Here is a 70,822-nt window from a genome sequence, read left to right as displayed (position 1 = left end):
CCAAAGGAAGAGAAATAATGTTGGCCATTTGTATGAGCCTGACCATTCTGTCACTGCAGACAAAAGAACATTATACAGAACACAATAGCCTCCCCGTCTGAATCCCAGCACAAGCATTGTTGCTATGCTTTGATGTAGGAATTTGCTGTTTTCTGCCATTTTAACTCAGTTTGCTCAGTCCTAGAGATCCACTGTATTGTGCATATTGCTAAAAAAAATTTCCAAGAACTGATTGTAAATATTGTTCGCTTTGATTGGCTTACTGTTAGCAGGCATTGTTATAATGGGCTTTTTGTGCCATTTTTGATTACAAACATTAAGATACGAAAAGCCTTTTATCAAGCATTTTGTGAACTATTCATTTATTTTAAGAGGCTGGTCACAGTTTCCTACCAGGCCAACAGATACCATGGGATGATACATGAAAATGCACATCACTGAAGCAACAAGAATGACAATAGCATAAGTATGATTATACTATAATGATACAGCTATGATTTTAGCAGGTATCAATACAAACAACAGTGGATAACACTATAAGGATAACATGCCAATGATCTTTACTAGCATTTATATAATACGAAACCAAACATAGATTCAACTATTATCTATTAGCAATCACACAAAATGCCATGTTACCACATTCATTAACCAAGTGCTCCTAAACAGCTAAACTCAAAATTCACTTAATAACAGGGACTTTGAGCATTAGTTGTTGTAGTATCAATTGTAGTATTAATAAAAATAATACGCAGATGAATAGCAAGTAATTAAAAAAATAGATTGAGCTCATTTTTTCATCCACATTTTTCATCCTGATAACTCAAATCTATGAGGACCATGAGCTCTGTTCGGCTCCACACAGTTGTGGGAAGAGCGCTGTCATGTGGATATTCTGTGCTTCTACTGGGGAGTAATGTGAATATAGGCACCCTTACACCCTAGTGGGAGGTGTCTTCCTGGCTGTATTTCCCTCAAAAAGGAATATATGCTCAGGATAATCATGCATTTCTATAAAGAACAGAAATAATGCAAAAGCACCTCAAGCTATTAAACCAAGGCTGGGTCCTACCCTGTGTTTTCATGTTCCGGTGTGTCTTCATTAGTTCATGCTATTTCATTCTTGTTTTGCCCAATTAGGAATAAACCCTTGTGTATTTCTGGGAAATATAATTTTGGTCTATGCCCCAGCAAAGCCATTTCATTTTCATTTGTCTCTTCGTACTTATATATGTTATGATTGTGTTTATATTAGGGTGGATTTATGCAACTTTAGAAAGCTGGTTTTCAGTTTTGTGTGACTTGCCTAATGGAAACAAGCACTTTGTACATTCAAAACAAAAGTATTTAGAAAGTATCATTTTCGCTAAGTGTACGGGGAAAATAATGTGTAACAGGTCTAAATGTGCATTAAGGCAAATATAGCTGCAACTCTTAAACTACCCTGAATTTAAAGAAGTGGTGATACCACTTTTTTGTGGCCAAGAAATTTGGAAATCGCTGTCTTGTAGGTGATCTGTGCACAAAAATGGATTGTTTTTACATGTTGATGTATATTTTTATTATTCAATAATTACATTTCAGTCTGTACTTTGGCTTTGGGATTCACAGACCTAAACATAATTATATACAAATATTCAACATGTTAAATCATCATAAAATGCTATGCGGACAATCAGGATGTTTTCAGAAATCCCACGATGTATAGAGGACGACATCAAACAGGCAAACCCCTTCTGGTGCTACCCAGCTTTTCACCCATGATACTCATTGTTAAAAGTTTCATACATTTATTTTTTTATCCATACATTTTCTTACAGTATCCAGATTATATGTTTGCTTGTGCCTGCAGAGACATACATGCATTGCATAGGTATTACATAAGAATGACAAGTCTATAAGTCTAACTCAATGTCCCACCTAACAATAAAAGGTCCAGGGTATGTTTACATTGTCCTGGAAAACACTATTACATTTATGACTAGCGTAAATCACAATTAATCCACACGCTCAACCTTTTCTTATTAGTGAAGTCCTTTATCCTCACATGCAACTGCATTGGTTGGGCAATATTGCTACCAAGTGGTGACTCCGTGTAATAGCTTATGACATATAATAAAGTACCTTACAATGGTGCACAGTAATTCACCTTCAATTGCTCAGGGCAAACTCACTGCAGATACATTCCCTTTATTAGTGTGTCACATTCAATTTTTGTGCTAAGGATAGCATTTATTGCATTTTGGGGCAGGGCTGTGTTCAGCATATTGACATATCCATATTAAAGTTAGATTTATATATAAAGAGACATGGATTGAAAGTATGTCACTCAGCAATTCTTAGCAAGAGATTTCTGATTTAATAATTTAATCGATCAAAAAGTAATTATAGCAGAAAACATAAAATATCAAAGCAATGATGTCATCTAAAAATATTATGTTTGCTTACATTATAAAAAGCTGCAATAAAAATTAATAACACCAAATATGAAACAGTATATAACCCAGAATTTTTTAAAAATAAAAAAAAAACACTTGAAAATACAAAAATATTATTTACAGAGACTGTTCACAAGTCCGATAAAAACAATAGCTGATTCACAAATAATTCAAATAATTTCAATACTTCTACACTACAGGGAATACCTTGTCACTTAATCACTGATTCTGCCATAACATTACATTGTGTGATCTACAGATGCACGCATATTAGTAGCAAATATGGGAAAATAAAGCAAAGTGCTATTTGCTCGTTTTACCCTGGAGAGACATTTTACAACTGCAATTACTTTACAGCTATCATTAAACTTACTTAAATATAAATGCATAAATGTACTGGGGTTGTTGGGTGGCTCATCCTGTTAAGGTACTGTTCTAATTTGGGGATGGGACCTGCAGCCCTGCAAAGTGACACATGATTTGCTGCAGGGTGACCTAAGGAGGGAGAGATTCACTTGGGCCATGTCTTATCGCTCACCAGGCTTCAACCCAAAGTTTGCTCGCTTAGGTTGCACATGTCTTCCTCCAACTCATGTCTTTGCATGCTAAACTCGCAGACTGTGGTGTGTAAAGAAGCAGCAGCTTAACATCATGTATTTCAAAGAAGAGCATGTGCTTGTCTGCACTCTGTCGATTTGATAGCAAAGGTTACTAAAGCTGGTGAATGTGATTAGGCATTTAAAATTCAGGGAAAGGGGAAATGTAGGGTAAATGCACTGAGAACTTTATAACAAGTTTCATATTGACATACATATTATTTCAACTTTTAATAGACTTTGTTTAGGCATTACTAATTAGGACCTGGGTTGATATCACTGCAGTCAAACAGTGTTCATTTGAAACAATGTGAGTTACAATCCATTGTAAATATGTATCAAACACATAATTAAGTTAGCATGCAACCTGGTATGGAGAGTACACTTGCCTTTAATAAAAAATAAAAAGGACATTCCAAGAGAGTGCTAGCAACTAGCAAGTAATTTCTGAATGCCTGAATCATGTCATTTTAAATAGAAATGTAACTGTTTGTAAGTACTTGTATTGAGATGAAAATACACAAATCTACCCAGTGACATTATAACATGTTTGTGTTATGACATGGAAACGGAGGGCCCCACTCTTACCTTGCCTCATAATCAGAAATACCACAACGCAGAAGCGTCATGGCACTGGTCACAGGTTGTAAGCCATCTTACAAACCACCACACATAGTGGCCATGAACGATGGCCCTACAGCTTCACTTTAATTTTTTTACAATGATAATATAAATTTGATACATTTTTAAAATAACGTATAACTAAACAAATCTTTATACCATTTCGTAGTCTACATGATATGCATTAGTTTAACTGCTCTAATTTCCCCCGCAAGAGTCATTTGCGAAATTCACAATGCAACATAGCCACATATAAAATATAATGTGCACAATATTATGGAATGGATTTTTGAGCGACATTACCGATTCTCACAATTTGGAATCACTGTGGGGGCATTTCATATTAACGTTATAATACCAGGCAGCGTTTCGAGGAAAGGGGAGGGGAAAATAAATCTCCGACATCATATTTGTCCAAGCGAGGCTTCCGTTTCTCTCCGACATATTGTCTGCGGACAGCAAATTCTGGAAGGCTGAGAGCGCCCAAGGATTACGATTTATTTATCGTAAGAAACGGAGCTATCGGACACATCTGATAAAATGGGTGAGTTGCAAATGTTTGTCTTCAAGGCAGGGTTAGAAATAGCGTACATTTTAAAATACTGGGTGAAAGAATACCTATGTCGTGATTGTCTGGCTGGTTTTCGGTTTTACGCTTGCTAATTTAGCTACTGTTGGGTAACTAGTCTAAGCTCTTGGTTGAGCAGCGGACTAGCTAGCACATTGTTAGCTAATGTTGAATGACGGGGACACGACATGCTTCCTTTAATCTTGTTAGACTGACTAACTAGCTAATTCTATTCAGACCAGTGATTTTGGCATTAGTTAGCTAGCCAACCTAATCGTCTAAGGCTTGACCAAGCCTACCCAAACACTGATTTTGTGGTAGTTTGCTAACAGTTAGCTTTTGGGTAACGTGGTTGGTCAACGTTGGCTAACGTTAGCTAGCTGTAATGGAGACGGATGGTTCGTAACTGAACCGCCAGTCGGCCTTCAGATTGTAGCCGGCTAGCGCTTTAACGTAGCTAAACGGCTTACTAAAGGGGCAGATCTTTATAAGAATCTAACGTCATGTCATTTTCAAATAAAAATATTGCTGGTAACTAGCTCGCTACGTAACGTTCCGTACAGTTAGTAATGGCTAACGTTTGTTTGTCAACTATTTAACTTCTAGATATTGTAATATTGATATAACAGAACATTAACCTTAAATTTTCAAAGGTACTGCGACTTGATGTAAACTCAGAGAACGTACAGCGTAGCGCAAGGCTAGACAACTGGCGGCCCCAGGTTCAAGTGCGGCCCACCGTTAGCCGTAGTTTACTCTCGGCCCTGTCAACACCGAGGGAAATAAGCAGGTTGGCTAACGTAACATATGCGTTGTCAGCCTCCTTAGAAGCGATACCCATGGGTATGTTTTTTTTAAAAAAATGTCTACTATGTTTACATAAACTTGCATTTCATTTGCACATTGTTTTGTAAGTACGTCAATGTGTGGGAAGTGTTTAACGGACTATTAAGGAAAAAAGGAATCTAGACTCTAGCCCCCCAGAAAGAAGCAAACTGAAGAATGGTGGTGTAAGGGCTCCACAGATGATGGCTGTTTTGGATTATGGTGTAGGCCTATCTGAGAAGACTTGCTGGGTGGGGTAACGTTATTGGAGTGTACTTTGTCTTATTGGTGTTTTTGCCATTGTCGTTATATGAACATGTACAGTAGGAATGCATTGTATCTGGGTATGTCATTGTTTGCAAAGCAGCACATTCAAAATATGGTTTTTCTACATTTGATTTTTTCTATGTTTGCCTCACTTTTTCTGTGCACTTTATAATACTTTGCTGTTAAGTGTTGTCAACAACTTGAGTTTTTCCTTTAATGGGAGGTCAACGGGTTGATCTGATGTTATTCAGCCATTCTGGTCCCTACCAATGAGTACTGAAAAAGTGCAGTGATGGGAGGCCTGTAGATTTACTATAATAATTATGTCAGCATCATTTCAGCCCTGCTCTCGTGCTGATGCCCTTCTCTTTGGATGGTGTAGAAAGACGTGTCTCAGCATTGCTGGATTGGTACAGGGCTCACCTTTTGTCTTTTTTTCCCAAAAAACAAGGTCCTGAACTTTATCTTTGAATGGGTGACTAGTCAGATACTACACATGTGTTAGGCCTGTATGTTACTTGCATCTTTTGGCCCATGGATACCTCTCTTGTGTTGTTTGGGGGAAAGGATATCTTGGAAATGTTTAAACAGGCTTAAGCCTGATTTATCTTTTGTCGTGCAACCCTTTTGACAAGTGTTTTGTGTTTATGCTTCGGCAAAGGGCTGTGGAGAGGGTTCTGTTGCCTATGGTAACGAGACGCGAAACTGCTGATGTTTACATCCGTGAAAGCATTGCACCACCCCGTGAAATTACTGAGAAATAGGGGAGGAATAAATGTAATATCTGCTTTTGTTTTTTTTTTTTTTTAATGATGCAAACAGCAGGAAGAAGGCGGTCTGTCACTCAGATAAACCAAAAATAATGATATAGTCAAGACAGTGAATTTTGGTGTTCCATTTGGCTGTCCAGTCAACACTGCGACAAAGTATGATGTTTTAGTTTTACAGGCATTTAGCAGACACTCTTATCCAGAGCGACTTACGTTGTATCCTCTCATCTGAAATAGCTCTCGTGTGACGGTCTGTGGGCGCCCTTCTATTTGTGAGAGCCATGTGATAGTGCACTATAACAGGAAAGACTGACTGATCAGAGTCGGTGCTTAACTAACATCGGTTGCGCTTAACTAAAAAAGTTCTGCTGCAATGGCTGTTTCCCCCCTCCTCTGCGTAATACCAACACACTTTTAAACCGGCTGTGCTGGATGTGTATTGAGGCCATGCAATCAGTGGATTTGGTTCCTTGTTAATTATCAGTAAAATTCTTAGACAAAAGAGTCAGGTTTTGAGAGGGGGTGGGGCTGCTGGCTTACTTCCTCAAGTAAGGAGCCCCCACCCTGTGATGTCATTTGCTCCCTGAATGACTCAGGATGTGCCATGCCAGTGGAGTGACTACATATGCTGAGGGTGGACAGTTTGGGCATTTGTATAAAATCTGTGATTAGCTGCTCAATGAAAGTGCTTGTTTAGGACTGCTGGGGGTTTACGTGCAGGTGATAAATGAATGGCCATTTATTAGGGCTGGACGATATACCGCAGCGATAATTATCAAAATGCTTTTGGAAAGAAAACGTAACCACTGTTATCAGTTGGGTGTTGATAAGACAGCCAATCAGCACTGAGGTCGTACAGCTTCCATGTGATCATGTGATGTGTTTTTGTCAACCACATGGAAGCTGCAAGGGCCAATCAATAACTGTGGTTAAGTTTTTTCCGGAAGCATTTCACACGGCCTCTGATGCGTGGTTGTATACTACCGCTTCAGGTGTAATTAAAGAGAAAAGATGAAAAGAAAGGCAATACACCACATGGTGGCGATGACTGTTACTGCTTTTGATAATTGTTGTCATGGTATATCCCCCACCCCTGCCATTTATTTGTCCTTGTGTTTTTCCCTGAATTCTTGACATCAGGGATGTGCTGGAAAACGTCCTGCATGTTTCACCATTTGGCTTTTGCTTGGAGGCTTTTGACATGCATTGGTTTTCCCTCAGAATACAGATACTGAAGCTAACGTAAGTCTGAGTGAATCAAAGGCATTTGGATTTGAGTCCTCTCGGATAGGTGGATTTGCAAACCAGCTTTGTTAAGACATTTTTGGCAGGAATTGCTTCTGTCTGCGCTCTCAGAAGTACGGATTGAGGACAAACAACGGTTTGTCCTCAATCCGTGCTTCTGAGATTCAACAATAGTTATAATAAAACACCGCAGCCGCACACAGTCCTGTGGTAGCACTTTGTCCAATACCGATGTGGTGCTGTTAAAGTATAAAGCTTTGTAGGAATTAACATTTAGTGTTGTTTCGAATTGTAACGTAACCTATCACAATTACTGAATCTTAAACAGTTGAATGCAGAAAGCATGACTTGGCAGTGAGGCTGATTGTCTCTCTGAGCTGACCACTTGCATGAATTTTGCAGTTTTGAGTAGTTTCATGTGTATGTTAGGAACTTAACGCATAATGAGGAACTTGTATAACCACTGTTGAAAATTGATGCATATTGGCCTATGTGAAACCAATTTTTCATGCATTTTTTCAGCCATAAGTGACAGGCCTACATGAGAAGGCAGTGAATGTGAATGTTGTATGTGAACAGGCTGACTACAGTGAAGTGAAATGAATGACGCTGTCAGTAGCGTTTCCTCCCCCTGCCTTGTGTTTCTGTCATTCTCAGGCCATTCAGACGTGTGCCCCTTTTGCAGTAATGAACCGAGTAATGCCTGCCTCCTGCGGGTGGAGTCAGGCACAGTGCAGAGGTCCACTTCTTTCACTGGTGAAGCCAGCAGTTGGTTGCTCGCTGGTTTTGGAACCATGCACAATGTTAGAGGCTTGTGTGGGTGCTCAGCTCTGATGCAGTAGCCTGCGATCTCTGATGTCAAGCTGCTGTTGATATTGTCTTGAAGTTGGAGTGGACAGGGATAGCACTGCTGTCTTCTGATTCCTCATTTAAGTGTCTTTCCAGGTTACTGCATTTTATTCATGCGCCATTGTCTTTAATAGTGAGGGCCTGGAAAGCGATGGTAAGCCCTTGTGCTGAGGGTACAGAGCAGGACACTAGCGGCCTGTCAGCTGGGCCGATGTACATTCCTCTCATCGTCTGTAGTCAGAACGAAAGCGGAAGCCAGCGTGAGATCAGCACTGACCTCGACGTGTGAAAGTCAGAACGAGATCGCTGCCAGACCTTCAGTCGGCCCCGCGTTTGTCGCAGTCGCGTTTCACGGCTGGAGGAACCGAGACGCTGACAGAGGGCTGTTTGTGTCTCGCGAGCAGAAACCACAGCGAGTCCCGCGAAGGATAACTACAGAATGAACCGCTACAAGAACAAGGCCCTGAACCTGGAGGAGATGCGCCGCAGGCGAGAGGAGGAGGGCATCCAGCTCCGGAAGCAGAAACGAGAAGAGCAGGTACCCCCACGCACCCCTCCCACCTCTCAGCCCTTTCTCTCGCTCTTACCCTCTCTCTTTCTGCTTCCTAGTCCCTGCACATCTGCATCTTTTTGTGGGCTGCACTGCTGTAGACTGAGAGAATCAGTTTAGTACAGCATCCTTTTCAAAATTAAGAATATAAACTGCAGACGTGTGCCATTTCTATCCCTGTCATGTGTTTACTGCAGTTGAAGTCATGTAGCTTGCTCAAGGACATGACAGCAGTTCAGCTCGGAGTCAAATCCGCTTAATCGGTGTGCTACATGGCTGTCACTCTGAACAATTCGGTTAGGACGAATAATTGGGTTCGGTGTGTGCATTGAACCCCCCCCCGCCCCTTTGTGATTGACAGCTGTTCAAGAGGAGAAATGTGGAGATGCTGAATGAGGAGGTGGGAGTCTTTGACAGCCCCCTCATGGATGCCTTCATCAGCTCCACTACAGCTGGGGTGAGTTTCTGCCCCACTACCATCAGGCCCGTCCTGAGCAGGGTGCCACTGTTTCGGCTTGATGCCGTGGCCAGTGCGTCCAGTCTGGACTGTTGAGCTGTGCCATGCTGAGTAAAGCACTGGTGATTGTGTTCCAGGAGGGCGTCATCACCAGAGACATGGTGGAAATGCTCTTCTCTGAAGATCCTGAACTCCAGCTTGCCACCACACAGAAATTCAGAAAGCTTCTGTCAAAAGGTACTCACCTCACCTCTCTCTCTCTCTGTCTCTCTCTGTGAGTGTGTGTGTGAGAGAGGGGCTGTTCTAGGTGGGAGCAACAGTATGTTCCGTTTATATCTGTATCCTAATGTCTCTGTCTCCATTGTGTCTTCTCTAGAGCCGAATCCTCCCATCGATGAGGTTATCCACACCCCTGGTGTTGTGGAGAGGTTTGTGGAGTTCCTGAAGAAAAGTATCAACTGCACACTGCAGGTGGGTGTGGTTGTGACTGGCCAGTTGTGACCGGAGCGAGAGAAGCATTAGCTCTGACTCCATCTCTTTCTCCTCCCCAGTTTGAGGCTGCCTGGGCACTCACCAACATCGCCTCCGGGACGTCCCAGCAAACCAAGATTGTGATCGAAGCTGGGGCGGTGCCCATCTTCATCGAGCTCCTTAACTCTGATTTTGAGGATGTGCAAGAACAGGTAACCCTGGACTGTTATGACCAGATCCTTTCTTTCTTCAGTTCTATCAGATGTTCTTGCTTCTTTGCTCTTTTGAGTCCATGGTTTAAATGAGGCAGAAGTGGTAATACAGAATAAGTTGTCATAGCTCTTCATTAGTTCACACAATGAACAATGGGTTAATATTACTTGCATTCATCAAACAAAGGCAGTCAAGGGTGAGTTTACTTGCCTTTATTTCAGAACACCAAACACAGTTCTTCTCGAAGGTATCTTCTGTGTTTCCCATCTCTTTAGGCCGTGTGGGCTCTAGGGAACATCGCAGGTGACAGTGCTCTGTGCAGAGACTATGTACTAAACTGTAACATCTTGCCACCTCTTCTAATGTAAGTACTGACCTCCAGCAAAACTGCCACAATCAGCGTTTCTTCAGTGGTCTCAAGTCTATTCAAGGGTCTTGTCTACCTTGGCGGAAATCGTTTTCATTACATTTTTCCCATTGACTATATGTACCTTGTCTTCTGTTAATGTTATATTTGTGAAATTCCAAGTAATAGCAGTGTTATTGAGTTTGTTGAACATGTCTTGGATAAGTTTGGTGTTGTGTATAAGTGCTCAAAAATTATAAGCATACTATAGTTAAAACATTTAAACCTGTGTGCATGCACATACGCTAGTCATTCTAAATGTAGGTGGAAGCAAGTCTTCTGTTTTTAAATATTATTCCATTCCTAGGTTGCTGACCAAGTCCACCAGACTGACAATGACCAGGAATGCAGTGTGGGCGCTATCAAACCTGTGCCGAGGAAAAAGTCCAGCGCCTGAGTTTGAGAAGGTGTCCTATGATCACACCTTAGAAATTTAAATGCCGTTAAATCTAATTGCTGTGGGTCTTTTTCAGTAATGGATGTAAACTTAAAAAAAAAAAAGATTCACAAACTGCCAAACTCATGAGGATCTGACGTTAGACAAAAATGCATAACACTCTAGTTGGTACTCAAAGGTAGACTAAGCGAAGGATTGAACAACCTCCTCCCACTGTGAATTATACACAGAGAGGCAGGAGTGTGGGATACAGTAGACACAAGTGCCTTAGCATAACCTCTCTGTTGTGCCCTTTAGCGTAATTCAGTTTCTTCTTGCTCCACTCCACATTTGAAGTGACTAAATTTCTATACAGATCTCCTTCACATTGCTGCAAGCTGAGAAATCTGAACCAGATGACATATCCGGTACAAGGCAAAAATCTAAGTTGTTTACGTCATTCACATAAGACTAGATAAATAAATCTGCTAGCGAACCAGAGACGTTTTTATTATTTCGCTGTACATCATTGAAGCCGTCTCATTCGCCAAAGCAGCTTGCACAGTGAGCGTTAGTGATGTCATCAGACTTTGACGTCGGTCCTCTGTAACATTTCGGAGCTATTTCACCTCTCTGGAATGCGTCTGTTCCTCAGATGGTGAGGGATACAATACCCCCACACAGCCCAGATATGCAACAGACAATACTGCAGGAATCTTTATTTTCAGATTAAGTTTCACCACAAATCCCAGATACATTTATATACGTTTCTCATATTTTTTGTCTATACGTTTCTCATTTTTTATTATTTTTTTTTTAATAATTACTTTTTATTTGTCTTGGCGAAAAACCTGTCCAAACGTTAAATTGCAGTAAATCATTTTTGGTCATTTATTGTTGCTGCATAATCAAATTTCTACATAAAAATTGCAAGGAAGCCTTTTGTGTTTTAACACCTTTCATTCATTTATTCACTCACGCACACACACCCGCCTGTCTGCTCACACTGACGGGTCCTGTTCCCCAGGTTTCGCCGTGCCTGCCCGTCCTGTCCCGGTTGCTGTTCAGCAGCGATCCAGATCTGCTGGCGGACGCGTGCTGGGCCCTGTCCTACCTCTCAGACGGGCCCAACGAGAAGATCCAGGCCGTCATCGACTCCGGGGTCTGCAGGAGGCTGGTGGAGCTGTTGATGTGAGTGGGCGGCCAGTGTAATGGAACAATCCACAGAGCTGTGGGCCGCAGAGAGCAGGGGAATGTTTCCTTGCTTGGGGCCTATGCTCAGGGGGTGACAGGGCAGCAGAGACGCATTCCCTTGTAGAAGAAACTACAGGACGAGGGGGAGGGGTAGAGGGATATAGCATAGTGTATTAGAGGCACCATTCTTTCAGAATATTCCAGACGACCCTTGTTGAAAGGTATCGGCAGGGCTGGGGATGGGCTTACATAGCTTTAGTTTTCTGAATGTGCAGGAACAAACATTTGTTCGAAGCTCCTAATTTTTCACTGTCATTAAAACTTGAGCCGTCTGTGGAACAGACTGTACAGCACTCAGGGAAAGGTCAGCTCAATGATTAGTGAGCTCTGTGTTTGTGAATTCATTTAGTTCTGTGGTAATGTAGCACTCGCTGATGTCCTCTCTCACTCCCACAGGCACACAGACTACAAGGTGGCCTCACCAGCCCTGAGGGCTGTGGGGAACATTGTCACCGGTGATGACATTCAAACACAGGTAGGTACTCATGAGAACCTACCTCCTGTTCAGCAGAGATGTGGAATAGTTCTTTCAGGGGGGATGGCTGATGTAACGCAAAGGAAGTGGGCAAACTGTCCCTTAATCCTCATTGTGGTTGGAATAAAACATGAGTTAACTCTGTTTCTCACGAGTCCATCAAAGGAAATTTCACTCTGTAGCAAAAAGTAATTGTGCTAAATCTTTGGTAAGACATTGTGACTCCACCCATCTTTGGGTTAATGAAATCTTTTAAAGTTATGGAAAGTTAAAGTCTGGAATCAGCCCCTGCATGTCTTGCGTTTCAGGTGGTCCTGAACTGCTCCGCCCTGCCCTGTCTCCTGCACCTCCTGAGCAGTGCCAAGGAGTCCATCCGCAAGGAGGCCTGCTGGACCATCTCCAACATCACGGCGGGGAACAGAGCACAGATCCAGGTACACGGCCAGAAACCGCTTCAGCAACCCCCTTCTGAGTACAGACCTTCCTCATTTTCCTCTACAGCTTGCATACCACCAAACAGTATGGAAGCACTGAAATAGTCTTCCAACCAAACGATCAGATTTTGGTAGATGTGTCAGAAATGGGAGCCCCATTAAGGGGGAGAAAGGGGGAAGTTTTCCGGGCTGCAGGCTGGCCCATTAGGGTTTCTGGGAGTGGCGTTTGGCTTGAAGCCTCCAGTGATCTGAACTCCATCTCCTCGGTTTTCTCTCCCCGACTCCTTCCAGACGGTAATAGACGCCAACATCTTCCCCGTCCTGATTGAGATTCTCCAGAAGGCGGAGTTCCGCACACGGAAGGAGGCGGCGTGGGCGATCACAAACGCGACCTCGGGCGGGACCCCTGAGCAGATCAGGTGAGCGGGGGGCTCAGGGATGGTAGCAGGACCACCTCACTGTTGGAGGCCACAGTGCAAATCCTGAAGTTCTAGCTTTTATCAAAGATGAGTTGAAACGTGCAAGGATTGGTGTATGAAGACTGGATGACTGGGCTCGTAGGCAGAGCCAGCAAGGGGGAAAGAATCCCACGTCTATCATCATTCTGCATCAAGCTAGCTCTCATTGCTATTTTAGTAATGTCAGCAAATTGCTTTATGTTGTTTCCTGAACATCAGCAAAGGTATTTTGGCTAAATAAACTGAATAGGTCTCAAGTGCTCTTCCTACCTGCTTACAGACTGGACAAATGATCAAATGCATGAATATTATGGGCTACGTTTGTACAGTTTAATGGCCAATTTAAATGTAGCAGGCAGAAAGAAGAGACGTTAAATGCTCTGAGCCGTGTTGATTACATAATCTTTTTTTTTTTGTATAAATTTTAACGTCCTAAAATATTGTTCTATGCTTTCACATCGTAGTAGATATTTTAATCTAATGCGTTTTGAATGTGAGTGAAAAGAAATCCGCTCACAAAGCTTTTCCTGGAGTCAAGAACACTATCGCCTGTCGTGTCATTCACATTTTTATTAGTGTGCTATATAACTTTAGCTAATGGAATTTACCCGAATGACTCGATTATTAATTCATGAAAATGAATCGATCAAAGGAATTATTGAAAATTAGCTTCCCTAGACACCACACACAACGTTTGGATTTCTGTGGCATCACATTGCTTCTCGAAAGCTTTAAGTGGTATTTTCACTGCGAGGAAGAATGCAATTAAGTTACACTCTAGGACTCCACTTGTGAGTTTTACACTGTTGCCTGTGGCTTAATGTAACAGATTTCTTAAGTATTGTTTTATTTTTTGCCTGCAAAGGAGGCTAAACTTGATTAACATATTGTAATTTGAGGCATCTATGCTAAAGCAGCTGTTCTATGAAACCGAGCTAGAGGACAGAACCAAATCGCAGCAGTGTAGACTGCTCAGAACTTGGCTGCCTACCAGGCCACAGAAACGGTGACGTGCTCGGCGGAGGCCATTTTGGCCCCGTTTGCTCGATGTCTATCGGCCTGTCCTCCCCCTGTCCGTGCAATTACTGTAATCTGGAGCAGGGACTGACAGCAAAAACGTCGCAATCTCTCTCCTTGACAAAGGGGCCTCATTATCGTCACGCCGCAGGTCCAGCCTGCTGGCTGCGCTTCCCTCCGCGTGCTGCTGAGCAGGACACCACGGGCCTCTGTGTTTACTTTAATTACATGCAATCAGAATGGAGCCTGCAGCGCAACCACTGCCCATCTCTCTTTATGGACATTTCCCACAATGCCTCTGCAAAAACGATCAGTGTTCTCTCTTCCCCCCTGTTAATTGAAGTTCAATACTGGGGGTTTTGATGAGGCGTCAGTGACTTTTTGAATTCCGGCACTGCTTTTCTTCATTCGGATGCATGTTATGGGTTGTTCTCCCTGTTTCTGTAGCGTAGTAGTCTGCTGTTGGGACACTGATACTCTCACATCATTAGCACGTCAGACATAAGATTAACAAGTCAGGGTAATTTGTACTACTTTTATCCCTTGTCGGTGTCTTGCTTGGCTGCTAACATGCCACACTTTGTAATTAATTGGTTACACTCAAGAACACACTTTCCTCAGTAATGCATCAGGAACAGACAAAAATGTTTAAGCCAGTAACCAATTTGGATAATGTCAGTTGTGAGATTAATTTGGGTTGTAATTAGATCCTAGTGGAAATGAAAAAATAGTGGTTGTTCAAAAAAACTTTTCTTTTTTAAGGCAATCTACTATAATACTCAAATACATTTGAATAAACAGCAGTTGTAACCATCTCAACATAAAGCTTGGAAACCATGTAAAGAAATGGATAAGCTGGGTGATGCTCTCCTCTTCAAAGTTTGAAAAGAAGATAGCCAGATGTAAATGCATCGCATTGGAATTTACATTGTTTGGTTAAGAGGTCTATGACCTTCATCAGTTATATTGTGAATGCAGTTATGTACTGTGATGATGATCAGTATGTATGGTCCCTCTCCATATCGTTGCTCTCACCGCAGCATGGCCTGGGTTCAGGCTGGCACATTGAGCATCATTTCTGACTGTAACAGCTTGCTGTCTGATTCAGTTCAATTTTGTTGACATAGTGTGTTCTACTGAGACTGTCCCAAAGGCCTTTTACAGAAAAACAGGAAATGACTCATTTACAAAAAGACTGAGCCTGAACACCCAAAAAACCAACAACTGAGTTAAATAAATAAATAAATAACCAATCGAATCCAATCAAAACTCAAAGTGGCAAGTGGCAAAACTCTGCAGTGTAGAGAAATCTTGGGAGGTGTACAGCTGTAGAGGGGGAGCCCCTCCCTGCGGGCCCGCCCAGTGTCAGGAGTTAAAGATGGCTTAAATGGTAATCGGGAGGAAATAGATTCCCCATCGGCAAATAATGATAGTGGTTGGACAGATTATAGCCTGGGGTATTAAACTAGCTGGTACAGACCGTCCTAGCAAATCAGTGTACGTTAATATACCAGTCAGAAAAGCAAGGACATACAACTAAGCCTCCTGGTCGCATCAGGGCACAGGGTGGGGGGAAGGGGCCGAAGCCCCAGGGTTGCAGGCATCGGCACTACTTTTTCACATAGACAAGAACCTGCTGTATTTAACTCTCTGTACAGAACTGACCTACTGTACACATTTGTCTTCCACCCCCTGCCTTTGCCCCGCCCCTCCGCAGGTACCTGGTGAACCTGGGCTGCATCAAACCGCTGTGTGACCTGCTGACCGTCATGGACTCCAAGATTGTGCAGGTGGCGCTCAACGGCTTGGAGAACATCCTCAGGCTGGGGGAGCAGGAGGCCAAGAAGGACGCCAAGCAAAATGGCAGCGGCATCAATCCCTACTGCGGCCTGATCGAGGAGGCCTACGGTACGCACTCTCACAAACCTCCTGACTGTGTTCATATCCCTACATCCAGCTCCTTTTGTGGCATCTCTGAGGAACCTACAATATTCAGATGTGCTGTTACTATTGTGAGCTGCTTAATATGTTTTTATTGTGAACACCTAATGGCCTCGAGAACATTTTGAGTGTATGAACAAATGTTTGATAATTGTGCTTCTAGGGACTAGAACAAGAACATATAAAGGCAGAATTTATTTATATTTTTTGGCTTTTTTAGCATAATTTGATGACTTTCCCTCTGCTTATTCCCTTCAACAGGGCTGGATAAGATTGAATTCCTGCAGAGTCATGAGAACCAGGAGATCTACCAGAAAGCGTTCGACCTGATCGAGCACTACTTCGGCGTGGAGGAGGAGGACCCAAGCCTGGCCCCGCAGGTGGACGAGAACCAGCAGCAGTACCTCTTCCCCCAGCAGGAGGCGCCCATGGAAGGCTTCCAGCTATAACTGCTCCGCCCCTTTTCGGCCCCCTCCCTCCCCCCCCCCCCCCCCCGCGCGCAGTCACACCATCGAAACCTACCGGTACGCGGCCGGGCCCGGCCGGGACGCCGCCACCATTCCGATCCAAACGCCCACCACCAAAGGCCCAAGCCTGCCGAGACGACGAGCAGCACCACACCACCACTGCTTCTGTTGCCCATGGTATATTCCTACTGGTTTCTCCAGTACTCGCGTTTTCACCATCTCTAGAGCCACATTTTGCCAGACACCATTTCAGAATAGCACTAGGCAGCCCGGGTCGGAATCCTTCGGGAGCACAGTGCATGCTTTTTGGAGAACTCTAGGATCCCAACGCTGTAGGATCAGAATAAAACCTGTCTGACGTGAGGAGAGATCTTCCTTTTGGGAAAGAAATGGGTATTTTTTTTTCTCCCCTCTCCGTTCTGTCTGTGCGGGTAATGTCAGTGAGCCACGTATTTATATACTGCAACAGAAAATGGTGCTCAGCTGCGATGTGTCCCAGAATCTAAAACGCATCATTCGTTCTCAGACCTTCTGTCTTTCCAACATAAGATATAGTATGTGTCACTGAGTGAGTTTGACACTGGATATCTAAGGTTCTTTTGCTACTGATACAGAAAGTATTTGTTTTCCTTATATTTGTTTTATGTTCCCACAATTTTTGAATTTGCAAGAGAATGACCTTAATTTGGTTTAATTAATTTTTTTTTTTTTGTGGGCTTTTTTGGGGGGAGGGGGGAGGGTCTGAGAATTAATTTAGGGCAGGGACCTGGGGTAGAGGCAGCATGAATTGGTGGTTGGAACATGGGTTGGGGCTACTGGAGATATCTTGGAAGAGGTTTGTGAGTTTCACAATGTATAGGTTAGTAGCTGATCAAAGGTGATATAACTAGTGATATAATATTTGTTGTGTGCCGTGTTATTAATAACGATAAATTTAAAGTATCGAATAAATTAATGAATAGATGCAAGATTTAAAAGTACACATCTGAGGGGGCAGGGCAGCTGCCTGCAGCAGCACATTATGTACATTTGTCAAACGGAGCTTATTTTTTATATATGCATATAGGTATAAAGATCTTTACATTTTGAGAGTCTTAATTTGGCTTTCATGGTTTTTTTTTTCATTTGTTTTTTGTTTTTTAAATTGAAGCCCAATGTAAATAGAGATGCTGTTAGCATGTAGCCCAGGCCTCACATACCCCCAGTTTGTGTACTTTATGGTTTCGCATGGTGTTAATATTATATTGCCGTCATTTTGCCTCCCTTGCCAAACACTTGGAGATAAATAGGATGTGGTGTTACACAACTCCTGTCAGCTGAACATTGAAAAATATTAAAATAAAACATAGTGATGTTCGGGGAAAAATAGTCGCAAGATAAGTTACAATTAACCTGAAATTGCATGTGTCTGACCCATAGGATGGTGAGTAGGACCTACAACTTTTGTCCAAAGATGGTTTTGGACGATGAGAATTTTCAGTGCAAGGCTCCAAGTTTTTAAATTGTACCGAACCACTTTAAAAAAGATGCATGTAGCACCACCGATTCATCTTTTCTCCAGCAGTTATAGTGCCCAGTTGCATTGTCCCTCCACATTGCTGAGGCATAGCTGGACTATGTGTATACCTGTGTGCGAGAGCTTGAAGAAGTACAAACCAGTGCACTGGTGAGGACATAGTTTTTTTTAGGAGACGCTGTTTTGGGGCTTTGGCTCGGTCTCGTTTAAGATGTTACAAATCCTGTGGCACTTGGAGGTGCTCCTCGGCTTACTGCCCAAGGTCCCAGACTGAATCGGAGCAACCAGGCAGCCTTTCACCAGTGTAATGGGATACGCAAGTTCTTGTGCCGACTAGCTGGGTTTATTGGTAGTGATGGGAAAGAGTGGCCTCTATAAATCTGAAACCCTTGAAAGGCGTTGCCTCATTGACCGTTGTATTATTGTTAGACACAATTTGAATTGCGCATGTAGTTGTTGCTTTGATTTCCTGATGAAAGAAAGGGAGCAGTTCATGTGGAATATTGGCCAGCCTTTCACTTTTAGGTACTCTCAAGCTGTCCTGGCTTGGTGCAGATATGTCTGCTTGTATTTCAGTTGGCATGACAAACTTTCTTGCCCATTGTTAGTTTAAGGATAATAGTTAATAACAGATGCAATTTATTTGCGCAACTGTCAAAAAAGGGTTTGCAACAATCCCGAATACTATATTAATGACCAGTACCTTTGTTGTTAAATGTGGAAAACCTCTCCAGACACAGTAATTTAAGAATGTTGTTTCAGACCTACACAATGGCAGCTGAATTGTAAGATCTCTTCAGTCTAGTTACTAGGCGGTGTTTGGATGGGAAATGTATTAGGGCGTTTGATGGGTCAGATTGATGCATGGTTTAGGGAGACGTCTTTGTCTTCCAATGTTCCTCACCTGAAAAGCTCTTGCTGTACATAGTTTATTACTATATATTTTTATATATTTGTTCTTTCCCCCAAAATCCATCTAGCTGATTATTCTCAAGCTTTGGCAAGGGAAAGAAGTCTTGCATTTAAAGGCAAATGTAACCAGAAATTTAAAATATATATATATATATAAATATATTTGCACACACTACTTTCACACATGCATACAAGACCAGCCAACACTGTACACACTTATACCCACCATAGCTACACAACACAACAGAGGAAAATGGCTTCCATAATCTAGCCTTGAAGGAAAATCTTTGCATGGCTTTTTTGTGCAGGCTAGAACAGAATTGTCTTTGACGTTCATGTGTAAATGCGCTCTGGATTCTTTTCTTCCTTTTCTAGATTTTCAGCTTCCTTTAAAAAATAAAAATGAGAGAAAAAAGAGAGTGAGAGGCACCCTCACTCACCCTGTGATCACATTGGTGGGTCATGAGCCCTTGTGAATTTGGAGTAATGCTGGCTGTTTTTTTTAACATCCCTTTGCTTACCTCTTTAAAAAACTGTGACTCTGCTGTTTTGTGGTGACAGTATAGCCACCATATTCTCAAATTGTGGAAGCGTTTTTCTCTACCTCTGCGCCATACGGACTGGATTGGTGCTTTATCGGGTTGGGGAGGGCGTGGTTGACAGCTAAACATTTTGGCAGTTGACATTGACAGACAGGTTCTGTGTGAAGGGCAAGTTTGTCCTATATGTGTATGCCCACCTTTATTCACCTCAGACTGTGGGTCTTGCTCTGCGGTTGGTTAGTTATTGAAACCTGAACCAACCAGTTTGTGCATATACCGTTGACAGTTGGTGGACAGAGTCCGTTTTTCTTTCTCTCAATATGTTGAGAATTTCAGTCATTATTTGGATGTGACAAGCTATGGTTCTTTGACCTTATTCCTTCCTTAATTGACTTTATACCTGAACATTCTAACCCTCTTTGATTTGTAGTAAATTTGTCAAGACCATTGCCTGAACTATCCTGTTATGAACCAAGTCACAATGCGAGCTCTTGGGTGTGTTATGTCAGTTATTGGTTAGATGGCCAACAGGTAGCTCCCAGAGAAATGGGTTTCCTGGTTACCCTGAACATGTAACATTTTAAATACAGTGACTTGCAGAAAAATAGAAAAAGAAAAAAGAAAAGACAAATATCTGCAAAGTGGCAACAAAAAGCAAAAAATTAAAAAAGTGCCATCGATCAGAACTTGCAGAGCATGTATTTATTTTCTTTTGCCTGACAAAGTTGATCAGGTTACTGTGGGATGTCACTGTATTTTTACCCAATGGAACCATCGCCTCTGTCTAGCTTTCTTGAATCTGTATTCTAAGCACAATCTCTAAAATTGATTTGTTGATTGTTACTCTCTGTACACCTATGAAACATATTGTTTGAGACATTTAACCTTTCAGCATACTTCGTTTTTGAAGTCAAAGCCTTTCATTAAATAATTCATTTCTTTCAATTCAGTCCTTCTGCTTGAAAGAAACACAAAATCCTTTGTTCCCGGTTCAGTACCCTCACCTGATATTGAAATCTGCTGTTAACTATGCAAAATGGGAGTGAGGCCTTCTGACCGAGGGCACTTGCTTTGATCCATGTTATTTCAAATTATGTAGAAGTGTTCTTTTTTTCACTGCCCCCCTTCTCTCTTATTTGTTGCATGCTGTTTGGAAAATTTCAGATTGTCAGCAGCTAAAGTGTTTAGTTTTGGGAGAGGTGGGGAAGGTGTTTTCACCACAGTCTCTTCAAATAAAAGAGCAAGAATACTTGCCAACTGGCATACATTTTTTGAGGTGAAAAATAGGGAAAACGTTATTTTAAATTTAAACCGCTTATAACTGCATGACTTACAGTGTAGATAAATTATTGCCCTGGTTGAGTTTAGCAGGCGATCTGTTTGTGGTTTATGGATGACGGGTCAGCCCACGGCTGCTTTGGAAGTACTCCCCAACCTCCGACTATGCTTCACCTCATTGGCTCGCTGCTAAAACCTCGCTCAACCTGTGCCTGTTGAACACGCTCCAGGTTCTTTTGTAGCTTGTTAGTTTTTGTCCTGTTATTTTCAAGACCAGTGAGGTATAAAGAAAAGAGGAACAAACAAATAAATAAAAAAATTAAGAAAACAAACAATGCACTCCTATTCACAAAAGTGCCAATCCGACCAATAAAGACTGAAGGTTGATGTATATCGTCTGTCTTTACGACTTTGTTTTTTACTTGAATATGCACAAATAGTGTGCAGATTGTTGCTGCTTTTTTCCTTACCTATAAAATTGCATTACCCACTACAATTTCTGTAAAGAAATGTGGCATAGTTGCAGTTGGTGCACTAAATTCTTTTATCGGATCAGAATAGAGGAATTAATCATTTAAGGTGTATATTGTTCATTTTTCTAATTTATTCTGTGGTACTTCATTCAGAATTCATCAGACCGAAGTCAGTGCTGTTGTAATTGCTTTTTTTCCCCCTGTCTGCTTTAATGCTGCAAACCCAAGTTGCAAATGTGTTCCAGGAGTTCAGCGTCTCGTCAGTCCCCAGTGTTAGTCATGATGTGTGTACTTTTGACACTGTTGCGTACTTTCATAACTGGGTTTTGCAAGGTGGTATAGGCTCTTGAATATGATCAGCCACATTTTGACGAGTGATAGTGCTAGTCAGTTTTTCAGGGATGTAGCTTCAAGCAGTGTGAATACAAACCATTTTGGTGTAGTGATCGTCCGACTAAATGTATACTTTTTAAAAATTGCTACATTTAGTCACCGGCTTTGACGTTTTCTTGCATTTACCTACATGTGTAATGTCTTGTTTTGTTCTACGTAAAAATTTATTTCAAACAGAATCATTTATAAAGTTTCAAGACATGATTTATAAATTGAGTGAAAATGGGTTATTTTTCTGAATTTAAAAAAATTGACATCTATTTGGAGTAGCAATAAGATGAGGATTTCAGACTAAATATCATCAACTCTCCTCTCAAACACTCCTTCAGGTATATTGTTCAGGCTCTTGACCGTATTGTTGGTGTACATAATTGAAACCACTGCTTGACTACATAAAGTCCTGGCTTCAAATGTAATGAACTCGTTTACAAAACAGAGTATCGTATCAAGTAGAGCTCTGGTTATAGGGTATTTCATATGAATGAATACAGCAATTGTCCTGATGTAATTGCATTTGCTTCTGAGAAGTGTTGAAAATGATTCAAATGTATTTTGCTTTATATCGACAAAAAAGGAAATGCAAGTTATTTCTTGTCTTCCGTCCTGGATATTGTACACTTTGTAATGATCCATAGCAGACATATCCATTATTGTCCCATTACAGAATATCTTCCCACAGTTTTTGTTTTCAAACTTCTAAGAGTGCTGACCTACAACTGTTTACAAAATGTTTATCATATTGGTAGAAAACTAATTTTCATATATTTAAAGTGGACAGCCCAGATATTTTGTTTGCTCCTTCAATTTCCTTCCTTTTAAATGTTTTTATTTTGAGTCCTTTTGATAGCTTGCTATTGCCCATGTTACTTGACGTGCGACGGACTTTACTTTACCGACCGTATGAATGAGTGACAGCACACTGATATACATGTAAACTGATCATGACACACAAACATGAACACACAAAAACAAACATGAAATGCATTCAAATGTCCAGAAGTTTTTTTCTTATGGTTACAAGTAATGTACAGAAAAATGAAAAAAAATAAAATCATCTTGCAATTCACCAATGTCCTGAGTCGATGCTGTTTTGTTGTATGTGGCTTGAGTTTTCGTTCACTGCATGGTAAATATGTATGTGGATCCATATAGAAATATTTCTATGTTCTGATTGCGATCAGGCACTAAATCCAGACCTTATGAATCAAAAAATTGGTTGCTCTTGCAATGAGGCTGCAGATGGAGGCAATTGGCAGTAGAGAAAAATGGAGCACTGACATGTAGTTTCGGGATGATTTGCAAGAGCACAGTACATCGTACATTTGAAAGCATGCTGCAGTCACTAATGGCGCTTTTCCACTGCATGGTACCGGCTCGACTCGACTACTCGCTTTTCTGGTTTTCCATCGAGAAAAAGTTGTGGATAGTACCTGGTACCTGGTACTTTTTTTGGTATCACCTCTGTCGAGGTTCCAAGCGAGCTGAGGCGATACCAAAAGGTGACGTGAGAACACTGCAGACCACTGATTGGTCAGAGAGAATCGTCACTAGGTTAGCTTACCCTCTCGCCTTTTATGCTAATGAGCAACCAGAGTCGTCTCGTTGTCTGAGCTCTGATGTAGGATTTCCCAAACTTTGCTGTTTTTTTTCAGCAGTCTTTTGTCTTGCTGCCTTCAGCCTCTTCTGAAACAAAATGTATCTCCTTGCTGTGATAAACAGCCACATACTGAGAATCAAGAACACCATCCCTTCGATATCCTCCATTGTTCCTATGTGTTGCATTGAAGATGACGTCACGGCTGTTTCATGCAGCGTCGCTATGACGACCAGCTACATTGACGGGGGTACTATCTGCAGTGGAAAACAAAGTACCTGGTACCAAAGCGAGTCGAGTCGAGTTGAGCCGGTACCATTCGGTGGAATGCGGCTTGGAGCAATGAGAGGAGTTGAAAGGGTGTGGGTGGCACAGCTATAAATGGAGAGGGGAAGATGCTGGTTTTGATGCATATTATAGATGGAATAGAGCTGGAAGGCAGTAGTTAGCTTTGTGTCAGGTGGAAAGAGATGGGTGAGTTTTGCATGAATAGAGTATAAAGAAACCACAGGTGTGTGATGTCAGAATGGAGGTGAGTTTTTTTTTTATTGTTGGTTGTACATAACTATTTGAAATTGATGTCTCAAAGTAAAACAAGTATGGCAAGCATTTTCTGGTCAGGAGCTGTTGGCATATTGATAGGGAACCCACACTAGGACATCTCATTGTCCTGGGGCAACCCTAAGTATGCTTTTTTATTTCAACCCCTGTTACAGCCACTGAACTTTTTATTGTTTTAATTGAACTTTTAAAAACGATTTGCCCCCTTCCTGATTTCCTCCATTGTTGCAAATTTGCCACACAGAATGGTTTTGGACGTTTAGAAAAATGTAAATGTAATATGAGTAAAGGGAAAATTAGTAAACATAAAATACATTTTAATCATTTCATTTATTAATGAACAATCAGACACCCACATCACCCATGCGAACGAGTAATTGCCCTCTTAGTTACTAGATTGCAGCTAGTCCTGTTGAGTCTATACTTAACTCATATTGAATCTTACCATCAGAGTGAAGTAGTCATCACAATGTTTCTACAAGCACACTATGCCACGATGAAAGGAAATTCCAGAAGAGAACTTATCAGTCCGGAAATAGTCTCTAAGCCATTTCTATGGCTCTGGGACAACTTATCCCAGAAGTCACAAAAGATCTCAGGAGAACATCCAAAGAACTGCAGGCCTTTCTAGCCTCAGCTAAGGTCAGTGTTCGTGACTTCACAATGAGAAAGAGCCTGGGCAAAAATGGGATTCATGGGAGAGTAGCAAGGCTGAAAACGCTGTTAACCAAGAGAAACATCAATGCTTCTCACATTTTCAAAAAAGCACTTGAATGAAGCCTTTTGGGATAATGTTCTATGGACAGATGAGTCAAAAGTAGAACTTTTTTGAACTGTGAATTCCATTATGTCTGGCAGAAAGCAAATGCAGCATTTCACAATAACATCATACCAACAATAAAATGTGGTGGTTATGTGATAGTATGATGATGCTTCGCTGCCTTGGGACCTGGACGAACAATGAATTCTGCTCAGAAAATTCTTAAGGAGAATGTCTGGTCAGCTGTTCATGAGCTGAAGGTGAAGTGTAATTGAGCTGTGCCACAAGACAATGATCCAAAACACAAAAGCAAGACCACATCTGGAAGGCTGAGAAGAAACAAAACGTTTTGGAGTGACTTGGTCAAAGTCCTGATTTGAACCCAATAGAACTGCTGTGGCAGGACCTGAAACAAGCAGTTCATGCTTGAAAACCTACCAATTTGTCTGAATTAAAACAGTTCTGCAAAGAAGAGTGAGCTAAAATTCCTCCACAGCGATGTAAAAGACTGATATCAAATTATAGAAATTATTTGGTTGCAGTTATTGCTGCTTACAGAAATCAACCCATAATTTCGCATCACTCAGCTTGACATGACACTCAATCAGCGTCTCATACAAACTATGGTGTTGATGGCTGACCTCAGATCCACGCTATTCCAGCCTAAACCCCGTGCCCGCCCGACTAAACAAAGCTAGGTAGTTAGATAAGGCAGGTCACGTTGTTCATTGAAATCAGAAAAAAACGGGTGCAGTACAGTGCCCGCTACATTAAACAGAATTTACTTAAATAACCAAATTATGCAAAAATCAATTATTTACATGGAAGTCCCAAATCCTGAACCATTTCCCATTCATTCCTTTGAAAAGAGATCACATATTTGTATAAACCATTAGAAACAGATGTGGTGAGCAACACTCCAGGAACAGACTCAGGAACCCCAAATGATGAAATGACAACAGCGGGTACAGCCAGTGACAATTACCCAATGTGTGCACACAGCGAGATCACCCCCTAGGCAGTCCAAGAGAGCTCTGAAGAAACTTCCTGATACATTCACCTTTTATTAGCAAGAATCGGAAACCCTGCACTTTACTTACACACACAGAATGTATCCACCAATTTCTTCTCACCACGGTTGCAATCACCAATCTTCCAACACCACTTTCTGCTGAGTACCTCATCTGGCCTTGAAGTGGCTGTGCTCATCTGCACAATTAGTCATAGGATAGGAGTGATAGAATAATTGCAAGGGATAGGGCACCTGACCAGGGGATCAGGTCCATCTAAGGCTACCAGATGGAATGAATACACACTTACACACACCCACACACACAAACAAACAAAAAAACATGGATGGCGATCCCTCGGGAGAGATTGAAACCCTTGCACTAAGAAACTGGAAATATTTTTGCATGTGTGAAAGTGTAAAGAGCAGATAATTTCGCCCTGGATTTTCAGGCAACTTGTGATTCGGGGCAAAAAAAAACTGATTCACAAAGGATTTAAAATAAGCATTAACATGCATTGTTTTCTTATTTATGTAAAATATGACAAATTCAAAAACATAACATTTTTAGCAAGTTAACATGCTAACTCAGTGAAAAAAAATAATAAATGAACAGTCTGCAGTCCTGGTAAGTGATTTGGCAGCAAACAGAAAACTAAACACGGTTAAAAAAAAAAGGCTTTTAAACGAAGAATGTAAATATATCTTCCATAAAGACAACATTTCCCAGTAAACCCTACGGGTCCGGTCAGCCTCTTTTTTATTTTCCGTGCGCGTCTTTTGACGAAACTTAGCAACTTCCGTTGCTCTTTAACCAATCACAGTTCGCATTTTTCCGGCATTTCCCGTGTCAGTTGGCAGCGAAGCTCAGTTGAAGTGAAATTGTTGTGGTTACTTGAAACGACTCAGGTAAAAACCCAACTGTTAGAATGCTACATTGTAATAAATTGATTCGTTTTACCTAACATTAGTCCTTAAACCTGCTAGCATTATATTTTCGTTTATGTCTCGCTATTGTCTCAGATTTTGTTAAATGTTACTAGTTTAGCTTCTTCAAGACTAGTCTTACGTTAGCTGTCTATGCTAATTTACATGGGCTGTGTTGGCTAGCAATTTATTTCCGTAGCACGGCTAGCTTGCTAACTAGCTGGCGAAATGTATTTTCAATTTTTTATTCGTTTCCTCTTATTTACAGCAAAAGCAACATATTGGATAATCTTACTTAGCTAACTTATATGTATCTGTTTGCCTTAAAGTAGGTTACAGGATAACGTTAGCATTCCTGACTTTCGCTACCCTGTTTGCTCGCTTGTAACTTGGCCAACTATCGTCAAGGCTGTCGTAATTCCCGTTAGCTTATCGGTCGTCAATACGCATGCTAGTTTTTTTGTCATAAGATCAACGAAATGCTTGCTTGATAGGAGTTTTTTCTATGTTTGCGAAGGGCAGGATGACATAATTGCGTAAACCGGAGAGTGAACTTAAGCGGACACTGGGCAACGGCTGTCTACCAGTTTAGTTTTGTTTTCGAGTGGCTGCTTTCAATAGACCTTTATTTACGTTAAGCGATGTATTAACTTGATGATGACGACTAAGGTGGACATGTAGCTGCCGTATCATGCATGTAGTCAATGGCCTGTACCAGTTCGTTTTCTTCCCCATATATTACAGTAGTTCACTTACAACACGCACTGGAGGACACTTGCTTATTACATTGTTGTTTTCAGCAGACATGTTATTACAATTTATTAGCGATTCAGAGCTTCGGGGTCATTGTGCCTTGCACTGTGTGTATTCAGGCTGAAACATGAAGAAGCAGAATAGTGAGGGCCAGGAGCAGGAGTGCGGTGGAGAGGCACAGCCCAGTTCAGAGGAGGTGACTGGAGGAAGCACTGTGGCTCCGGAGAGCCCAGGCAGTCCAGAGGGAACAGATGAACAGCAGTCTGTCACCCCGCCAGTGGAAGAGCAGGCAAAGAACGGCGGTAAGGCACCCTCCCGTCTCTGATACACAAAGGCATGTAAGCCCCAGAGTGAAAACACAGTCCATTGTGAAGGCTGTGACTGGCCTGGTTGAATGTGTGGCGGGTTTGTGAGAGTGTGTGTTTGTGTGTGCGTGAAGAGGTGCCGAGGTGCAGTTAAGGATGTGTCCCTCCTTCGTCATGCGCAGAGGTGGAGGCGGTGGTGCCGCCGTCCTCCTGCGACATGGCCGAGGAGCTGAGCAGGCAGCTGGAGGACATCCTCAGCACGTACTGCCTGGAGGACAGCGGCGAGGACGGGGCCCTGCCTGAGGTCCCCGAGGGCTGCAACGGCCAGCCCGACGGCCTCGAGGTCAACGGCGTGGCCGACAAAGAGGGCGGCAAGCCAGAGGAGCCCAAACTGAACGGAAGCATCGTGGAAAAGGACCAGAAGAAAATGCAGGAGAAGAAGAAAGTCAAGGGATTAGGTAGGCCCCGACAGTCTGCTGCCGTGGAGGCCAGATTTGTGTCCTCTCGATATTTTCGCCGTTAACAGCAGCAAAGCTTAGGTTATGTGTTCTTAAGGGTTTGTGGTCAGGTGTTTGAGTGGTTTGTGCTTTGATGTCTCAGGAAAGGAGATCACCCTCTTGATGCAGACCCTCAATACTCTGAGCACACCGGAAGAGAAACTGGCAGGCCTCTGCAAGAAGTATGCTGAACTGGTGAGTCTGAACTCCCTGCCCATCACTGAAATTGCACCAGCAACCATAATACCCTATAGCCTTCTCATGTTACAGTTCTTTAAACTAAGTGGGTTTAGATTTGGTTGGTACTTGGCTGGGAAATGCTCCTTAGAATGAGGGGTTTTGTTGGGTCAGTTGGGGGGGGTAATCTTCTGGACCAATAAAATGGAATATCCTGGAGCAGTGATGGGGTGTTGTGTTGCATAAGGTTTTTTTGGATTAGATGTTAAACCAAGGTCCTGGCTCACTTTTTTAACTCTGAAAGCTCATCACCAACGTAGTAAAAACTCAGAAACAGAATTCCATGATTTCATCCTTGAATGCATACACAGTAGTACTTCAATCGCCTTTCTTAAAATCAATGTCAGCAGAAGTATTTTTAGAATAATGTTCAATTAATGGCTTTTAATGGTGGATTCAATCAGTTCTCAGTTGCTTTTGCTTTATCTGGTTATCGAGAAGGAAACTTGGAGCTCATAGCACTCATAGTGCCTGCCAGGGAGGCAGTGCTTAGTCTCTTAAAAAGCCTGGCAGGGAGCAACAAACCCACATTGTTTCTGATTTCAGAGTACCTGCCCCAGCCACTGAATTTCAAAACCTCATCGACCCCAAAAACAGCATCTGTAATTGTAACCTGTGAACACATAATGTAATATTACTGGTGGAAAAACGTGCTGTGAGAGATTTCTTGGCTAGCAGAGGAGAAGATCTTTGTTTCCTCAGCCTGCGAATTGTGCTGTGATATTGATCTCTGAGCAGCAGCGCTGGGTAAGGGAAACTGGCATGCAGCCAGTGCCAGACAGCCTGAGCAGGTGTAGCAGGAATGGGCACAGAGCTCATGATGGCAGTGAAGAGGATGGGATACCCGCTATTGTTTCTTCTCATTTCTTCACTGCCTAATAACTAAATTAATAAATATTTGAATGTTGAGCAAATGCTTTTCTCATCGGAATGTGTGACGTGAGGAAAGCACTGTGACATCTGGTTTAGAGCATGCAGAAACGGTTCAAGCCCTGTGATTTTGATAGAAATTTTGTAAATTAAAATCACAAGGTGTATTTAAAGCACTTCCTGAAATGCACACTGATTTAAAAAGCCCCATGTGCAGTTCTGGGGGTGGGGGAGGGGTTGGGATGATGTACAATTTTAGATTTACATTTTATTTTGTTGCTGTAACGTAATGTACACTATAGTGTAATCTTTCCATCTCTCTCTCACTAGTTAGCTACCTAGTTAGCGATCTCTCTATCTCTCTCACTAGCTAGCAAGCAAGTTGAAACTGCCGTCCAAGTGTCATTTTTAGACGCTTGTCCCTGTACTCTTTTTTTAAAAACATTGTATAACACCAGGTGTGATTGTACCATAATGATAATTTGTTTGTCCATTTTTCACCTCACTGAGCGGAACAATATTTTGCGAAATGATATATCGGTTGGAGAAATAGGACGCCTGAAACTCATCGGGCAATGCCCGTGAAAAGTTAAACTGTGGGCAGCATTTTTCGGGCAACCTTGGTTGCTCAGTTGCTCATTTGCTCGTGTTGCTTCACGCCGCTCAGCTACATAGAGAATGAATGGACTTCCGGCAACTCGTCAACTGAGTTGCTTGCTGTGTGAGCGCACTGTATGAGTTTCAGTCGCATGCAGTGGAAAACTCAGAGGAATAGCTTCAGTGATCAGATGCCCTTACGGCCCCACATCGGTCTGCCTGTGACGTTTGTGTGAAATGCCTTGTTTCAGCTGGAGGAGCACCGTAACTCTCAGAAGCAGATGCGGGCCCTGCAGAAGAAGCAGACGCAGCTCATCCAGGAGAAGGACCACCTGAGGAACGAGCACAGCAAGGCCATCCTGGCTCGCAGCAAGCTGGAGAGCCTGTGCAGGGAGCTGCAGAGACACAACCGCACGCTCAAGGTCTGGTCGACCGCTACTTGACCGCACGCCACTGCACATCGCACTACAGCAGCGGACATCATAGCAGTTTCTGTACCTGGAAGTGCAGCCTTCAGATAAACACACGATCAGACACTCGACCAGAATGGCACACGGCCACAGAGCACAAAGGCCTGATGCACAGCTACGTACTACATGTTGTAGATCATTTTAAGAAGCATAGGGAAGGTGGAAAGGCACCAGCACAACTCGATGGATCATATTTAATGCTGTGAGAGCCTCTGTGAACGTTCTTTGTGGTCAAGCAGTACAGATCACGGTATAGGGAACAAGCACATGCTGACAGGCAGTATTCAGAAGGAGAAGCACATGCGGTAAAATGGAGACTGTACAGTCAGCACTATCCACTTCTGTGGTTCGCCCTGCAGTTAATTTCTTGCATGTTTGATCTGTCATGTTATATCTACAAGCAGAGTTTATTTAGCTATCACGTGATATCATAGAACAAAGTAGGAGGAGCTGGCTGCCCTGTGTCAACTGATGATCTGCCAAGATTGGAAAGGATCTTAAAGGCGCATGGTGGCGAAACATTTATATGAGCGCATTGATGTAGTGTAGTGTAATGATGACGGAACTGAGCTTGTAACAGAGAGGTCGCCGGTTTGATTCACAGGTAGGGCATTGCCATTCTACACTTGTACTTGATACTTGAATTGCTTCAGTATATGTCCAGCTGTATAATGTGTAGATGTTAAAATGTAGTTTGTGTAAGTTGCTGTGGATAAGAGCGTTTGCTAAACGGCTTTCGTGTGGACTGTAAATGTCTGCCTTTGATAATGTGAAGTGCTTTTCCCCACTGCCACCGGCGGCTGTGCAGGAGGACGGGATGCAGCGTGCCCGGGTGGAGGAGGAGAAGAGGAAGGAGGTGACCTCGCACTTCCAGGTGACGCTCAACGACATTCAGGCGCAGATGGAGCAGCACAACGAGCGCAACGCCAGCCTGCGGCAGGAGAACATGGAGCTGGCCGACAAGCTCAAGAAGCTCATTGAGCAGTACGAGCTGCGGGAGGAGGTGAGCCCACCGGGGGCGCTGTGGCCCCCGCCCAGCCTCACTGCAGCGGCTGGAGGAGAGACGGGCGGCAGCGCCCTAAGGAACGTCCAGGGCAGCTGGGAAACCGATGCCATAACAGGCTTTTCTGAAGCTAAATGAGCCGCTCTGCAAGTAGAGTTAGTTGCAATTCTATTTCAATTCAGGAAATGAATGGAGATTCAGCTGAATCATTGATAAATCTTTTAATTAAAACTACGGGCCGGTTGAATTTCAGTTTCAGTTCTTGAATTGACTGAATGAAAAGGAAATAGACTGGCTGCAAGACGCACCAGCCACCGAAGCAGGAAAGCTCCTCTGACCGCTTGGGTTTTCTGCGGTTTGCAGTCTCAGTTGGGTGCTGCTACAGATGGAGCCCTCTGTCTGGGCACAGCGGCTTGAGCAAACACTGTAGGCAGGCCGTGAAGGCCGTTTGTAAACCAGCAGTTACAAAGTGCAGGAGCCCAGAGTGTTCCTGCAGTGGTGGGGAGGGAGGTGTTGAGAAGGCCAGTATGGATGTAGCCTAGTGTACACATGCAAATGCTGCTCTCCCTGTCTCCCCCAGCATATAGATAAAGTGTTCAAACACAAGGACCTGCAGCAGCAGCTGGTGGATGCCAAGCTGCACCAAGCCCAGGAGCTGCTAAAGGAGTCTGAAGACCGCCACCAGAGGGAGAAAGACTTTGTGAGTGAAGCCACATTTCTTTCACATTTAGTATAATGTCACTCTAATGTTTTAAAGGAGTTCAGCACAGTTTTCGGTTTGGTTATGAAAGAGGTTTTATTGGACCTTGACCTGGTCTAACTGACCTCAAGAATTATAGGACTTCTTGAGGTCAGTACACCTGTAGTAATGTTCGTTTTTAACAACAGGCAAACATGTATTCAGTCAGTGCAGGAGTTATTCAGGATATCATCCGTCATCAATATTGGTCAGACCAAAATAGCCAAGTTTGCAGAGAGGCAAACAAAAATAAATGGCTTCCCAGTCAACCCTGGAAGACGACCCGGATTGCGTGTTTGCGGTGGTTCCCTGTCACCTACGTGGTCAGGCTGTTCTTACTGCTGTTGGCGGCTGGTGCTGTCGCGTGTGCTGAGGCTGGTGTCTCTGCCCTCAGCTCCTGAAGGAGGCCGTAGAGTCCCAGCGGATGTGTGAGCTCATGAAGCAGCAGGAAGTCCACCTCAAGCAGCAGGTGAGGGGCAGTCGTGCCGAGTGGGTCCTGTGTGCTCCAAACAACTTCACTCCAGAGCACTGTAGTTTGTCCGTGTGTCACAAGCAGAACGCATGGTCCTTATGCGTAATCGATTGAAGGCTGTGACTGTAAAGTGCTTTCCATTGTGCCAGGGTGCTGCATTTATACTTATATTTGTATTTTTTAATATTTATTCATAACATCTGTGCATTTCACTGAGAAACAGTTATCGGATGCTGTGGTAATACCTTTTCTGCACCCTGTAGTGCAGGGCTGCCCAATCCTGTTCCTGGAGATTCTACCATCATGTACGTTTTCATTCCAACCCTAACAAAGCACACATCATTCAACAGATAGAGATTTCATCGAGCTGCAAATTAGTAGAGATAAGTGTGCCAAATTAGGATTGAAATGAGAACCTACAGGATGGTAGATCTCCTGGAACAGGATAGCTAGCCCTTCTGTAGTGACTGTATAATTAGGTTGCAGATGAGAAGAGCTTAAATTACCCTGGACATTGATTAATATAATACCCTATCAGTGTAATGAAGTATACAGTTGGGTCCTTTGTGTTCAATTATGGTAACACTTGTTAAATATAGGAGGTTTAAATGTCATTTCAGACTTACTGCATTCTATCTTCATGATGACATTCCCTTATTAAACATTTCTCTCGCCAGTTGTCATTGTATACAGAGAAGTTTGAAGAGTTCCAGAACACACTTTCCAAAAGCAACGAGGTGTTCACAACATTCAAGCAGGAAATGGAGAAGGTGAGCGAGCGAGAGTGAACAAGACTGATGTCCGGGGGAGAGCTTGCTCTGCCAGCCGTGTCACGGTGCTGTACTCCAGCTGATCGTGCTTTTGCCTACAGATGACCAAGAAGATTAAGAAGCTGGAGAAAGAGACCACAATGTACCGGTCAAGATGGGAGAGCAGCAACAAGGCTCTTCTGGAGATGGCAGAGGAGGTAAGAGCAGCGCCTCTCATTTTGTCAAGAAATTCAGAAACACTGGTGGGCCCTGTCGCTGAGTGGTGGGTACAGTCTGCAGCTGAGTTTAGCCAATGGTGCCATCTCTCCTCTCTACTGCTAGAGAGGGACGAAAGGTCGATATGCTAATATGTGAAAGTGCTTTCTGCACCAGGTGAGGCATGCCTTTCTATTGTTGTGTGTATGGTTTAAGGGAGAGGACGCCTGTGTTTTTGTTGTTATAACTATTTACAGATGAGGCTGTTGTGAGTCATTTGAGGCCAGTGGTCTGGAGTGAGTGAGTGGGCGGGCGGGGCAATCGTGTGTCCTATAAGGTTTGTGCGCGCGCTCATGACTAACGCAGCGCGATGTGGCGGTGTGTTGTACAGAAGACGCTGCGGGACGGGGAGCTGGAGAGCCTGCAGGGGAAGGTGCAGCGGCTGGAGAAGCTGTGCCGGGCCCTGCAGACCGAACGCAACGAGCTCAGCAAGAAAGTGCAGTGCGTGGGAAGCCAGGGCCCGCAGGCCACGGACTCTGACGAGGGCAGCCCCAGAGTCCTCAGCAGCCCCGACCCAGAGACTCTGCCCGCCCACGCCACCTGCCCCCCGCCGTGCCACTGCGGCCCGGAGGCCCCGGGCGAGGCCTGCGCCCTGCCGGCCCAGGAATGAGCCGCCGGTCTCCCGCTCGCCCACCTCCCTGTCCCCCTTTCCCAGTCTTCTGCTGCAGCAACATTTTACCATCTTTGTTTTTGGAGGGACCACATCTTGACAGGAAGCTAACTTTCCCTCAGGATCGTGCCTCCATTGTTATTTTTGCCTCCCTCCCCCCACCCCTAATTTCTTTTCTGTAAAGCACACATTCACAAACATTCCCTGCTTTTACATGCCGAGCAATGCAAGGAGGCAAGTGGCTGTTTGCCCAACGCGATCACAAAGCGCTTTGAGTGTGTTGGTGTGTGCGTCCGCGCTGTACTTGTGTGGATATGTCTTGGCTGACCACCCCTTGAACTGAGCTGCTGCTGTTGCACTGGATGGCCAGTGATGCAGGGTGAGCACTGCGCGTTACAGCAGCGAGAGCATGGCTAGTACCTCCGTCAGGCCCTTTTTCATTTGCTGCCTTAACTTGTGTTTGGAAAGCTGCTGTGTGACGGTCTGGCTTCGCAATTTGTGGGGTGAGCTGTCCGTGTAGAGTAAAGAAACGTCTGCTTCATAGCCGGCTTTGAATAACGTCCAAAGCCTCAGAACTCAAAATTGGCTTGAGCTAGGATTTGGGGGACAAAGTAATTGAGCAAAGACTCTGATTCACATAACTATTAAAAACCTGTAATCCTGGGGCTTCAAGAGCAACACAATTATGAAGTTCTCTTGAAGCTCCAAACTTTTCATTTACAATGTTTTTGTTAATCTTTCTTTGCACCTTTTTATATGTTGCAGAGTTCACCTACAGTTGTAGTTTATATTTATCTTTTCTATCACACAGTGAGTTATAAGTCTGTTTCTGCAACAAGAACACAACTATTTTCCTATTTATACGATTTTCTTAATCATATAAAATGTTGATTATTACGTTTTTAAGCTAATAGCATAATTTTTGGACCAATGTTTCAGTTATGTTCACTCTCATTCCTATAACTGCAAAAAGTCATAAAAATCCCAATACAAACAGGAATAAATGAAGGTATTTTCTACAAATGCATTATTTTGCTGTTCATGCTCAAGAAAATAAACATACAAAGGTTAAAAGTTTATACAGAGAAGCCGCAGTTTTTGCCCTTGCATTAGAATTTCCTAGATCAAACAATTTGAATATTATTATTTTTATTTATTTTTGTAAGATCTGAGGAAATGAAGCGTAGATATGCAAGGGATCCTTTTTTTATTTATTAAAGTACCCTGTAGTATAGTGGTGGTCAGTCTCCTAGATTTTCAGTGCAGGACAGCAAATGAAAGTCAGTGAAACCAGGTCTCTCTTTCTATGCAATTCCAGCCTCTCAACTGTGTGTGAATTGTTTTGTTTTTTTATTTAAAAGTACTTTACAAAGGTACTGGTTTCCATCAGTCACCAGAAAAAAAGAATGTATCTTTCACTTAATATGACACACTGTTCATTTGCACCTCGTTGCCCAGTTTGCTGTCAATGACCTCATTTTTCGGAATAAATCTTCAGTTTGTGTTTATCTTGGTCAGTAACAGTAAATGCCCAGGAGGATAATTACTCCCCTGTTGGGACTACAATGATGTGCTGTAGTTGTGAAATGCATTTCAAGCCACTGTCTTCTCAGTGAAGCCCAGATTGTAAACTCTCCTTTTTCTAACACTCCTGATGTGTGTCCTGTGGGGAAAATGGAGATAATGACACTTGAAAGAAAAAGTGTTTTAATTTTATGTGTTTGACAGCGTAATACCGTGTCATTTCTGGGCAGTTCGCCAGAATGATTTATGTGATGCATTTATACATATCGGATGCCAGATGCATCTGTTTGTTTAACACTAATGTCCCCTAAGTCAGATTAAGGCCATTGACCTGAGTCTTCCAGAATTTGGCTTATGATGTTTTTTTTTTTTTTGCATAGCCTTTTAGTGTAGGCTTCACTTAAACAGTAACAATTTTGAAGCAACTCCAGGTGATTTTATTCAGATTCTGCATTATCAATAAAACACACGCTTTATCCAGTTTGTTGTCTCTTATTATCTTTATCCACATTATACTTGTTTCATACTTACACCTCATGCTCATTTAGGGGCAACACTATATTCATCAGGTACCAAAGATTGCATTGCTATGTTTTAAAAGGTGTGTGCTGTACTTCCATTTCCGTTGTTTTGTCTCTGTATGTCTTTAGAATTAAAACATGAATGAAAAAATAATTTGACTTTGATCTTCTGTTATTACTTTTATTTAGTCACATTCAGTTTAACTGAGAATTTAATGCTCAAAGGTAGTGTGAGCATATTCTATGATGGTCATTGTGAACTGGCCTTAGACCACAATAGAGCGTTCCATGATCGACACCACAGTTCTGTGCATTAAACCGGACACCGTTTAATCACAATCTCTGTTTAAACCATCGAGATATACAACAACTGGAGGTAGCTTCCGTTTACCGGTTCCATGAATTCCTATGGGAGCTGCTCATGAAGCCCGTTTATGGGGGCTGCCATGTTTACTATGAGCCTTTTTGGTATCATAGCATTCGCACTAGGTACCTAAAGGTGAAGCGGTGAATAGGATTTTTGACATTTTTTTAACGTCACTGAAGAGTAATTCAGGGTGAATAACTTAAAATGTAAAAGCACTTCCAAAAATAGCATAATTTCGCCTGGGTAAATTAATAGTTTTGAATAGATTTCAATGAGTAAATTTGCTTTTTGGCACCCAAGTCTTAGACTGCAACGCCTCCAATAACCACTGGAGTTTGGGAGCTTCACTGGTAATGTTAAGTCTTCTGAAGAGTTCAGTGGCTTAAACGCACTTCCTGTTCCTTTAACCTCTGATCCGACGATTACTTCCGCCCTTTAGTTTTATGCCGGATTGGAAAAGAGCACGCTGTTGTTAGGGCCTTGGAAAAGAGTTCGCCCGATTCATATTTTAAGGAAGACGCTAGCTTTGGTTACTTCTCTGAAATAGGTGGAGAGACATCTACCCGTGAAAATGGTAAGCAATTTGTCAGGAAAATGCTGTTTTGTTAGTATGGCATAACGTTACCTTGTGTAACATTAGCGTTAGCTTGCTAGCGGAAAGATTTCTGTTTAGCTAATCTATGCTAGGAGGATTGATTGAGCATGTATGATCTCATTAAAAACACGTTTTCAACGTACAAAAATGCCAAGTTACTCACACATGCAAGACATACACCGTCTGCAACTCATTCATTCAAACTGCCAAAATCCAGGCCTGCCATTAAAAGTATTGATATCAAAATGACGCCAAGTTACGGTACTACAAACAATATAGGCTATCTTGCCTCACCGAAATTTTATAACATGTATTCCAAATCAATGCTACCCAATATTTCCTCAATTCTTTCAAGTCACTTGGCTCTGTGTGTATATAAGCGTACAGTACATGGACAGGCCAAACATGTGTGTGGATGGCTTTCTCACAGTCAAGATTGATTGAATAGGCATCTATATGTCCAATTTGTATTGGTGTGTATGTATTTTGGTGCCCAGCCTTTCTGTTGCGTGATAGCCGACTTTGTTTATGGGAGCTTTAAGTCTAGATTTAAAATGGTGCAACTTCATTGTCTTTATTTGTAAAATGTTAATGCTAGTTGACTAGACTAAAAATTGTTGTAATTCGTAATGCATCGCGTTTGAACGTAGTCCTCTGTCTGTCAACAGCAGTGTTTGACTAGCTAGCTTTATAATTTATCTAGTGCTATGTATGGTGGGAATATGGAATTTTTGAAGGTGCGTAGGTTGCGGTGGCGAGTTTTCCCTCGCCTTTCAAAGTTGGTATAATCATTTAGTTAACGGAGAGGGACCTATATGGGCAGTTTTGCTTACCAACACGATGAAGTGACCAGTTATTCACACAGGGAAGCTCATACTGACCACCAATATCAATGCCTCCCATGTCACTTCTGCATTTCATCTGTATGAGACTAATTCTTTGAGCTGTTTCACATTGTTATCCACTTCTCCCTCCTTGTAGAAGCCAATCCTCTTGCAGGGACATGAAAGGTCCATAACACAGATCAAGTACAACAGAGAAGGAGACTTGTTGTTTTCTGCCGCCAAAGATACTGTAAGTACATAAGCTTTTTCTTCTTGGGCATCATGGGTTGACCTGTAAGGATTAGCCCCAGGTAAAGTGGATGGACCAACAGGCTTGACTTTTATCCCTGTGATTTCTCCCTGTAAATATTTCTAGACCTGTAACCTAAACTGCATTGAGCAGAAACTACAGCAAGCCTGCGGCATGTACCTGAGGGTGTCTTTTTCATTTCCAGTATTCTGATTCAGTATCCAACCAAATATCACGACTGTATTTGTCCAGTTAGCTGGCTATTAAATTGGCACTCATATTTTTCTTAAAATGTACTGCAGTAAATGGCTAACTGGGTATATGTTGTCATTGTATTTTGGTATTTTGAATTGCATTGTTTTATCAAAATACTGGCCTCTTTCAGAATTTGAATGTCGCTGAAACAGCATGCATTCACAATTTATTTTGACACCTGATATATAATAATAAACATGTTATACAGCCAAACCAATTGGTGGATTACAAGTCAAAATGTGATATTCTTATTTATATACTGTTTGTAGGCCACTTTAAATTAATTCAAAATTTTACATTTTGAATATGCATATTAAATTAAGATAGTGAGAGCAGTTACTTTCTTTTAATGGAGTAATGAGTCCAGGTTGAAATGTTAGAGCATTTTGAATATGTCGTGATTTTATGCTTTTAGCCGGTCCTAAGTGTTCACCACGGTTTGTTTTATGCAGGTTGTTAATGTGTGGTACTCAGTCAATGGGGAGAGACTGGGCACTTACAATGGTCACACAGGTGCTGTCTGGTGTGTGGATGCCGACTGTATCCTTCCTGCGAAAAAAAAAAAAAGACTGGGTTCTGCGGCATTGACAGCACAACACGTTTAATGTTTTAAACCTTTGTCATGTTTCTGGGTTTATCTTGGTAACTGTTCTGTGGGACTATGAGTGTGTTTTGACATTTGATTACCAATTTAACAGAGGATTGCTTGTATTATGTTTAAGGTTACAGAATGGACTATTTAAATTACTTAACTGGATATGCTTAATAATTTGAGCATTTTACTCCGTTGAATTCAGTTATAATTCTGACTGTCCTGATTTGTTGGAGGGGGCTATTTGGGGATGATTGCAAAGTGTATGTTTCCTTTAACTGAAGACTTAGGGGACACCAAGAACGTGCTGACCGGGTCTGCTGACAACAGTTGCAGGCTATGGGACTGTGAGACAGGCAAGTAGTACAGTATGCTACTTTTGTTCTCACAAAATATTTTGAAAGTAATGTACCTCAGAATATATTGTATGTCCACCTTGAAAAAGTAGCTTAATAGCCCAAACAGGCCTGGTTGAGTAAATGAAAGGCTCTGACTGAGAATGCTGTATGTTGCTGCATTGAATCTTGAGAGGAATATTTTTTTAAATGGAGAGATCATGGTGAAAGGCTGCTGACCATCAGGGAAGAGTAAGTGGAGCAGTCTTATGATTGTTATACAGTAATGCTTGTGTGGTTGTACAAGGCTACGTTTAGTGCAGGGTGATTCACTGACTTGGCACTTGAGTTGCATATTAGATGAAAACAGAATCGAGTTCAACCTGACCTTAACATCTTTTTTTACCTTTGAGCAGGTAAACAGTTGGCCCTGCTGGAAACTAGTTCTGCAGTCAGGACCTGCGGGTTCGACTTCAGTGGGAACATCATCATGTTCTCCACAGACAAGCAGATGGGGTACCAGTGCTTCATGAACCTCTTTGATCTTCGGGACCCCCAGCAAATAGGTAATCCCTAGCCCCAGGTCATGTCTTTTGTCAGTGTTATTCAGCTTATTTTACTGTGTTGAAACACACAGCATGTTAATATGGCAGACATTCACATGTGAGACTTTATGCACCAAGTAGTTGGTGACTCCCAAATTAGCGCTGGTTACTGGTCTAATGTGTTATTTACTTTTGTGTGACACTGACTACTTTTATGCAATTCAACATTTATGCAATTCCTTTGTTTACACTTTTTTTAACCACCTCCCTCTCTTTTGTACCCCTCCCCATCCTCCGGTGCCCCAGAGGACAACCAGCCTTACGTTTCAGTGCCCTGCAGCGAGTCCAAAATCACCAGCGCTGTGTGGGGGCCGCTGGGGGAGTTTGTCATCGCTGGTCATGAGAACGGAGAAATCAATCAGTTCAGTGCCAAGGTACTGTGGCTTTCACCAGGGAATGTGGTCCTTAACTTCTGCTCTACTGTTTGTCTGTGGCAAATTCCTGAACTTTCAGTTAACAACGATGTGTTTCTCCTGTGCAGTCCGGGGAAATTCTTAAAAAGGTGAAGGAGCACTCCAAGCAGATCAACGACATCCAGCCCTCAGTGGATCTCACCATGGTCGTCACCGCCTCCAAAGACAACACTGCCAAGGTCTGTACCAACTAACTGAGGACGGAAGGATCCAAGCTTTTTTTTTTCTCCACTGGTTCTAATTAAGGTGATAAAATGACCATTAGGTACTGATTGTTTTTGTCCTGAGCTGCTTTACTCTGTGATTGGCCCTTCAGTTTGGGTAGCCTATCCTGATTTGTCTCTGTGCACTGTGTGATTGCTATGTTGAGTTGCTCTGTGCTTATTGGCCCTCTACCTGCAGCTGTTTGACTCTACATCGCTGGATCACATCAAGACTTTCAAGACCGAAAGGCCTGTCAACTCTGCTGCCATCTCTCCAATCATGGACCATGTAAGAGAGCTGTTTTTATCTTCTGTACCATTCTAGCATGTTCACATGAAGGACACTTGGATCTTACTGATGTTTGCTGCCTGCATACGGTGTACCTATTAATTGTGGAGGGTACAGATTTCCAAACATTCCTCCTCCCCATTCCAAATGTTATAGTTGTACTTATTGTGATAAGTCCTATTCTATTTTTTGCTGTCTTGCACATGGAGTTAATTTGGGATAGTAACTGCGTCTGTAGTTCCTACTTATTAGCTACAGTCAAATTAGCAGTATGATCCATGTATCTAATGTGCCCCTCCACGGTTGCTGTTCCTGTGTTACAGGTGGTCATGGGTGGTGGGCAGGAGGCTATGGACGTCACAACCACCTCCACCAGGATTGGCAAGTTTGAGGCCAGGTCAGTCCGATGTCAGGGAACCACATTGCAATACTATTTGGTCGGCGATGTATATGCTCAGTCGGTTGAAATTTTAATGGGATTCTGCTGTATTTAGAAGCCTCAACAGTGATAGCTCTACAAACCAGAAACTGAAATTGTGCTTTCTGTGGGGCAAACTCGGCCCATTCTGGTACATTTCTGTCTGTCAAGTTTATTTGGGAAGGGTCAGTTTAATTCTGGTTTTACAGCCTGTCAAAGCTTCATAAATAATCTTACAAGCTACTAAGAATTTAGAGGCTACTTAAATTGTGGCCTGCAACTAAAAGGCCATCTGGTGGCAATATCATCTTTTTAAGATTACCTATGAATTTGCAAATTGAACTCAGGGAATGGTGAAGGCCCTGTGGATTGTGTGAGGTAGCCACTGTCCATCAGACCCAATATGTACTGGAGTCTGGTTTTCAGAGAAGCGATGGCTGGCCTTCAGGTGCCCAGATGTTCATATTGTGATGGTTTATTGGTATGGATTCCTCCTGCCCCAGGTTCTTCCATGCTGCCTATGAAGAGGAGTTTGGGAGGGTGAAAGGACACTTTGGCCCCATCAACTGTGTGGCATTCCATCCCGATGGGAAAAGGTTGGTTCTCCCGTAAACCTTGCGTCCTCTCAATCAAAGTTTTGTTGCTCAGTCCACAGTCCTTGTCTTTATTCAGGAAAACCTCCATTTCCAAAAACAAGTTGTGCGTGTATTCTTTTGATTAGACAAAGCACTGCACTCTGGACAAATGGTGTGAAAATCTTTACATAGGTGTATAGAACCAGGAAGAGTACCTGCTAAACAAATGTTTATATATTGCCAATTTGATATAGCAGTCATTCTACTGGCCAGATCATAGTAATCCCATAATATTCACAAAACATTACACTGGTTCAGGTCCTTAGCATTGCCAGCATGTATGTGTGCATGTGCCTGAACACCAAATTCTTTGTGTTACAGCTACGGCAGTGGTGGAGAAGATGGCTACGTCAGGCTACATTACTTTGATCCACAGTACTTTGACTTTGAGCTGGAAGCCTAAGGAACAGCAGCAAAGTCAGTACAGAGCTGCGATAATAAAACCGCTCTTGGAAACAATATACAGGACCCACGTAACATTCCTCAATTTCAGCTTTGCACACGAACATCAGTAGGACCGAATACCTCTGTCGGAGGACACTTTCAATACTCTTGGTATAAAATGATTTATGTTGAATACCCTGATAACCAGGGCTTAAGCCCTGGTGTTCATTGACATTTTGGTGTGCTACTTTGAAAGGGCTTCAGGAAGGCTGTGGATGATGAAAAATAGGTCCTAGAGAACCCTCTAGAACTGACATGCTACACCTTTGAAAATTTATTAATAAAACGTTTTTCTCCCAAGTATTTGCTTCTTACAAGTTCCAATTTCAACCACTGCAGATTTTACCTCTAAATACAGATTGTATCATTTAAATGATTACAATGAAAATGTGCTCCTGTGCAATCATTGGCCAGTGTTGTCATCAAGTTAAGCTACTAATTCTGAACATCCTAGCATTTCCAGACCGAATAAACCTCATGGTTTCTCATTACACATTTCTAAATGGTCCCTTTGGTATTAACAAGCCTGTTTGTATGAGGTCAGAAATGGAAAACGGCAGTTTGTGACAAAAAAAAGCATGCATCCTGAATATGAACGGTCTCTTGCAGTGTGAGACCAAAACTGAAAACGGCACTATTGGTGAAACTGGTTACCATCTAGTGTTCAGTACAACAAAATTTGGTTTGATTGTGAACCGCTCAGCCATCAGTTGGCAAGAGTTGATGCACGTACAGCCTGAAACCCTACTCAAACAGGAAACCAAAACAGCAGACTGATATCATCCATGAATATGTAAATATGGGATGGTCCGTTAGTGTTCACTGTCTGCGAAAGAAATATAGTGAGTGTGGGCAGTGCAGACTAGTCTTGCTGGATTTTGTAACAATGAAACCTGTACAAATGGTTATTTCCCTGACTTGACTACAGATCAAGTTTGAGGATTCTTCCATATTGCATTTGTCTTTCATAATAGCAGATAAATGAAGGAAAGGACACTGTTTAGAGAAAAGCAGTTTGCTCAATTTTAAATTCCTAAGATCCACCTCAAGGTAAACCCTGTGATTTGTGAATGTAAAAAAAAAATAGACTTGGATCAGCAATTCAGGCCCCTGAAAATGGGTGGTTCTGTCCAGCTTCTCTAGCAGCTGATAACATCTGCATATTTTGTGTGAAAGGTTGTCCAAAAAATATTAATATACCTATGAAACGCTTGTTTTTCAGCATAACGACATACTTTATTTAAAATACAGAACCAAATGAGTAGAAATACGTTTCCCAAAAAAGAATGTCCCTCTAACACCAAACTGCTCTTGCCAATTAAACCAAACAAACAAAAGAAAATGGTGCACAGTGCAGACACAAATATGCAGCTAAATATTTTATAACTCTAACCTTTCATACGCACTTCTGTGCTGCAATCTGTCGCTCCTTTACTGGGAATAAAGACTAAATAATGAAAAACAATGCTGAAGCCGGTATAAAATCTCAAGTATCACAAAATAAATCCAGATTTTTGACAAGATCACTTACGCAGTCCACAGTTAACCTAAAAATATAAACGTAGCCTAGTTCCTTAATAAAGAAAACCAAAAGGTAAAAAAACAGGAAAAACCTAAATGTCTCATTGAAAAACCCTCAAAACATTTTCACTCACCAGATAAGAACCTAAAACCCCTGCACATGTTCAATGAGTAATGACTCGGACAGGGGTGCACAACTCCTGTCATGGAGGGCTGGTGTGTGTGCTGATTTTTGTTCCATCCAATTACCTTAATTTTAGTTGATTAAATTTTGTTTTCTGACAACTCTATAAACCACACAGGTTCAATCCTGTACGTGAGCACGCCAAAACTTTTAGGGTACATTTTGCAGTCTGTGGCTGTAGCTGCTGCTTATACAAATTTCAGACTTAAGATATAATTGAGCTCATAAAATCATTAAGAGAAGTAGGCACAAAATCCTGAAATGGATCAGCCCTTGTTGTGCACCCCTGGACTAGGGTCACCCGATAGGAATTCAGTATCTGAGCTATACAGAGATGCTTCCAAAAGATGCTTCTTCAGGATTAAAAACAGTCAACTCTAAGGTTAAAAAAAAAACCTGGCAGCCCCCTTCAGATTGTATGTGTGGAACATTTATACAATTTTAGAAAACTTCACATTTGTTTAAATCAAGCGATGTATAATATAGCCTGCCAAAAAAAAAATGACAAGCTGTACAGGCACATTATAAGTAGCTATCCAATGGTTTATGAAGCACCTCAGTGGCCATAAAGCTGATGCAAACTGAAGCGTGTCCAGTCTTATCCATGCAGTCCACTGGTGGCCCCTTTGTGCTCACGCATGCTGGCTGTGCTGATTTACAGTTCCTCTCACAGTACCTTGCAACTCATACAGGGTCCATTTACAGTGTAGCCAATTTTATGTAGGGAATGTAAAGGGGGTCCAAACAATGCTAAACCAGGAGGGACTAGACGGCAAAGGACAAACACTAACACACACACACGTATATAACCATGTGTGTTATTCTGTAAACCACTGGACCCTCAGACTGCATACAGTAATACCTAAAAGGCTGTGCCATCCTTATGTCCTTACATTCCCATTTTCAATAAAACCAATCACAATCCTTTGAGAGATTTCTCAATAAGGAGACATTTTGACGTCTAAGATAGTACGAAAGCAGAGTAAAAAAGTAATGGATGAAATGAGAAAGTGCCGACATTTACTGACAACAAACAAAAAACTCATGATTTTAGTGACTTGCTGGTAAATCAAACACTAAAGAAAGAAAGATCGACAGGTGACCGTTTGCTCACTTCGCACTGACAAAGCTGACTGGTCCTGTAAGCCTGGAGTACACAAAAATGCCTGTGATATTTACACGATTTATACAGAGGGAAAGCAGCAGATGTAAATATTTCACACCAACTGGCATTTGGGAGAAGAAAAAAAATATCATACTTGCAATTCAATAACATTTCCTTGAAATCCTGCCAGAACGCAAACAGTACAATGTTTTTTAGAAAATAATTTACAGTTCTTCGTTTTGGCTAATGTTCTAGGTCGGGGATTGGGGTGGGGAGGTATTCATACTACTGTAAAATCATGCAGATCTGTATAAGTGGGGGCTTGCAGCTTCTCAGGTGCTTTTCAACTCTTCTTTTGCCCTGTTTCACAAGAAATAATTCAGTTAATACAATTCTTCCTGCCAACTGTAACATTTACTATTTCCTGAAACTAGCCAAGAGATGTTCCACAGTGAAAACTGGGCTTCAATCAAGTATAAGGCACTCCCATGGGAGGAATAAATAAGTTAGTGTAGAATAGCAATGACAAACTAGACATTTCAGAAAACCATTCTCACTATTTTTTAACCCCGACTCCCTGTGCCAAAAAAACATCCCTATTGGGTCAACTTTTTTTTAAAGGGGGGGGGGGGGTAAACCATTCAAAATCTTACCCCTTTGTGTCCATTTTCTCCTCAACCATTTTCTCTTCTTCTTTTACATCTTTGAAAAAGAAAATTGAGCACAACAATTATTTACTCAGCAAACATAGATCAGCATAAGCAACAATAAGCTACAACCCGACTAGATTTTGTGTCTGTGAAACCAGCAATAATGGTGCATTTCATTCAGTCCCTAGTTCAATGGCACACCTTTCTTCTCCTCTCCATCCTTCTCTTCCTCCGTTTTCACTCGCTTGGCCTTCTTGTAGTTGGCTGTGTTCCTGCGCCCGCCCTGGCCTTCGTCCTCAGAATCTGAGAACTCCTCTTCGCAGGCTATCCTCTTGTCATGGGCACGGACTGTGGAGTGCAGACGGGCACGCACGCACACACACATCATAAGGGTTAAATTTACAGCAATACTAATAATAGCCAAAGTGCTGACTTTTCACCAGTGCAAAAATGAGAATGACAGTTTCTAAATGAGATTATGGGGTAAAGGAGACCGTTACACATCCGGAGGGGAGAAAGAGCTGTGGCAGGGCCTTACTGGAGATGCGCTTGTCGGGGTCTTCCTCCTCCTCGTCTCCGCTGTCGTCCTGCACTGCGTCCTCGGGGATGGCCTGCATCTGGACGCCCGGGGCGTGGGGCAGCATGCGCAGGTTCTCAAACAGACGCTGCCTGGGGGCCGGGAGGAGTGGATCAGGGATAGGCTGGGTTTGTGCAATGCCTAGTGGTTTCACTTTCAGAAACCGGGACTGAATTTTGTTTCAAAATGTTTCTATGAGTCCAAATACTTTATATTCCAAATGCAAAAAATACCTGGCATTATGTTTGCAAAACTAGAAGTTTAAATATTGTTTTCATCTGGGAGCAACATACTTAAGCTGAAGTGCTTTAGTCCATACCCAGTTGGATAAATGGCTAGCGTGTACACATGTAAGCTGTTGAAGTCACCTCTAGATAAGGAAATTCTGTAATTTCTATACATGAATAAAAAAAGATTTGCTGTGTAAATGAAACTTGCTCAGTCCAACTATGGATAAGCAGTTGCACATAACTGCATTCTGCAGTAAACTACAGAAGGGAAAAGTCACTCGGGGGTGAAGCTGTGGCCTCTGATACTCACTTGATCTTCTCCAGGTAGTCGTTTGTATTCTGGTTGGTCATGTTGGAAGGGCTGATGTGCAGTTTGAAGTCAGGCCCAAAGTACTCAAAGTAATCGTTGTATGGGAGCTCTGAGCAATGACAAAAAGGACATTCTAGATTATATCCATCATCTTGAATATTAGACAGTGTTTAATCTGACTCGTAAATGATGTTAGGAAAAGTTATCTGATAAGGTAATACAATCCAAAATTAATAGGGGCTGGAGGCATTATATCCAAATACTAAGGTATGTGACTTTCCACTTTGCCAAACATATTAGCCAGCGCTAAATTTTCATTCAGTTTGTTAAGTCACTGAAATGAATAAAATACAATGTATGGATGGAAACTGTATATGTAATATTTGCCTACATTCCTTACAGAAAGGCTTGTCCCTGAAAACCCAGTTTTGCTCAGGCACATTCAATTCACCATTAAGGAAATGGAATATACTGTCAATACACTTTAACTGAATACATTATGAACATTTTGCAAAGTTTCCTAATATCTGGTCTGATATATAATGTGTTGCCAGTTTCACTTTAATCTCACTTAGAGACTAACTCCAGTGCCCAACCCCAGTCCCTCGCCGTACCGTTGGGAATGGAGCTGTCCAGGGCTACGGCCGTCTCAAAGGTCCAACAGCGGGCCACGTTACGGATGGTGTACCCTCCCCCACCCAACATCAGCAGTGGCAGGTTGAAGCTCTTCATGTATTCCACACACTTGGCATGGCCTAACACGCACAAACAGAGATACTTTAAAATGGCATCTGCACATTCACTAGGGTACTGGTAAAACAGCAGGCCTGAGGTCAAGATGTATCTGTAGGATTGTGGCTTTTCAATCCATCAAAGACATTTTTGGGCTAAAAACAAAAACTTCAAATAAGTTGACTAGTACTTCAAATCACCATTAACAGCATCTTTTCCAATGGTTTTAAATAGGAAAAATTTCTGTGTTAATCCTTTCAATTAAAATAACAAAAAACAAAAAATACAGTCCAAATATGCACAAATTCAGGCAGAAATACCTTTAATAGTGAGGTTAAAACAGCCAAGTCGATCCCCAGACAGAGAGTCTGCTCCACACTGTAGCACTACTGCACTGGGCTGGTACATCTCCATCACTTTGGCCATAATCTAACAGTAAGACATGCACACAGTGTTGCTCAGTCAAAAACAGAGTGACTTTTCCGCTAATGCCAATGTCTCTTGCTTGAAAATGTTCAATGAAATTAAAACTGGAGGATTTCAGCACAAGTAACACAAAAAGACCCAAAATGATTTGGGAGATTTCAGCAATAATAGAGTTTAACAATATACATGCTTTATAACGGGCTTAAAAACTTACAGGTTTGAAAATGGCTTCATAAGACTCGTCGTCTATTCCATCCCTGAGTGGGTAGTTTACAGCGTAGTACTTGCCCTTCCCCGCTCCAATGTCCTTACAGAGAAACACACAAGTTAGTTCAAATAAGAGCCAAAATGGGACAGAACCAACCTGACTTTAGACACAGTACCTCACTTCACATCTGAACAGAAGTCACAATGTCCTCTTAACGTCAATTCGGGAGTCTAAAAAAGGCCATGGGGTCTTAAAGTGTATTCTAGTTCTTCCAGTCCCACGGTGATGACATCAACTTACTCTGAGGTCTCCGGTGCCAGGGAAGTACTCCCCGTACTTGTGGAAGGACACGGTCATGACACGGTCTGTGGTGTAGAAAGCCTCCTCCACTCCATCCCCATGGTGGATGTCGATGTCAATGTACAGCACTCTTTGGTGGTATCTGAGGGAGAAAGAGAGACGTGGGTTTTGCATGCAAACCCCACTCCCATTGACTAAGGATACCACTGCCACAAGATGATTTCAATTTCACACTGAAATCATGCCTGTTCAATGATTGCTTATCATTCAGTGGCTATAAAGGCACCCATAACATGTTCACTTATTCAAAGTTTATACTATACAGGTAAAATTTCAAGAAAATGGCTACCATCTCCCAACACAGAAATCCAGCAACCAACAAATCATGGGCATCGAACCCTTATCACCGAACCCAACTAATGGGAGCTTACTTAAGCAGCTCCAGGATGGCCAAGACGATGTCATTGACATAGCAGAACCCCGACGCCTCAGACTTCTTGGCGTGATGAAGCCCTCCGGCCCAGTTAATGGCAATGTCCGTCTGCTGTTTGTTCAGCTTCACGGCTCCAGCTGGAGGTGGGAGAGACAGCAGTGTGAGATAAGGCTACTGAGGGACACAGCCTCCTAGGATGCATGTCCAGCCACAGAAATATGAAGTCATATCTACTGCATGGAATCAAACCCTGACCCTGTTTTTTTGTTAAACACGTAGGACTCCCCACAGTAAGCCAGACTCACCTACAGACCCTCCTGTGGAAAGCTGACAGAACTCAAATAAGCCGTCAAACACCGGGCAGTCCTCTCCCACGTTAACTGTGGAGCAATCACACAAAACCCGGACAGTTAAATCAGATGACTTCAAAGGTAATACAACCTATTAATACAATTATAGGTTATACAACCTATGAACATATTTGGAACACGCTGCAAGCAATTACCTTGATCAAACCTCTTTTCACAGCATACAATTAATCAAGTCTCCAGGGAAAAGGGTATAGTTCTGATCCAAGTAACAAATTCACTTGTATTCACTTGGACAATTTGCCCAAAATGTATTCTTCACAGTAGTAGAATAACACTTAAAAAGCAAATGGTGGGTTAGATTTTGGGTAGTGCTGTAAATGTGTTCCTTCCTACCATGATTCTTTGCTGAATGAAAAAAAGAACACTTCTATGACTCAGCACAGTTCCTAGTGAGTTTGTTTATCCTTTAGCACTAAGGCGGGTTTCCACTACAGGCTGTACTCACATCTCTGCATCTGCTTGCTGTACTCAGACATATTGTCGGGGCGAATGGACCGCAGGAACTTGATGTAGTCGTCGCTGTGATATTTGGTCATCTCTTCTGCATTGGCTTTGTGGGGCCGCTTTAGGATGGAGGGAGACATATTCAGTGACCAAAGAGGAGGACCTCATCCTTTCCAATCATCCAATAAATAAAACACACTGGCTCACAGAAAGAACCCACAGCTATTCTCTAGTTGTAAAACTTCCAACTCAAGCATTTTCTAAGTCAGATTTTCCTCAATGAGCCAGATATGCCCAACAATTGTTATTTATAAATAAGCACAGAGGTTACAATAAAATGTTACACAATTTCAAGAAAAACTATATCTCGCTGTCCTTTGATGAGTCAACACATTATAATTACACCTGGAGGGTACTCATAGACGTCGAGTTACCACACTTACGTAAATTTCCATCTTCCTATATAACCCATAGTTGAGCAGGAGGTTGTGTGTCATGCGGATTCTGTGTGGCTTCATAGGGTGGCCCTGGCCATAGTAATAATTTCCAACATCGCCTGCAGACAAAAATGACAGATTAATTTATACAAATAAAGCATCAAACAGGTGCAGAGTCCATTATTTCAGGTTTCTGGGAATGGCATCAGGACAACCAATTCACTGTTGTCCTCCACCACTAGAAATCACATTGTGGGTTAAAACACTTTCGAAATGGGCTATGATCTATGCCACCCAAGAACACTAATATGCAAACCTTCACTTTCAAACTATAAAACAGAAATAAATAGAGCCAATTAGAAATCCTACGTTGGTACAAAGTTTGGAAAAAACGGTTCCAGGAAAGTTTATAATCAAATGCATAAGATACACTGCCCTGAACATGCCATGCTTCGGGAAACACTCAAGCTAATTAACGGTAGCCAATCTGCACATACAACCTATGACACAGAAGTAAGACACACTACATGGCAAAGAGTATATGGACACCCATTCTAATTAGTGGGTTTAGCTACTTCAGCCACACCCACTGCTAACAGGTGCATAACATCAAGCATACAGCCATGCAATCTTCATAGACACACATTAGCAGTAGAATAGGTTGTACTGAAGAACTCAGTGACTTTCAACGTGGCACTGTCATAGGATGCCACCTTCCCAACAAGTCAGTTTGTCACGTTTCTGCCCTGCTATAGCTTCCCCAAGCAACTGTAAGTGCTGTCATTGTGAAGTATAAATGTCTAGGAGCAACAACAGCCCAGCCTCAAAGTGGTAGGCCACACAAGCTTACAGAATGGGACCACCGAGTTCTGAAGCGCGTGCACGTAAAAATCACTGTCCTCAGAACTCACTACCAAGTTCCAGACTGCCTCCGGAAGCAGTGTCAGCAAAAGCCTGTTAGTCGGAAATTACGTGAAATGGGTTTCCATGACCAAGCAACCGCACACAAGCCTAAAATTGCCATGCACAATGCAAACCATCGCCTGGAATGATGTAAAGCACACCACCATTGGACTCTGGAGCAGTGGAAATGCGTTCTCTGGAGTGATGAATCACGCTTCACTATCTGGCAGTCTGACAAATTAATCTTGCGAGTTTTGCGAATGCCACCTGCCCGAATGCATAGTGCCCGACTGTGAAGTTTGGTGGAGGAGGAATAACACTCTGGGCTGTTTTTCTTGGTTTGGGCTAGGCCTGTTAGTTCCAGTGAAGGGAAATCTTAATACCACAGCATACCATGGTATTCTAGAAAATTGTGTGCTTCCAACCTTGAGGCAACAGTTTGGGGAAAGCCCTTTCCTGTTTCAGAATCACAATGCCCCTGTGCACAAAGTGAGGTCCACACCAAACCTGGCGACTGCACAGAGAACTGGGCTGGCCTTTGCAGAGCCCTGACTTCAACCCCACCGAACAACACTTGGATGAATTGGAATGGCGACTGCAAGCCAGGCCTTATGGCCTAACAACAATCCCCAACCCCCCTAATGCTCTTGTGACCGAATGGAAGCGAATCCCTGTAGCCAAGTTCCAAAATCAACTGGAAAGCCTTCCTGGAAGAGTGGAGGCTATTATAGCAGCAAAGGGGGTAACTTCACAATAATGCCCATGGATTTGGTATGAGACGTGTGATGTTTGGGTGTCCACATACTTTTGGCCATGCAGTATATCAGACAGGGTCATCTGTTATACACAGACACTAGATACCACTTTCGGCTAGAGCAAGAATAGTCAATGATGGCGTTTGTATATAGCTATCTGGTCTAGTCAACTAGTCTAGTTCTCATTATAAACACAAGGCTTAGTTGCCTTGGCTAGTTTTGAATCGATTAGCTCGATAGCTAGCACTAGCGAATCGATTCAAACTAGCCGGTGAACATTAATTAGCAATGTAAGAACTAGCCAGTACCAAATCAGTGTTACTTTATTGCTAAGTTAGTTAAGCAACATGCAGCTTGTAACATTTATGTAACAATGCTAGCTGGCTGAGTTAGTTAGCAAAAATCAGCAAGTTAGCTAATGTTAGCTGTACATCATGCTGTACATGCGCGAGTACTTGCCAATAGGTATGATAGCTTCATACCGATCGCGCGGGACTTTGGAAAACCAAATGGCGTATGCAATATGATAACATTATCAAACAACTAAACTTCATTTGCTCGTAAACGGTATCCCATCCACTCAATTAACCTTAGGGACCCAAACACCGCCGTGTTAGCTAGCTGACTAGCTGCCCACTCAAACCCGGCGACTGGTATCGAAACCAGTGTCGTAACCAAAAGCTGTAAATCATTGTTTTCACGCATTGGTTGCTGGCAAATATTGCATATGTTGTCGTAAAATAAAAGTTAAAATAATATTGCGCTTACCATCATAATAATAACAAACTTTCTTCTTTGTTCCTTGAGTGGTAAGCGCCATTTTACGTCCAAATACAGTCCCAAACCACTGGAGTCTCTACGCAATGACTCTAACCACGATCAGAGACATAGATTGACATTGTTTCTACCAATCATCGCGTAAATTTCACCTTTGGGGGGGCGTTGAACTGTATGTTGGGACCAATCACCTACAGGTAATGTATTAACTTCGTTCCACTCTCTTTGCTTGCAGAATCCTAACGCCGACCGGCGATTCACGTTTCCTATGTCGAGACGGTCAAGAGGGGTAATATTTTACGCGCAATGAAATAAAATGAAGACAGGCCTTGTAGGCCATCTACACTCTTAGCGTGTAAAACGGAACTATATGGGTTGTCTCACTTCGCACGCAGACTAATGTAGCTCTATTTAATATTTTTGCACGAACTGATCGGCCTCCGCTTTGCCAAGTGGTTCTGTAATATAGTCTAGCATCCAGTAACAATGTACCTCTTGGTTTAATAGAAATCGGTATTGTGAACAGCCGCATTGTTACAGCGTTTTTGTTCAACCTCATATAACATGGATTACAGGCTGACAAAATCAGCATACAATTGTCCAGCATACAATATTTAGCTTGTTATTTTTGAAAGCCAACATTGGGTTATTTTAACTCAGCTGAACCCTGCAAACGTTCGTTCACTCTAAATAAATAAATTGTATGGGGATGCATGCACACTGTTTTCTGAGGTATTCTTGTAAATGATAAAATGTAACAACTCAAAAGGCTGCCGATTATTATACAGAGGAACGAATGGGTCAACTGATGGCACGTTATTTTCAGTTATTGTTATATTAATTGCAGCAAAAAACAAGGGGAGACCTTGTTTTTCTCTCATAACAGAAAGTTTTGTTAGAATACCTAATTGGACGACTGCTGTTTATTATCTCACCCTTTGATTAGGGTTCAGGATGACCAACGAACCTTCCTGGAAACACTGTTATAAGATTATTACATTACATTACATTACATTACAGGCATTTGGCAGACGCTCTTATCCAGAGCGACGTACAACAAAGTGTATAACCATAAGCATTATTATAAGTAATAAGTAATTATTACAGGGATCACCCAATATGGATGCAATTACTCTCACATTAAAGCTGGCACTCTGCACTTTAACCATATTTTTTTCATATTCATACTTAATATTCATTGTTTTATTTCAAATCTAATGCGCTGGAGTATGGAGTCAAAACAACAAAAATTGTGTCACTGTCCCAAAACATTTTTTTTATCAAACTGTATGTAGAATGATCTATTGATAATAAATCTCTGTTGCAAAGAATTAATTTGATATGTACATCCAGAAGAAGTACCTGAATGGGGCTGAATTGCATTTTTGTCCTCATAAGGTGAATTCCTACCTGGTTGGTTTAGATACTACCTGTGGTGCATATATTTTGCAAAGAGTAATTCAACTATTCCACTCAGGGAAGAGCTTTTTGTTCAAGTCAGAGTTTATTTTTGGACTTGTTTTGTTAAAAAAAAATCACACGATAGTTGTGGTCATCTTTTTTTTATTTCTGATCAGAGGTTGTGGACGCATCCTTCAATCATGACCTCACACTGGGTTCAAACCACAGTGCAGATCATGAAGAAGACTTCAGTTTCAGTACCTTTGCAAGACACTGGGTGGTACTCAAGGCTTTCCCTGAATTTCAGACCTTGAAGCAAAAGCTGTTTAGCAAACATCTCCACATTATTCCTCAAACTATCAATGTCTTGAGAAGCTTCCATTTTTTGAGTTATTGCACTTGAAATTAATGAATATATATTCCAAATATATGCCTGTGTGTATGCATATGCAGTCTACTAACTGTGCAGGTACTACTTTTCTGGAGCTTGTGAAAATACGTGTTTTGTGCCATCAGGATATCTGGGACAGCATCAGCCTCTACAAGAGGTCTGTGATGATAGTTTCACACTCCTCATTCAGGTAGTAATGACTCACCATCTGTGCGTTACTATACTTTTCATCACTGCATTTCCAATGGTTTGAGTCACTGGTGCTGCTACACATACTGAAATACCTTCCATTTTAACATACTTTATCTACAAAGAATAAACATCAAGATTAAATATTTATTTCCCATAAGCAAGAAAATCACCAGTATTATTTGAAGATGAAAGAAACCCACATAGGTAGTTGTACCCTGGTGGAAATGGAGCTGGATTTATAACCAGAAAATTGTGGCTTTAAATCCCAGCTGAGGCTGGACTATTGTGCCATTGGGCAAGGTGTTCAACCAGAAGATGAATAATTAAGCAACATTATAAATTTAAAGCTAAGTCAGTCAGAAAATAGACAATAGGTGTTACACGTTGTCACAAAATCACCAGAGAATTGGGCAAGGCTTCCCATGTTTGATTTGTGCTTCACATCTTAAGTCATCCAGGTCAGTTCCAATTATGGCATTAGGTGAGCGCATCCCTTCTCTGCTGAAGCTGAACTGGGCTTAACAGAGTCAACCCTGGGGACCCAGTCCACAGATTGATTGCTACCTGGTGTGCTTTTACGTTTCCCTCCTCGGTGATCTCTTAAACCATGGTGATGTCAGAGCTCCAGTTCCTCTAGTTAAATTATCATGCTTACCCTGCAGGATGCATAATCTACTGTGCAGGTTGGGCCAAATAGAAGCAAAAATGCTCTAAAATGAATCTAATCTTTTTCTTATAATTCACACAATAAGCAGTAAATATACATGTCTAGAGACTATACCTCCTGTTTCATGAGATATGACTTAAAAGTCATGTTTAGGAGGTCACGATGTGGTTTGCTTCACATCTCATTGAACACACTTTGATGTAGTATAGGCTTAAAATGTCTTTCTGCTATAATGCAAATTATTTTAAACTAAAATAGAAATGTGTATGCTAGCACTTTTCATCCAACCTGCAACTTTCATTAAGAAAGGTCTCAGACTATGACTTTAAGACAACCACATTCAGTAAGGTAAATGTGCCACAGAGAAGTACCAAATGCTAAGAATGTTTGTTGCAAGGTCTGAAGTGTAAGATCATCATTTTTAAAATTAGTTTTAATAGTAATGAAATACCTCCCATTATATAAAAATAAATGGTGCAGAACCAGCATTCTTTTGGACTTGGAAATGCACAGAAGTGGGTCTTCATGTCCTCCTTCCATTTTGAGTGAAGCCACAACCCCCAATCCCCTGACAATGTGACAAATGATTTAGACCTCACACAAACAGCTGTAGGGATCCAACATTTATTTACCCCCATTAACTTTACAATAAAACCATTGACATTTTTAAATGTTAGCAAAAAAGAGAACAAAATTGTCAAGAACTTATTTACAGACAAAAATGCAGAGTAAAGGCTTACGTTTTACACATGACAACTCCGCCTCCTTTAAAACAGTGAACACAGTAGACTGAAAGCTCAAATGTGTTTTTTAGCCAAAAAGAAAATTTAAGTACATTGTAAACAAGCAAAAAGACAATGCTTTTTGAATCTTTAAAAATGCTTATTTTCTCTATACAGCACAAAATAATTGAAATTGGGGTAAAATATAGGAATGTAGAACTCTATAAGTTGGTCATATTTGTTTTAAATTCCTTCTAACAGTCATTTAACATGGAGAAATCCATTCTGCTCCATGTAGTTTTCATTTTTCAGATCCTGGAAGATGATAAAAATAAAATGTTATAGGGGTGCCACGCTATTAAAAAAAGATGTAGCGTTTTTGCCAAGTATTGGAAAAAATGGGACATCTGATTCCATCCATCAACGAACAATCCACTCCTACAATTCCATCAACCCCTGTACACATTAACAAAAATTCTTTATGGGAACAGATTTATTAATTGTTTTGCCAGAAACGTGATAGTTCTATCTGTAACAAGCATACCAGGGCAGTGAACTGTTGGTCAAATTGACATAGTGATCTTTCAAATTATGTAGGGTCTTTCGTATTATCTAGGATCTTTTTAACGAACGTGGCACAAGGAGTCTTTCACGCACATACATATATACACACACATATATACACATGTATTTTTACATGTATATATATGTGTGTATATATACACACATATATAAATATATATTTTTTTCCTTGAAAAACAGTTCAGAGTTCAAGATAGCAATCACTCCTGTGCGGAAGGTGCGGCAGGTGTTGAGCTGGTGTCCTCTGCAGGTTTTGCAGGCTCAGCGGCTGCGGCCTCTTCTGCCTTGGCCGTTGCGGTGGCCTGTGCCTCCTCTGCCTTGGCGGGGGTCTCCTCAGCCTTGGGAGGTTCTTCTCCCTTGGTTTCCTCCGCAGGCGCAGCCTCCTCCACCTTCTCTGCCGCGGGCTCAGCCGCAGCACCATTGGCCTCCTGCTTCTCCTCAGCCACCTCCTCCTTGACCTCTCCGCTGCTCTTCTTTGACTTTTTCAGCGAGATCCCCTTGAACTTAAAGGAGTTCTTCAGAGAGAACTTCTTCTTCTTCTTCTTGGGTGCCTCCTTGGCGGCCTCGCCCTCGGGCTTGGCGGCCTCGCCCTCGGTGACAGGTGCTGGCTCAATGGCATCCCCAGCAGCCGGCTCCTTCGTTGCCTCTGCAGAGCCATTGCTAGCTGCTGCGTCCCCATCAGGTTTAGCAGACACATCCCCATTTGTCTTGACATGACCGTTCTCCTATAGCGAGAGTGGGAGGGAAGGGAGCAGAAAAATAATCAGTACCGCCTGCTTTGTGAACAACACAGAATTACATGAAAAACATGCCTATACTTATATTCAGAAAATAACATTTTGTTTTTGAGAGAAATTAGAGAAAACTGTCACGAACACAATATTAGAATAAATTGCTCCTAATATCGAATTTATTCTGCGGTTTAATAATATGTTTTGGCAGGCTTACTAAGCGCATATCGAAACGCTGGCAGGCGACGCCTTGCAGTTTCATATAGAACCGTAAGGGGTCTGTCAAGTTCCAGAGATCTAGCGCGAACCACATCGGCGGCAGCATATTCAGACAAAAGAGCGAAAATAGCGTTGCTCCACCGAGTCATAGCAATCTTTAATGCTCGCCAGCCAGCCACGCTTATTTTTAATTCACCATGAATGAAAGTCATCGAGTTTCTACACAGAGTGGCCAGTGTATAAAATAATTTCATGAAATGTAGTCTATTCTGGCATGACCACATGCAGTTTTAGGGGGGCAGTCAGATTATTAACGTTAGCAATCCAGCAAACGCTAGCCATCTTAAATACATTCTGCAGGTGGGACCTTCGGCATAGCTAAAATGATTGTTCATCAACTGATAGGCAGTAAAATTGCGACAACCTTAAGAAATGCATAAATGGAGATAAACTCTAAATGGCTTTGGACGAATTATTTCTAGCTAAAATTCGCAGTGGGAAAGGGGTGGTAGCCGGCTAACGTTAGCTGATCCCGATGTTCATTTTTTCACTGAAGACGTTACAGGTAGATAGCAAGTTCCTCTGCTTTCCTGGTTCGTGTAACGTGTCATATATCGATAATATAACTTTTGCATACATTTAGATAATATTTTGTGTACGTTACTGTATTAATGAATTCCCTATATTTTAAACACTAAGTAGTTGGGTATTAAGTTGCAACTTGTGACAAAGTCGTATAAAATTAGTTATGTTACATCGAATACGACTCTTTTTAAGCAATACGAGCAAGATAGTTCGGGTAACTAGCTAATTATACCTGATGCTCAAGTTAACGCTACGACCCCTCATCTGATTTCCCCTAAGCCATTCAGCCACCATACATATCATTCACTAACGATACTATAACGTTTAGTCAAATAAATAACAAAAAACGGTACTGTTACCATCTTTTGCCTCAGAACCTTGACCTTTCACACAACACACAATTAATTATAATTTCAGCTAATTTCCATGGCAACGTTTTTCAGCCCTAACTAGCTCATCAGCATGTTGTGGGTAAGATAATAACACTAACGTTGCATAGGTAAGCTCGGTTATCAAAAACTGTCAGTAACGTTGGCGTTATTTCTGGATGTGCAATGCAAACGCGTGTGGGTGCCTACCTGGCCATTGGTTTTAACTGCAGCCGGATCAGCAACGGCGGCTTTTCCATCCACAGCCACTCCAGCCACTCCTCCCTTAGACACTTGGGATCCCATTTTATTTTATTGTGCCTGTAGATAACAAAACAAAAAATCTCAAAAGCTAATTTCTATTAAATCCAGCCCGTGGAGGGTTATGTGCATCCAAATGTGGAATCAGAAAAAGCCTTGGTTTTTATTTTTCTTTAAACCTTGAGTCGAAAATTGTAGTTTGTCCAAGCTTGCGATCCTAAAGTCCCCGCGCTCACACCACGGACACTAGACGCTCTATACAATTATATTTTCTACAACAGTGCTTGAAAAATAACCCTAGACTCCACCCATGGACGTCATAACAAAGCAATACCCAATCGAAAACGGCGGGCTGGGACACCATCGACTACTGAAGGCTTCTCTTTGCTTTGAGTAGTGCTAGTAATAGCTAAATGGCTAACGGAGATAGCCTGGTAACTTTGGTGCTTGAAGTTGTTGTAGGGATCTTTCGGACAAAAATCAACGAATTCAAGACGAAGCACGATAGATTTAACAATATAGAAGAAAATACACTTAGGCTGTAAAAAAAAACAGCGTCTTAGGGCTGAAAAAGGAACGTCAACCGCTGCGCTGCCATGCGTTCAATTTCAACAAGTTAATAATGGTCTGACCCATGGGCAATAACGCAACTGTTGATGGATAATTGCTTGCATTAATTTAAGCACAGAATGGCCACACATTGAGTTTAATGGTGTGTTGCAACAGCAAGGCACGTAATACCCAGTCGTACGAAGTATGGGCAGCTTTGGATGCGTTGTTCGTTCTGGTTGGTAAGAAAATATTTATGCGCCAGTGTAGATTGAGTATGCCAAATATATCCACATTGGAGAAAGAAAACTGTTAGATGGCAACCACCTAACATTATAAAAATCATCTGCAAGACATACTTCATAGTAGTGATGTATAATTTGTATATGCACACAGCCTTCTAGCAGAGACGTTTTTGGAGCATGACACTTTTTACAAAGTTTACACTTTTACAGTTTACAAGGCAGGAATGTGAACACGGTTAGCCAACGAACAGTGCTTATTTTAAATACAGAATGACTGAATATGGCAAAGCAGTTCAGGATGTTCTCATTCATTAAAAAAAGGATAAAAACTTGATAGTGGTAAATCAAAGCAGTTTTGTTGTATATTGTACACAATCTAATCCTTCTTGGCTTCTTCAAGGCTTCAGTCATGAGTGTGGATTGAGATTCATTTCATGCATTTCGAATGTGATTCGCTCCCTTTTCTCAGATTAGACAGATTGCGTCTGTTAATTCACGCAAGTGTGTTTAATGTACATCTATCACAGTTACATTTATTTCGTAGTAAATGTTCTGTTCCAGTAAGCGTGCTTTATTCTCGTCTAATTAGCATGGTATCGGGACTGCTATGAGGACAGTAACTAAAGTATTTGTGAAAGGTCTTTCCCAGTGGTCCTGTTTGCTGTTTTACACCCAGTGATACTGTCCTACTGAGCTTTGGCCAGTCCTGCCTGACGGCTCATTCCACCCCACCGCCCACACTCCTATTGTCACACCCACCTAGTGACTATCATTTCACATCTTCATTAAATTGCTATGGTATGTTTCAAGGCACCTCCCAACTGGTTTTACAGTATAGTCCTGCCTCTTGATGCCCTATGGAGAAATATCATTAATACTCCACCTTGTTAGTGAAGAAATGGTATCCCTAGACATATGGTCCTCTTCCTCTGCTTATTTTTACTACTGGACTTCACTTAAATGACTTTAATAGCCCTGGTTTCCACTTGTTAAATGTGCACTTCAAGGTCCCACTTTCACTGTGAGAAATGAGAACAAGCTTTTATGTAGCCCTATAGCTATATCAACGAGTTTCCATGGACTTCTTGAATGGCATAAAGTCCCTACTGTCTTATTGAGGAATGCGTGGCATGCAAATGATACCAAAGACTTATTCCCGTCATTTATGTGTGTCTGTTTCCAAGAATGGAATAACCTTAGGGGTTAAACATTCCTGCTCTCTTGTTAGTGAAGGAATGCTGAAAGGGTGTTTGAAAATAGCCAGATTTGAAAATACCCCCCCCCCCCCCACCCCGGAATTCTTCAGTGCCTTTGTGATGTGGTTTATTTTTCGATGACGAGCCCACACACATCATTCTCATCTTGAATGCGTCAAGTGCTGTTTTTTCCTCCAGTTTATAGACACAGGCTTTCTTTGTCAGGATGTCACTCAGTGAAACACAAGTAACCCCAGTCCTTCACAAAGAGTATCACTTTTTTCATATTAATTATTTGTTTGTTTATTTATTCATTCATTCAAAATCCCTTGATATTTGGAGAGAAAAGACCGTGACAGTCAGGATTTGCATGAGAGTGGATGTGATCATTTGTGGCTTGAATGGTATGATATGCTTTTGAGCAAAAAATCTGGATGCATTGTGAACAAATCAAATTTACACGAAGGGCTGTGCTAAAGTGACTTTTTTGACCCCTCCAATCATAATAAATGTAATACTTTTGATCATTTCAGCCTGTGTTTGTCGCAGATGTGCAAGCGGGTACAACATTTGTCACTGGGAATCAGTGTGTGTTTCCGATTTCAGCTCCCAAGATATGAGGAGGTACAGCAGTGCATTCTGGGATATTGTTGAAGTGCTTGAAGGAAGGCTAGGCCACTGAGAGTCCTAATTCCCTCTGGCTGTGGTGGGGTGGACTAATTTCAGTAGCGTTCAACACAGGGTTTCTTATCTTACTCTTCTTTTTTTTCTGGGAGTCAATGGTTCTTTTTGTTTGGCTTCCCAGATTTCATGCCCAAACACGGGGCAAGATTTACATCCTCAAAAGGCCCTATTGTTCTGTTTTCAGTCAGCCAGCTGATGAGCATCACACGCCAGGGGGAGGGCAGATGAGAGAGAATGAAAGAGATAGGTAAGAGCAAGTGAAAGGGTGAAATAGTAAGAGTAAGTGCTAGTGAAGTGGAGAGTAAGTGGGAAAGTGACATGGAAGAATTGTGTAACACATCTGTGGTAGGAATTGTAAATGAATCTAGATGTTTCTGTTGGTACACTTTCATTTCCTTCAAAACAAATACATTTAAAGCATGCACAAAATGCGTGTTTACTATCGCGGCTAGAACAAATAGCCCATCCTGTGTTGTTTTACATATGTTAAGCAAGAATGCACTCTATATCTGCATGAAGTCCTGGTTTTAACAAATTCCATTTAAAATGAATTGTTTAAAATTCAGAACTTAGGAGACGGTTCCTTAATTTATAAGTGCATACAACATAGCATGCTATATATTTACATCATAGCAACGTGAGGAGAAGGGTGTGTGAGCATGGGGCGCATTTGTCATGTTTACACAAGCTGGAAGATGCCATTAAAATCTCTTCCAATGTTGTTGTGTTGGTGTTGTTCAAATTCAGTATGCATGATTGACTGCCAAAAAGGAAGCAGACCCTGGAGGAAACTCAAATTCATTTGACAGTCATGCTCAACACTTTCTTCAAGGTGACATTATTCATGCTCCAAACTCCTCTACTTCCTTTATAAATGTCAGTTGCGATAGCGCTGCAGATGGGGCTCTGTGCAGATGGGGCTCTGTGTAGCACGGCTCATAACGAAGCTGTGCTAAAGGTGGCTCCCTTTCAGCGCAGCCTTGTCACCACAACTGCGTTTTCTCTCAGCGCCTCCTCTCTCTCATCGTCAAAACTGAACAACCGGCATTGTTGGGGTTGCATGATTTAATGTGTACTGGTCACTTCACAAAGCGTATACAGTTATAATCACCCAACCAATTCTAATGATTACCTCTTGATTTAAGGCAGCTTCCCTCAAAGTAACACAGAGATACATATGGCATGGCCCAGGACAGGTTTCTAAGAGGGAAAATAAATGTACACAACATGCAACTTTCTTACAATGGTTAGACGGTTAAAATAAATTATCATATTTTTCTCAAGGCTGATGTAGGGAAATAATCTAATTTGGTGGGCCGAAGTAAGTAAGGACTAGTTTTGTTGTTATAAACGGCATATGTGTGTTTCATAAGTTCCATACCTCTATGATATACTAGTGATTTTTTATTTATTTAAAAAAATCTAATTTAGAGGCTATCAGATTTTGTTTATTTTTAACTGAAGCTTAAACACTAAATATTTTTAAATATAAAATTGAAAATATGAATAGTTATTTTCCTTTTAATTGGGTTCTCATATGTCATTGGCATGTTTTCAATGATATAGAAACATTCTACTTAAATTGAATCCTTAGATCATGTGGATCATATCGACATGAATACTCTATATGCAGTGATGGTGGTGGAGGGCAAATCATGTCAGGTTTATTACCTGTGTATATGTCAGGTAAAATAAAGCTCTAGTTTCACATTGTTACAGTTCAAGATTAAATACAGCTGAACGTTTGAATTCTGGGAAAGGGGAAGGTTTTTGGATGAAGATTTTCACAATTACAAGAGTAAATGTGTATTGACACCAGGTCCTCTCTGTTGCTTTTCAGCTGTGAGCCCTGGCCTGGGGCAGAAGTGGTAGGGATTGTGGTGGATGCTGTTTGATGCTGAAATTCAGCATTACTTATCGAGCGCGCTCAGTGCCTGAGACCAGTCTTAACTAGGCCAGCAGTCTTCTCTCAGCTGCGGAGAGGAAAAAAACGCGGCTGTGCCTGCCAGCTGCAGACAGTTGTTCCTTTCACAGCCCACACGTACACGCATGTGCACATGCACAGTCGTTTGTATGAGAAAGGGGAAATATTTCCCCATGTCTGCATTGTTCATTTTAGCACCAGGTTATCGCGAGAAACCATCGTTTCCCATGTTGCACTTGAATCCATGATCAATTCTGTCTCTCAGTCTTGGAAACAGACACACAGATCTCTCAAAATACTATATGTGAAAACACACTTTCTATGGTGTATACAGTATATGCATAGGTGGCAGTGTAGTATAACATTGGGAAACTGGGCTTCTAATACAAAAGGGTACATGTTTACTTCCCAGCTGGGGCATTACCAGTGTATATTTGAGCAAGGTTCTTAAATGGCATTGCTTTTGTAGAAATATCCCGCTTTATGGATTTAATGTAAAACTATTCTGTGTACAAGCCATTTAGGATAAGAGCATATTGTTAATGTGTATCACAATCAATTATTTGTAGCTACCCATGCTTCAGTCACTCTTACACTATTTCCATGTCCTAGTTTTTATTTTTTTTATTTTAATGCATAGGTTTTACCACATGTAAAATTTTTAATGGTGTGTATGTTCCTGTAGGTCAACTACACATTAAAGATGGAGCTGCACACATTTCTCACAATGGATTGAAAGCATAAGACTCAGGTTTATGGCTCAGAAGCCTCAGAATTATACCCTTCACTGGTTTGTCTTTGGAACAATGCATTACTCCCTTGCTTCCTGCAAAAATCCAATCCTGTTCCAATAGAAAAATCTGTTCTTTTTGAATAAGGAATGCACTGCATATTACATTTGATCAGCTGGAGTAGTGATCCCACACACTCCATTCACTGCTTTTATTGGAGAAACATTACATTGCCATGTCACTGTGCTACACATCCTCTGTTTCTGCCATGTTATGTTAGGGAAAGATGAATGCTTACAGGCCCTCACTTACAAGTAGAGTGACAATCTTATGTGTGTATGAACTGGAAACTCCAACCCTGTCAAAAAGGATAAGCAAGTAAGTTAAGGAACTGAAATCTTAGACAGCGAAAACAAAGCATTTCCTTTTTGATGGTGATGGAAATCAATAGGCTTGCTTACTTTGAAGCTTCTTTATTAATAGTGGTCAATTTGCTTGCTTAAAGCAACATCCTGGGCCAAGTGACTGCCTGTACCCAGCAGGTATACAGGCAGCTGGTGGGTGAGTTTTGGGCATCAGGAAGCCTTTGTTCTGCCCTGTTCACAAGTGACAACCTTTTGCAAGTGCACAGTGGGTGCTCTCTCTCTCTCTCTCTCTCTCTCTCTCTCTCTCTCTCTCTCTGTCTCTCTCTCTCTCTCAGTGCTGCCCTGAGTCCCCGTCTCCTGGGTTCAGACAGGGCAAAGGGGAAGGAGAAGACGCGTCAAACTGAGCTTTTCTTTCCAGAAAGGGGAAGTGGTTATTTTTGTATTTTTGCTCTTGGTGTGGGCTGGCTCGCCACTCGTCGGGCACAATAATCACGCACACTTGCGATGGGAGGAAGTGAGAGCCCTTCTGCCCGTTGCACTTTTAACTCACGACCTGGGTTTGATGAAAGAAAAACCATCTGTAAGAGTAATACGAGGGTTCCTCTAACAGACTTCTGCAATCGATTCGACTGACTACTTCAGTTAGGAAACCAAAACTCTGAACAAATTTCTGTAGTAGAATGAACTAATGTACTTCTGGACTCAGGCATTCATCCAGAGAGAATGCAGTGGTTCACGTATTACATTCTACCCATTTAGACATCTGCATATTAACTGGTTAAAACTTATTAAATTCAGGTTCCTCTCATTTGTTCAAGGGAAGTATCCCACCTGTAAATCCAGCAAGCTTCAGAATCACTCTTTTTCACCTTTGACTCCTTAGCTGAAGCAAATGGTGAATTCACATCACCCAGAGCTGCTTAGGTTATTGCTCCACAAGTTCTTTCCCACAATTTACTGGGCACCAACAGTTATCATCAGTGAGGAATACATATTTCCTCTGATTGGTTGTGCCTCTTCTGTAGTATTATGTAGCCTGTGTGAAAAAAAGCAGTCATTGGTTTGCTGGGAGGTGCGTTGGAGGAGTGCACGTGCTTCAGCTGCAGCGTTACATGTGTGGGTGCAGGTGGCACAGCAGTAACTCATAAGACAAATTAGTAAATTCCAAACTGAGGGGTAAAAAAATAGAAAAATGTGTACATATTCACTACATGCTACATTTTTGATGTGATTTACACTATATAGAAAATCAGTGCCCTCTGCAAAGTGGGTGTGAGGAAAAACTTTAAGACCAAGCAGGCTTCCCAGCAATTGCACATGTAACAGTGCTAGAGGGTATTGTTAGGACATGGGCATCTTAGATATAGTTTCCCCCAAAACCCGTTTTCTTCTTAGCATTACACAACAGGTCCCTGTGTCTTGAAAGGATGCCAGACAAGCCTGCCCTCCCCCGCTACTCCCTTCCCCCACCTCCGCCTCTGCCCTAGGTTTAAAAATAGCCTGTTATCGTGCATTCCAACATGTCAGATTGTATGTAAATTTGCCTTAATGCTTTCTCATTTGCATCTATTGTTGTTGTAATAAGGTCATTGTCATGCTCATATGTCAGAAGGAATTTTCCCAGTACCTCACCATTTAGCCTCAGACGCCGTCCCCTTACTCACTAGGGGGAGGGGTTGTACAAGAGGGCAGATCCCACCCCGTTATGTGGCACTGCTAGGGGCTAGGAAACGGTGGCTCATACATGTTACAGCCATACGGGTCTGTTTTTGCTTTGCGTGGAAGTTATTTGGCAGAATCAATATTTGTATTGCTAATTGTCGTTCATAATATGTCCATTAGATGTGTTTTATGAGTGTGCTTTCTGCGAGAACCCCACCTGGATGAGTGAACAGGTTGGGATCCTGTCCATCAGCCCTCCCTCTCATTCAGGCCTCATAGGCTCTCTGTTTGAAAGCACAAAAGGAACATGTGGGAGGGAGTGAGAAAAGAGAGAGGGAGAGAAGTGCAGTACTGATGAATGAGATGATGGCACACTGACCCACTAATGCTGCAGTTGCAGAGCCAGTGGGCCTGCTCTGTCCTACTGAACTGTTTGTGCATGCACACACACACGCACACACATACACGCACGCATGCACACACACATACACACACGCACACACACACGCATTCACACGCACACACACACGCATACCATATTGGCTGGATTGATTTCCTTTTTACATCAGAAACAGTTTGATGTAATTCTGGTGAATTAATGTCATTCCATTTTGCACAATTTACCTTGTCATGAGGGGATACTCATGTTTTGAAATGTGTGTCAGAACTGAACTAATTCAGAAACAAAATGCAAAATGAAGGTAAAGGTATTACAGAAATACACAAGCAGTCTTAAACAGGTAAGACTCACAGCCTGGGCCTATAAACGGCTGATGAATGATGTACCTTTTCCCCCTTTATACTTCTACGCAGCAAACTGATCAACAACAAACCAGCACTGATAGAGTACATTTTACACTGATTTGATCAGCTTTACGTTCATATGAACTCTGTCATAGTTGAATTAACTCAGAAGACGTTTCTGTGTAACAGTCCCATTGGTGTGAATGACTCAGACCCAAAGTGAGGGACGGGGGAATGTTCCTCAGCTGTAGCACTAATGTGACCATTCTCAATGTCATTAAATGCCCTAGACGACAGGCACAGCATCAAGCCTTTTGAGCTTGCCTTCCTCCGCTGAAACGGAATGAAAATGATTTATTTCTGATTCTATTTCTGAGGCTCAATTTCCGTCTGTGCTCCAGGATGTCCACTTACCAAGGAATTTGTAAAGATGCGAAGGGGAAGATGGGAGAGTGACAGCAGTAAAAGATTAAAGGAAAGGCTCTAAATATAGCCCAGTCCAGTGAAAACATGACATATGCATGGAAGCTTGCTTTCCTCCCTCATTCATAAGGTGAGCAAACTCTATCTCCCTCTCTGGCATCTTTAGCTTGTCCCCTCTGCCAAACTATTTCTAGCCTCCCATGATTGTTAGCATATTATTCAATACAAAATAACGTTCATGGTTTGAGATGAAGGGGGGGCCTTCCTCAGATGTGCATGTGTTTTCCACACAGCCGTCTGGTGTATGACTAACAAACTATCTTACACTGACATCACAGACATTAGACTAGCTCAATGATCTCCTCCACTCATAATATAGTATTAGATGCCACAGATCATGGAGGCAGAGGTTGTTTACAGGCGGCTTGGTAATGAGCAGTGCTCCCGGGCTGGCTCTCATTCCCATTCTCATTTGACAGAAATCCCCCCTACCAAGCTTAACTACTGTCTCTATGCTATTATCATAGTGAATCAGTGTCAATATGAAGCGGAAGGGTGCATGCTAATTTTTGGTGCTGCCATGTTAAAGTATAAATGCACAAGGAAACACAATGGTGATAACCAAACATGGTAGTCTGGCATGGCAGTGGAGCTGTGGCTATTGTCTGGGCTAAAGCCTCACACAATAGTTCATTCTCTGCTGGAGGTTTAAATAAGTTGGGAGAGTCTCGCACAATCCAATGTGGACACTAAATCATGTTCATACGGTGAGCCAAATTCAGATAAGAATTTATATGATATTAATATAACAGCTGCATTAGAAGAAAGAATGTACACAAGCAACACCAACAATGGAACTAGTTATTGTAAAAAATTTGACAATGTGAAACTCAAATGAGTCAAGTCTTTGTAGAGATTGAAAATCAACTTCACTTCATCAATATAGAGAATGACTATCCATATTTGTAACTGCTGATATAAATTCTAGTGCTGGCTTGTAATATTATAATATATATTATATATATATATATAGAATATATATATATTAATATATATATATATATATTATACTTATATATATATATATTATATATATAATTACTGTATGTCCTGACATTCTGCAGATTGTGGAAACCATTTTTTATTGCTGTCATTTCTATCCAAATTATTCCAATTGTGTTTATCAATGTTTGTATTTAGACAAAACAGGATTTGAAAACCAGATATGGTTTTATCACACTGTTTCCCTCTTAATACAATGATATCTCCTATAATAGTAGCAGTAAAACAGGAAACAGACCATGATAGTGTTGAGGAAGTAGAACTGCTGGTTTTTATGACAACATTTCTATTCTTGTACTCATCCTTTTGTATTTTTGGGCTTTCCTTTGACCGAGTCTATATGTGGACACATTTCAAAGAGCTCAGGTTATATAAAGTCTCTGAAAATATGAATTTTCCTCCTGTAGGTTTCTAAACACAGTATTAGGTTACAATTGGTTGATAGCATCCAAACAGATTTCTTGCTGCAGATCATCAGTGTACATGGTGGTTAAGGAACTGTGTTTTTAAATCAGGCTGCAGGTTAAAATTGACTGTGAGACACTGCAGTAATAACCTTGTGCATGGTGCTTAACCTCAAGCTGTTTCAGCATACATCCAGCTGCACAAAAGGGTGGAATGTGGAGAATGTAAGCAATGCGCGTATCTGTGTATCTCAGCGTCTGCTACGCAAAGAAGTAATTGGAATTACAATGGCTGGATTTCAAGCATTGATTGCTGATTCCCAAATGAGAGGGGGAGGGCTATTGATAATAAACTCCATTGGAATTTCAGCACAGCGTACTTGCTCCTTTCTTTCCGCACATCCATTTTTACCCTGGAGTGCTGCCATACATACTGCCTTTCTTTGGTCAGACGTTTTTATTTACATTTAGTCTGGCTGGCCGGGGTGCCTATCAATGCCGTCTTCCTCAGACGTCCACTATAAACAGCCAGTGAAAAAACCCAAACAGCTCCCCTCCCTGACACAGAGGCCAGCTTGCAATGTGGGCATAAGGCCGCAGGCTAACAAAGCTCAACTTTGTCTTTGGTTGCACAGCAGAGCAGTGAAAAAGTATTCTGCCTCTCAGTTTTCGGGCGTGAATGGGAAACCCATCCTTCAGATATCATGGGCCGTCCGTGAAGCATTTTCTTCCCGCATTGAAATCAACTGGTAAGGAGCTGCAAATGAGCCGATGCATTGCAGCAAACAAACAGCAGAAACACCTAAGAGGTAACACAGCTCCACACAGATAGCCCGATACCAGACCATATGTCAATAGCAGTCACCGCTAATGAATCAGGGGGCCGGTTTCGCACAGACAGTCTTGCTGTGGTGCTTCCAAATTTATACAAAACACTCTCAGTTCAGAGGAATGCTGTGACTGGACCACAGAGACAAGCTAACAAGGAGCTAATGTGTTAACAGCATTTATACACAGCTGATAAGGTGGTAGTAGTGCACCTGGAGCAACGCTGATAAGACTCAAACAACTCTGCCTTATGTGTTTCATTGCAGCATTGATAAGCATAGCCTTGTAGCTGGCTGATATTTAAGCTACGGAGGTCAGAGCTTCTGACGGGTTGCTTCAAGTTTTGACTTCGTTTGCTATGTGATAAATAAATCCAGGAAATGTTATGGAAATTTATTGTCCAAGTTTGATGCATACAGAAATAGAAAACTGAGCTGAGCTAAAGCCCTGTCACCTCACTGAGTACTAGATTGCAAGAGAAAGTTACAAAGAAGAGGGGAAAAGACTGATGGAGAACTAAGTTGCCCTGGCACTAGAAATCATCAGGAGTGAATCACCGGCCATTTTGGTTCCCACCAGGCATGTTCACATGATCAGCGAGTGGGAGCACCACCCTGGTGTGAGAGCCAGCTCTCTGTGCCTCATCCTGAGTGGCGTCAAAAAGAGAAGCAACAGGAAGAAATAGACTCATATACAGCTGGCTACAGTCTGCTAGTCTCCTTTCCTCTCAGTCTCAGTGCAGCAAAATAATTACACACTGTGTAATAACAAAATAATTACACACTGGTAATAGCCACACTGTTTGTAGTAATATTGCCTTGACCATCAAAACCACTATCGCTCATGTGTATACCACTGCTGAAACTATCACTGCTTCACTTCTGCTTTTAATACTTTTTCTGCAACAACTGCTACTACTAGAAGCGCAACTGTTCCTGTTGCTGTCGCTACTACTACTACTACTACTACTGAACTACTACTAATGGCGCTGCTACTACTAATACTTGTGAAA

At 41.9% G+C, this 70,822-nt stretch overlaps 5 protein-coding genes across 6 annotated transcripts; 3 read left to right on the top strand and 2 right to left on the bottom strand.

The window, feature by feature from the left end:
• The first annotated feature begins 4,044 nt into the window (after positions 1-4,044).
• Positions 4,045-22,878, top strand: kpna6 (karyopherin alpha 6 (importin alpha 7)). Its single transcript, XM_064347564.1, has 14 exons — positions 4,045-4,199; positions 8,584-8,717; positions 9,091-9,186; positions 9,324-9,423; positions 9,563-9,657; positions 9,738-9,869; positions 10,146-10,234; positions 10,584-10,683; positions 11,680-11,843; positions 12,303-12,381; positions 12,690-12,815; positions 13,107-13,234; positions 16,008-16,198; positions 16,493-22,878. Exons 1-14 carry the CDS (start codon positions 4,196-4,198, stop codon positions 16,678-16,680), a joined length of 1,626 nt encoding a protein of 541 aa, XP_064203634.1. The 5' UTR covers positions 4,045-4,195; the 3' UTR covers positions 16,681-22,878.
• Positions 22,879-26,522: 3,644 nt separating this feature from the next.
• txlna (taxilin alpha) lies at positions 26,523-36,246 on the top strand. The gene is made up of 11 exons (XM_064347563.1): positions 26,523-26,645; positions 27,536-27,718; positions 27,904-28,179; positions 28,322-28,413; positions 30,174-30,344; positions 31,201-31,395; positions 31,976-32,095; positions 32,529-32,603; positions 33,284-33,376; positions 33,478-33,573; positions 33,963-36,246. Exons 2-11 carry the CDS (start codon positions 27,544-27,546, stop codon positions 34,239-34,241), a joined length of 1,572 nt encoding a protein of 523 aa, XP_064203633.1. The 5' UTR covers positions 26,523-26,645; positions 27,536-27,543; the 3' UTR covers positions 34,242-36,246.
• Positions 36,247-37,066: 820 nt separating this feature from the next.
• Positions 37,067-42,811, top strand: LOC135261344 (eukaryotic translation initiation factor 3 subunit I). Its single transcript, XM_064347562.1, has 11 exons — positions 37,067-37,227; positions 38,230-38,322; positions 39,030-39,117; positions 39,460-39,525; positions 39,921-40,070; positions 40,356-40,483; positions 40,591-40,701; positions 40,925-41,014; positions 41,338-41,411; positions 41,936-42,028; positions 42,389-42,811. The coding sequence occupies exons 1-11, from the start codon at positions 37,225-37,227 to the stop codon at positions 42,468-42,470; spliced, it is 978 nt and encodes a 325-aa protein (XP_064203632.1). The 5' UTR covers positions 37,067-37,224; the 3' UTR covers positions 42,471-42,811.
• A 911-nt stretch (positions 42,812-43,722) lies between these two features.
• hdac1 (histone deacetylase 1) lies at positions 43,723-53,025 on the bottom strand. Its single transcript, XM_064347561.1, has 14 exons — positions 52,866-53,025; positions 50,446-50,558; positions 50,004-50,121; positions 49,493-49,567; positions 49,186-49,324; positions 48,755-48,896; positions 48,461-48,553; positions 48,141-48,249; positions 47,703-47,843; positions 47,089-47,197; positions 46,510-46,640; positions 46,173-46,319; positions 45,975-46,023; positions 43,723-45,681 (listed from the first exon to the last, which is right to left on the bottom strand). The coding sequence occupies exons 1-14, from the start codon at positions 52,915-52,917 to the stop codon at positions 45,654-45,656; spliced, it is 1,446 nt and encodes a 481-aa protein (XP_064203631.1). The 5' UTR covers positions 52,918-53,025; the 3' UTR covers positions 43,723-45,653.
• A 3,108-nt stretch (positions 53,026-56,133) lies between these two features.
• On the bottom strand, positions 56,134-59,270 carry marcksl1b (MARCKS-like 1b). Of its 2 annotated transcripts, XM_064347560.1 has the most exons (3): positions 58,943-59,270; positions 56,991-57,554; positions 56,134-56,956 (listed from the first exon to the last, which is right to left on the bottom strand). In XM_064347560.1, the coding sequence occupies exons 1-2, from the start codon at positions 59,036-59,038 to the stop codon at positions 57,030-57,032; spliced, it is 621 nt and encodes a 206-aa protein (XP_064203630.1). In that variant the 5' UTR covers positions 59,039-59,270; the 3' UTR covers positions 56,134-56,956; positions 56,991-57,029. The 2 variants fall into 2 exon arrangements, with proteins under 2 accessions (XP_064203630.1, XP_064203629.1); XM_064347559.1 differs by having other exon boundaries at positions 56,134-57,554.
• Between the last annotated feature and the right edge of the window lie 11,552 nt (positions 59,271-70,822).

This window comes from Anguilla rostrata, chromosome 8 (assembly GCF_018555375.3).
Source record: "Anguilla rostrata isolate EN2019 chromosome 8, ASM1855537v3, whole genome shotgun sequence".
Lineage (NCBI taxonomy): Eukaryota > Metazoa > Chordata > Actinopteri > Anguilliformes > Anguillidae > Anguilla > Anguilla rostrata.
This window is presented reverse-complemented; position numbering and strand designations above follow the sequence as displayed.

Coding starts and splice junctions, on each gene's coding strand:
- kpna6 (XM_064347564.1), top strand. Junction 9,870..10,145: donor TTGAGGATGTGCAAGAACAG/GTAACCCTGGAC, acceptor CCATCTCTTTAG/GCCGTGTGGGCTCTAGGGAA. Junction 12,816..13,106: donor GGAACAGAGCACAGATCCAG/GTACACGGCCAG, acceptor GACTCCTTCCAG/ACGGTAATAGACGCCAACAT.
- txlna (XM_064347563.1), top strand. CDS start 27,544: ATGAAGAAGCAGAATAGTGAGGGCCAGGAGCAGGAGTGCGGTGGAGAG. Junction 27,719..27,903: donor AGAGCAGGCAAAGAACGGCG/GTAAGGCACCCT, acceptor CGTCATGCGCAG/AGGTGGAGGCGGTGGTGCCG. Junction 31,396..31,975: donor AGTACGAGCTGCGGGAGGAG/GTGAGCCCACCG, acceptor TGTCTCCCCCAG/CATATAGATAAAGTGTTCAA.
- LOC135261344 (XM_064347562.1), top strand. Junction 38,323..39,029: donor TTTCTGCCGCCAAAGATACT/GTAAGTACATAA, acceptor TGTTTTATGCAG/GTTGTTAATGTGTGGTACTC. Junction 39,118..39,459: donor CTGGTGTGTGGATGCCGACT/GTATCCTTCCTG, acceptor CTGAAGACTTAG/GGGACACCAAGAACGTGCTG.
- hdac1 (XM_064347561.1), bottom strand. CDS start 52,917: ATGGCGCTTACCACTCAAGGAACAAAGAAGAAAGTTTGTTATTATTAT. Junction 47,844..48,140: donor TTTTAACCTCACTATTAAAG/GTATTTCTGCCT, acceptor TGTGCGTGTTAG/GCCATGCCAAGTGTGTGGAA. Junction 46,641..47,088: donor GACTACCTGGAGAAGATCAA/GTGAGTATCAGA, acceptor CCCGGCCCCCAG/GCAGCGTCTGTTTGAGAACC.
- marcksl1b (XM_064347559.1), bottom strand. CDS start 59,038: ATGGGATCCCAAGTGTCTAAGGGAGGAGTGGCTGGAGTGGCTGTGGAT. Junction 57,555..58,942: donor CAGTTAAAACCAATGGCCAG/GTAGGCACCCAC, acceptor CTCTCGCTATAG/GAGAACGGTCATGTCAAGAC.